The sequence below is a fragment of the Corapipo altera genome, unplaced genomic scaffold (genome assembly GCF_003945725.1).
Source record: "Corapipo altera isolate COAL_440 unplaced genomic scaffold, ASM394572v1 308, whole genome shotgun sequence".
NCBI classification, from domain to species: domain Eukaryota; kingdom Metazoa; phylum Chordata; class Aves; order Passeriformes; family Pipridae; genus Corapipo; species Corapipo altera.
The window spans coordinates 1,998,271-2,067,089 of record NW_020884925.1 but is presented as its reverse complement, the minus strand read 5'-3'; the positions used below and the strand labels follow the sequence as shown (position 1 = coordinate 2,067,089).

At 51.8% G+C, this 68,819-nt stretch overlaps 4 protein-coding genes across 14 annotated transcripts; 1 reads left to right on the top strand and 3 right to left on the bottom strand.

Moving 5' to 3' along the window:
* Window positions 1-4,815: 4,815 nt before the first annotated feature.
* On the bottom strand, window positions 4,816-14,015 carry CUNH15orf39 (chromosome unknown C15orf39 homolog). Of its 7 annotated transcripts, none has more exons than XM_027657868.1 (5): window positions 13,930-14,010; window positions 13,125-13,480; window positions 10,579-12,666; window positions 6,912-9,971; window positions 4,816-6,318 (listed from the first exon to the last, which is right to left on the bottom strand). In XM_027657868.1, exons 4-5 carry the CDS (start codon window positions 9,922-9,924, stop codon window positions 6,215-6,217), a joined length of 3,117 nt encoding a protein of 1,038 aa, XP_027513669.1. In that variant the 5' UTR covers window positions 9,925-9,971; window positions 10,579-12,666; window positions 13,125-13,480; window positions 13,930-14,010; the 3' UTR covers window positions 4,816-6,214. The 7 variants fall into 7 exon arrangements, with proteins under 7 accessions (XP_027513669.1, XP_027513670.1, XP_027513667.1 ...); XM_027657869.1 differs by having other exon boundaries at window positions 10,579-13,265; window positions 13,368-13,480; XM_027657872.1 differs by adding an exon at window positions 6,513-6,546 and having other exon boundaries at window positions 6,226-6,318; window positions 10,579-13,480.
* Window positions 14,016-38,805: 24,790 nt separating this feature from the next.
* On the bottom strand, window positions 38,806-53,426 carry PPCDC (phosphopantothenoylcysteine decarboxylase). 5 transcript variants are annotated; one of them, XM_027657590.1, is made up of 7 exons: window positions 52,491-52,654; window positions 51,736-51,797; window positions 51,237-51,403; window positions 46,238-46,333; window positions 44,684-44,812; window positions 42,228-42,396; window positions 38,806-39,455 (listed from the first exon to the last, which is right to left on the bottom strand). In XM_027657590.1, exons 3-7 carry the CDS (start codon window positions 51,387-51,389, stop codon window positions 39,370-39,372), a joined length of 633 nt encoding a protein of 210 aa, XP_027513391.1. In that variant the 5' UTR covers window positions 51,390-51,403; window positions 51,736-51,797; window positions 52,491-52,654; the 3' UTR covers window positions 38,806-39,369. The 5 variants fall into 5 exon arrangements, with proteins under 5 accessions (XP_027513391.1, XP_027513393.1, XP_027513395.1 ...); XM_027657592.1 differs by lacking the exons at window positions 51,736-51,797; window positions 52,491-52,654 and adding an exon at window positions 52,682-52,760; XM_027657594.1 differs by lacking the exon at window positions 46,238-46,333 and having other exon boundaries at window positions 52,491-52,662.
* Window positions 53,427-53,951: 525 nt separating this feature from the next.
* Window positions 53,952-61,286, bottom strand: SCAMP5 (secretory carrier membrane protein 5). Its single transcript, XM_027657589.1, has 7 exons — window positions 61,173-61,286; window positions 59,535-59,611; window positions 59,138-59,266; window positions 57,282-57,438; window positions 56,528-56,629; window positions 56,238-56,355; window positions 53,952-56,126 (listed from the first exon to the last, which is right to left on the bottom strand). Exons 2-7 carry the CDS (start codon window positions 59,539-59,541, stop codon window positions 55,932-55,934), a joined length of 708 nt encoding a protein of 235 aa, XP_027513390.1. The 5' UTR covers window positions 59,542-59,611; window positions 61,173-61,286; the 3' UTR covers window positions 53,952-55,931.
* A 5,501-nt stretch (window positions 61,287-66,787) lies between these two features.
* RPP25 (ribonuclease P and MRP subunit p25) lies at window positions 66,788-68,270 on the top strand. The gene has a single exon (XM_027657579.1). The coding sequence runs from the start codon at window positions 67,160-67,162 to the stop codon at window positions 67,790-67,792; it is 633 nt and encodes a 210-aa protein (XP_027513380.1). The 5' UTR covers window positions 66,788-67,159; the 3' UTR covers window positions 67,793-68,270.
* Window positions 68,271-68,819: the final 549 nt, after the last annotated feature.

The window sequence follows — 68,819 nt, the reverse complement described above, 5'->3', positions numbered from 1 at the left end:
CTGGGGCATGGCACAGCAGTAAGGGCATGGCCTGGCACTGAGGGCATGGCAGTTTGGCCAGCAGTTCGTGCAGGCAGGGCAAGCAGTTGGGACGAGCAGGAAGGGCTCTTCTCTACCACCTGGGAGCAGACAACAGAGGCAGCAAACAGACTCAGTAGCTGGTAGTTGTAGGCAGTAGCCTGACAGAGTTTAAGAAGCGTTTGGACAATGCTCTCAGGCACATGGTGTGTGTCTTGGGGATGGTCCTGTGCAGGGCTAAGAATTGGACTCAATGATCCTTGTGGGTCCCTTCCAAATCAGCATATTCTATGATTCTGTGACCCCATAGCCCTCACACACTCCTCAGCCCTCAGAGCCCCCATAGCTCCCCTTATCTCACAGTCCTCACAAACCCCATAGCTCTCACAGCCCCCTTAACCCTTAGAGTCACTATCAAAGCCCTATTGTCCATATTTCAGCCCCACAGCCCCTGTACCACCTCCACAGTCACTATCCAAGCCTTACAGTCCCTAATCCAGCCCTACAATGATTTAGGTTCTAGCTCCACAGTCCCTATCCCAACTGCAAAGTTCCTATCCCAGCCACAGTGAATTCAGCTCCAGCCCTACAGTCACCCTCCCAGCATAAAGCCCCTATCCCAGCTCCAGTAGCTATCCCAACCCCACAGACACTATCCCAACCCCACAGTGATTCCATCTGCAGCCCCACAAGCTTTATCTCACCACCAGCTCTGCTTCAGCTCCAGATCTTCATCTTTCCACCACTAGGTGAAGCTGCTCCACAGTGGGATGGGGTGGGCATATCCAGCCTCCCAGAGGGTTTTTCTCCATAGGAAAATATCTCTGCACTCAGGGAGGCATTGAATGGAAGGGACACGAGATGGAAATCCTGAATCCCTGGGGATTCAGAAAGTCACCACTTACAGTGGAGACAGTGGGTATTAACCCACTTGCTTGATCTCAACTTCCTCTACATATACTTCTGCAGCCAAAAATGTGCACCTGACAGCCATGACCTGTTGGCTGATGTCTGAAGTGAGACCTCCCTGCCCCTGTACACCCCTGCCCCAGCAGAATCCCACTCACTGGAATTCTCTCATCATCACTTTCAGGAAGGTTGCATGATCCCTCCGGGCTCTTGCCACCTGGAAGAGAGGTTGTGCTCAGCTCCCCACAAGCTTTGGGGGGAGGGGGGGCGGCGGGCATGTTTGGAAGAGGGTAGCCCCTCCTCCTCTCACTCCCCTGGGAGGACCCTGAGCCCTTCTTCCCACCAGCCCCATTCCTACCACATCCCCAAGGTTCCTGGTGAGATCCTGGTGCTCTGCAGTGAGTGGATCCTGAGGCTTCTGGCTGAAACGTCTGTTGGTGATGAGCACAGCAGGTACACCCACACACGAAGCTTGGACCCTGAAGGAGCAAGACACATCTGGGTGTGCAGATTTGGCAGTAAGCCTGGCCACACATGAGGAATGTCCTTACCCTCCACCAAGAGGCAGGTCAGGTCCACGGAGAAGGTTGTGAGCATAGTGAGGGCTTGCAGAACCTCTGTAACATCAGCACGGACAACTGTATCTAGGTAGAGGTCTCCAGTGATCTCCAGGTTCCCACTGAGGTTCCTGAGGGGAGAGAAGAGCTCTGAGCAAGGGAGGAGGGCTGGGGCCTAGGCTCAAACACCTTTACTGGTATTTTTTCCCTGAGAGCCCAGAGAAGATGGGATTTACCCATCTCCATCATGCTCGGGGGGCAACAGACCTAGCAAGGGCTGATGCAGCCCACAGGCTCCTCACCCCAGCAGGGCTTGGGTCCTGCAGCAGCTTCCCTGCACCCCAAAATGCCAATCTCTCTCCCAATCAGCTCCAGCACTCACCACCAGTCTCACATCTCCCTCCAGCTCCCTGTAGCTCTCCGAATTCCCGCTCCCCAGAGCTGGGGTGGGACCAATGCCCAGCAACTGGAATTGCAACAGCAGCACATGCCTGGGCTGTGTGGGAGACAGGAGCCTGAAGGGGTAGGACACAGGGTTTTCATCCCTGTGGAGGCAGGTTTGCCCATCATCATCATCATCAGGACTGAAGGCCTCCCTAGTGGCTGCAGGGAGATCTGGGGCTATAGAGGGGAGCTGGGAGGTGATGGAGCCACTGGACATGGACAGGGCATAAAGGGTCACTCCTGTGGGCTGAGCCAGGGTCTGGGAGCTGAGCTGGGAGCTGGCTACACGTCCAGCTCCAGCAGAACTTGGCAGGTAGGACGGAGATGGCACACTGGTGCTGCCCAGCTTCGGAGTGATGCTCTGGAGCAGGGTTTGTGGAACTGGGGGGAGGCACAGAGCCTGGGCTGCCATGGGTGGGCTCTGGAGGTCCTGCTGGAACAGGTCCCACTGCTGCTGTCCTGGACTTGCTGTGCCTGGATTCTTCTGTCACAGCCACCTGCCTGGACTCTGAGATGGCACCAGGGGCTGTGGAGCTCATCCCAGTCGTGGTGGGACCTGCAGCACTGGGAGCCCTGGTCCAAGCTGGGGAAGGGTGGGCTTCAGTGGACATCAGCTGTGCAGGCAGGGAAGGCAGGTCACTCTGCTTCCCTGAGGTGACAGTAGGACCTCCAAACTCCAGCGTCAGAAGGCAGGGAGCCAGCACTTGCAGGTTTTTGACACCAGGAGCCAGTGCAGGGCTGGGAAGTGATGCCAAGACAGCATCTAGGAGTCCAGACCTATTTCCTGGGGCCTTGGCCAAGGCAGTGTCCAGCACCAGAGCAGCCTTGCCATGCAGTAAGGTGCCAGCAGTGCCCCAGAACCTATCAGGTGTCACAGCAGAGGGCACCCATGCAGTGCCAGGGTGCAGCTTGGCTGAACTGGACGTCCCTTCTGTCGGCAGAGCTGGCACCACCTGCTACCCTGTGCTGCAGCTCCAGAAAGGATCATCCATCAGTGCCCATGCTGTGCCATCAGATGAGACCTGAGCCACCCCAGCAGCCCCTTGGGGGGGGGGTTGGTTGGTCACCACCTCCATCACCCCAGCCCCTGCAGAGGGGTCAGAGGCAGCCACGGGGAGGGAAGAAGGCTGCAGCCATACCTGGGAGGGGGGAGGGACCCCAATAGCTGGCTTATTCTGATCTCTAAGGGAGCCCTCAGACACACTCTGTGGGCTCTGGGGCTCTGCTGTGCCCACTGGCTGCCCCAGGCCATGAGCTGAGGTCACTGCTGGCATTTGTGTGTTATCCTGTGAGCCTGGTCCTGCTCTGTGGAGGCTTTCCAGAGCAAGGTGATGCCAGGAGCCAGGGCTGGGGTCACCCTCAGCTTGGAAGAGCCAGGTCAAAGGAGCAGGCACCCCCATGCCAAGCCACTGTGTGGGGGACAGTGTCACAGCTGCTGCAGTATCCAACCTGAGCCCTTCCCTGTCCCTAGATCCGGGCTCCCACTGTGGTGAGGTCCAAGATGTCAGTGGGGCCACAGCTGGTGTCCCCAGGCTCCATCCCTCAACATCTGTCCCATGAGTCATGTCTCCTTGGACCCCCAGAAAGAAGCCCAAGGTGAGGAGGTCACCATGTGTCGTCACCAGATTGTCACCTGTCCCTTGCTGGGAGGCTGATGAGCCCAGGAGACCCCAGGTCACAGCAGAGAGAGTCCCCAGCTGTAGGGGAGAGCAGTGGCAGGCACACACATGGCCAGCACCAGGAAGGCTCTGCACCACAGCCTGCTGACAGTGGTGGCCACTCTCTCACCACAGCATCATTTTTGGCTGCAGGGCAGCAGTGCCCAGAGGGTCTGGTGGTCCAACCCCTTGGCTCATCTTGGGAGTGGCCACGTGGAGAGGTACACCAGATTTAGGCTGGGTCCCTCCAGCTCCCCACCACAGCCCATCCCAATGACTGCTCCATTCCCAGAGCAACCCACAAACCAGAGCCAGGGCACCTTGTTAAAACATCTTCCTTCTCTCCAGCAGCTTCCTAGCTCAGGAAAGCCTGTGCCAAGCCTTGGCACCTCCCAGGGGGCTCCCAGGGCAGAGCAGGGTTGTAACCAGCCCTGGGCTCAGACATTACCTCATTCCCTGCCCCAAACACCCACCTTGCTGCAATCAGCCTCCCCAAGGACAGCCAAACTCACCAACCCACACACACCTGACAGCACCCAAGCCCTGGCTTTTATCTGATTTCCCAGGGGGATGTGCCTCCATTCCAGCTGCTCCCAATTAACACACAAACTCATTTGCACTCCCCCAGGTGAAGCTGGAGGGGTCTCAGCTTCCTTCTGCTCCTCATTAAGTCCTTGGCAGAGGAAGGAGGGTGTACGTCTGCTCCTTTAGGCAGGATCATTCTCAAACCCTGATGATGTTCCCTAAAACACTCCTGGAGTGGGTTGTGACAGTGCTGTTCCCCTGCTGAGCTCCAGTAATTTGGGCTGAAAAACGTGTCTGGGGCACCTGGCTTTTGGGATCAGGTAGATTCCATGCCTGAAGGAGGTTCACAAGGGGTAGAGTGTCTTGGGGGTCCCCACTGTATCAGCCCAGGGTGCATCCCTGAGCACCCCATGCTTTCCTGCCCAGTTTCTGGTGCTCAGACACTTCCACCAGCATCCTCTCCCCAGGCTGTCACCCTGGTTCTGGATGTCCCGCTCCCCTGGGTGATCTGTGATGGCACACTGGACACTGAATCCAGCCCCCTGATGAGGGCACAGAGGGACTGGGCACATCACCTGTGGCTTGATGCAGGGAGAAGCAGGCAAGTGCGTCAGGGTGGGGATTTGGGGATGCTCCATGCCCAGAAAGACCCTGTTGTGCCCACACTGGGAAGCAGAGACAGAATCACGGCGTGTCTGGAAATGAGCCAAACTCTTTTAATCAGATGAAGAACCTCTTAGAATTGACATTCTTACAAAAAAATTAAATAAGGGGAAGGAACTTTCTTCCCTGCAATAAAAAGTATAAAAATGACGTTATTAACAAATGCTGCTTTCCCAATCACTGTGCACAGTGGTGAGGGAGAGTGAGGAGAACAGCAGCATCCCCCCTTCCCTGTCCCATCCACAGCAAGTCCATCCCAATGGAAAACCACAAAGGCCACACACAGAAATCCCCCAACAGCAAACACACCTTTTGGCTAAGTACAGTCTGGGTAGGTTTTTTTCTTAGTTCAAAATAAATATTCCCTGTAGTGAAATAAAAAAATCCTAAGAATCTTTGTTTTGTTCCTCCATGCCCTGCAGTAGCTGGAGAAACACCTGAGTGATGAGTTGGTAAGGCCTCTGCTGTGCACCCTGCTGCAGCCCCCCAGGACGAGGGGATGTTTGTATGTTCTGGTATGCCCATCAACCCTCTGGGATGGAAAGGATCCCTGCTTCCAAGGGCTGGGATGGAAAGGATCCCTGCTTCCAAGGCCTGGCAGCATGACTCCCCTCTATGCTATGATCACCACATCTCCATTAAGGTGATCACTAAATGTGCATCTCCCGTGTTCTCCACTGGAAGAGCATCTGGGGTGTCAAGTAGTTTGGTTTTTCTTTAGGAATCTTTAAATTTTTCTTGCAGCCTTTTAGTTGAAATAAAAAGTTAAGTATAAATTACTGTATTTAAAGAAAAAAACCACCCAAAACACACGACCTGAAGGCAGCAGCTCCTTATAAAGGTAAATCCAGAACATTTGTAAAATGTCTTCATTTAAAACAAAAAAAATTAGTCTCAGGACTACAGAAGTCACGATTCCCTTGTCCTGATGTTGTGAAAGGTCTCTGTAGCACTTTAAACCAGACGGAAGGTACATTTCTTGGGAATGGCACGGATATAGCAGGAGAGGGGATTTAGAGGAGAGAGGAGGTAGGTGGGATGTTGTCCTTGCAGTAGCCAGCCTTTTTCCAAGGCTGGGGATGGTGCTGAGGACCAAGGCTGAGGACTGTTTCCATGCTCCTCTTGCTCCAGATCCACTGGAACTCCAGCCAATTCCTCTCAGCTCACCAAGTCAGTCATGGATGGAGGTGAGGATGCACCAAGAGATGATGCGTTCAAACTAGCTTCAGCTGCCACAAGGGGCTCGAGCCCATCCCCGTGGCTCCAGACACCACACCAGCATCCCTGCATGTGGTCCTGCATCACTAAGCTGTTCTCCACCCTGAGAACTGTCCTTGGAAGGTCCCCTGATGCTGGTGGGAACTGAGCATCTCCCTGTAGGGCTGCCGGTGATCTCAATATCCACAGCTCTGGAGGCGAGGGACCTTCCTGCTCCCATTCTCATCTAGCTGTTGTCCTTGGCACATTCCTTAGTGCCTCCTTTTTCTCTGATTTATCCATGGCTGTTGCTTTGCCATCAGCTTTCAGCGTCTGAGCAGGGCTACCTGGGAGAGGAAGGAGTGATTAGGGAGGGCAGGATCTTCACCTCCACATCCCAAACATTCCCCGCTCCAGCCTGACCCATGGAGTGGAGCCTCCTCAGCCAGCTCAAATCCACAAAAATATACCTCCGCCTCCACAAAATGACATATAAATCCCATAAATTCCTATAAAGCCACATGGAAGAGGAGTTACCTACTTGGAAGGATGCTGGTTGGCTTGCGACCTCAAACCTGCAAGAAATAAAGTTGTTGGTAATGGCCTTGAGCAGTAGCAGAAGGGTATCTGGGCAGAGCAAAGAGGCCACCAGTTTGATGGGACAATCGTAAGTGGCAGGTCTGGCACACTGCCCTTGGCTGGGCAGAGGTGGCCTGGAGGTGACTGACACCTCCTCGATATCCCCAGGATGACTTTTCTCCCTCCCAGCTCAAGCTTTTTCCCTCCACAACCTCCAGGGAAGAGGTGGGCAGAACACCCAGTAGGACAGGGATGCTGAGGCACCGGGTGAGCGTCAGATGCTCCCAAGAAACAGCAGCATCTGAAAGGCAGGTGCAGCTGGAGCATCCCTGGGATTCACAGGAGATGCCAGGCTACCTACCGAGCTGCTGCCGGATGGCGTTGTGCCAGTGGAGGTTGAGCAGGTCTGGATAGATTTCGGGGAGCTGCTTGAGCGCCAGGAGCTTCAGCATGCGGGAGGTGCAGCTCTTCAGCTCCAGGTCCCTCAGGTGCCTCTCCTCCGAGAGCGTGGTGGGACGCAGCTCCACCTTGTGCTTCTGCAGCACCAGGTCAACGGAGGTCCCAGGGAGCTTCGGGAAGAGTTTCTCCTTCACCACGTGGATGGGGATGAAGATGGCTCCTGCCCGGACGACGTGGGGGAAAGGGCAAGCGAACATGAAGGTCTCCAGCTGGGAGAGCAGGTTGGCCAGGAGCGTGGCCACGTCCTGGAAAGCCAGCCAGATCTCCTTGCCTTTCATGGGCTTCTGAGAAGTGGGAGCCTTGGAGTTGTTCTTGGACTTGGGCAGGGACTTGGGCAAATCTCCCAGCTCTTCTACCAGTTCTGCCTTCTTCAGCCACTGCTGCAGGAGCTCTGGGGATGAACGTGACACTGATCCCGAAATTGTGTCACAGAGCCAGGTGTGCAGGGTGGCAAAGTACTGCCCAGAGGGGGTGTCTGGTGGGGGACTGACAAACTTCCTGGCCAGTGAGACCCCCTCCTCCCCTGGGGTGAAGGGGGTTTCGGGAAGTGGAGGCTGGGGAGGGTTTGGGCCTGAGATGGTGCTGGGCTGGGGGTCAGGTGGTGGGACTGGGGGGCTGCTGGATGGTGAGGAGGCTGGTGGGTTCAGTGTGGGGGTGCTGCTGGGTGGGCTGGGCTGGGGGGCTTGGGGGCTGCCATCCTGCTGGGGGGGCTCTGTGCTGGGCGTGAGGGAGTGCAGGAGCTTGTATTTTTTGAACATGAAGGTGGCTGAGCTCTGGAAGTTGCTCCTGTCCCCAGAGCCCACCTCAAGCAGCTGGGGCTGGGCCCCCTCTCCCATTTCCACCTTGCCCCCAGTAGCCTCTTTCTCCTCCTCCTCCTCCTCCACATCCTCCTGGTCCAGTGTCCCCTCCACACAGCCAGTGAGTCCCTGGGTCTCCGTGGCTTCCACTGGTCTCTTCAAGCTGAGGTCCAGCACCATATCCTCACTGAGCAGCTCCCCAGCGCCCACCCCATCAGGGCTGCCCTCCTGAGACCCCAGCTCTTGGGGCACAGGCTTTGGCTTTTTGGGGGCCCTCTTGTGACATCTTTCCTCTTGGCTCTGCACCACACCGCCGTCCGATCTCAGGCTGGACACCACCAAGGTTTCTCTGAGGGAAGCAGGCTCCTGGCTAGGGCTCCTGTTTTGAGGTGGGGGGTCCCCCCACAGATGGTCCCTGCAGAAGAGGACATGGGCTGAGCCCTTGGCCCTCTCCAGGTACTCCTGGTAAGGTGCCAGGCTGAAGACATTGTGGATCACTGGCATTGGTGGAGAGGAAGAAAAAACTTTGGTGTCCCTCGGGTCTTCCAGCCCCTTTGGGGGGGTCATGGATGAAGAAGGGGGGGCAAGCTCCTTGGTCGGATCCTTGACCTTGCAGTCATTTCCTTTCCCTGTGATGACAGGAGACACTGGTCCCCCACACAGAGTGTCCTGTGGGGCTGGGCTGGTGTTCCTCCTCCCCAGGTATGGGGGCTCCTGCTCCCCTTGCCTGGGTTTCTCCCAGCTCCCTTCTCTTTTGGGAAATGTCTCCGTGAGCCCACTGGAGCCCCTGGAGAGCTTCTCAGGGGTGCAGACAGGTTGGAAAGCGCTGCTGTGCCTTGACACCGCTCGCCACCGTTGACTTCCCGCCTCGTGCTGCTCACATCCTGGCTCCAGGGTGGCAAAGGAGGTGTGGAACACGGATTCATTGCCAGGGTTGAAAGTAAAACCAGGGTACCCGGGCAACTGGACATCCCTTGGCAGCTCAGCATCCCTCAGCACCACCACCGGCTTGGAGGGACCAGCACCCGCTGTCCTCAGCATGTAGGGGTCCAAGGGGCTGGGAAAGTAGCTCCCTGGGGCTTGGGGTTTGAGGTAAGAGCCAGGAAAGGGCTTCCTGCTTTCCACAAAGCTGGAGCTGGGCAGGGCACCGGCCTCCCCCGCAGGGGGAGCCGGAGGGTGATAGAGGGGAGCAGCTCTGTGAGGAGACAGTGGGTAAGGGAGGGGTGGGTAGCACATTTCTGGCCTCTCCGGGTTTGTCAGGCCAGCATCAGGCAGCTGGAGCTTGGGACAGGAGTCCGGGATGAGGCTGGGGACCTCTGGCACCTTATTCTGGCTGTGGGCAGTGGGACAGCTTGCTTCCAAGACTGGGGTGCTTGGGGGGGGCCTGTATTTATCAAAGGTGACATAGTAGTGGGATAAGGCAACGGGGGAGCCCAACTGCTCCTTGGCGGGCAGCACCAGGCCGGAGGGCAGCGGTGGGATGCTGGGGTCAGAGCAGGGACCCCTCCTGTGGGGCTCGCCAAGGTGGAGAGGGTGGGTGGCAGGGGGCAGAGCCCAGTTTGCCTCCCTTGGTGTCTGCTGCAGGCTCTCCACTTGTGTTCCCAGCGGCAGAGCCATCCTGGGGGCCAGGAAGCGGGCAGGGGCTCCATACACCGGCTTGGGGACCGCCAGTGGGGCCGCCTTGTTCACCACCACAGGCTTCTTCACTGGTAAGGGGTATCTTGGGCTGTCCAACTTCTTCCTAGCCATCAGCTGCTCCTGCATCAGGCTGTCCTTGCCCTTCTGGATGCCCAGGCTCTCCGATGGGTGCAGCAGGAAGCCCACCAGAGACCCCTCGGCAGGTGCTGGCTGGCTCATGGCACCAGGGCCGTAGTGTAGGTAGGTGGGCGCTGGGCTCCAGCGGGCCAGGGGCTGCTCAGGACCCTTGGAGCTCTGCAGTGGGCAGGCAAAGTAGGAGCCCTTGTAGTTGAAATGGTTTTCGGAACCAAGGTTGGGCACAGGGCTGGATTTGCTTTGGATTTTGCTGGACAGAAAGCTGGTGGTGGCCTCTGTCTCCAGCCGAGGTCGCTTGTGGAAAATCACAGGGTCCACAGAGTCCAAGAACTGTTTTGAGGCCATTTATACCTTGCTGCAGGTGTCCTGACAGGAGAGGTGACCTGGCCTTCCTGAACAAGAGAGAGAATAAACCATGAGCAAATCAAGTTCCCCACAGCCAGCACCCTGTGGTGGCACAGGATGACAGAGTCCTTCAGGAGCCCTCCAAAAGTCACCTTGCCTCCGTGCTGGCTGGAGAAAGAATGTTGGTTTTCACATGCACCCCATTTGTGATACTCAGGATCACACTGGAAAGCTAAAGCAGAGGAGGGGAGGTGTGGAAAACCCTGCTTGTCTCACAGCCAGCCTCTGCCAAGGGCAACAGGTATTGCTTCCCTTCTCCCATCCTCCCAATACCTGGCAGAGATCCTAAAAAAACCCACCCAACCCCAACTGAGATGCAGCATTTGATCATCGGGGTGGAAGTGCAGGATCTGGTCAGGCAGCCCTGTGTAAGCCAGGGTGGGAGCCCACAGCCAGTGGGGGGAATCCTGGGAGGCTGGCTGGGCATTTCTCCATCTGTCTCCTTGGAAAAGCCCTGGAAAGCTCTGACTGCTTCGGTTCCAAAGCCTCAATGAGTATCTGTCGCAGGCAGTGGGGAGCAAAGCTGGGTCAGCTCAGGTGAAGAGCCAGCAGACACAAACACAGAGTGCCCAAAATTCCCACCCCCAGTTTCACCTTTTAAAGTAATTTGAGATTTCTCCCTCTGAGGTAGCAGTTCATCCTCTCCCTTAGGATGTCTTCTGATTTGGGGCTGCTGTGTGGAGAGTCTGGTCCACAGTGACAGGTGGTGAATGCCAGCAGGTGGAGCTGGCAGGCTGTCCCACCATAGTCCTGCATCCTGGAGCATCCCAAGTATTCTCCCAGTATCACCTGGCATCACCCAACATCTCCCCAGCACTGCCCAGCATCTCCTAAACATCCCACTGAGACACATGAGCATCACTAGAGTACCAAGGGCATCACAGGACCTTCACCCAGTACCCCCCAGCATCACCTGAACATCCTGTAAATCACCCAAGCAAGCCCCAAGACCCACCTGAGCATCACTGGCACAGCACCCTCCCAACACGGGCAAACATCCCCCCGTATTTCCCAGCACGGCCCAGCATCCCCAAGCCCAGATCCTGCTGCAGCAGGATCTCCTCCATGTTATTTTTTTCCTTTTGTGACGAGAGTTAGCAGAGAAGCCAACGAGGAAATGGAGGAAAAGCACATGGAGATAAGACAAAAGCCACATCCACAGCAGGGGAAATGGAGCAGATAACGAGAAGACTTGTGGGGGGAGATAAGGGACCCAGTGGTGGTGGTGAAGCAGCTCTGCCTGGAAGGGAGCAGGGGATGATCTGCCTCTCCCCAGCCCCAGCTCACCCCAAAACAGCAAGACTGAGGCTGCACTCTCTGCTTCTCTCTTCCATTTGAAGTTTCTTATCCAAACTTCAACAATTTCTTACTTCCCAGTGAGGATGCTGCTTCCCTGAAATCCTCTGAAAACCCCCATCAGAGGGTCAGTGCTTCCTTTCCCACTTGCACCCTCGGAAGCAGCTCCCCCACATCGTTTCCAACAGCTTTATCCTCATGATAAATCCTCAGGGTCATTTCTAAGACATCCAGTACCTATTAAATCTGCCAGCACTTAGATCCAGGGAAAACAGCTCCCTTCAAATTGAAAAAAGCTCGGGGAAAATCCCAAACTGGGTTATTTTCCTTCCAAGAAGGATCTCTCAGGAGGCTGTTGTTTAAAGCCATCTCCCTAGGAGATGCTGCGTGGGAGAGAGATGCAGGCACGGGATTCCTTCCCAGCTGTGACAATGCTGAGGTTGGACAAGCCAGGACAGAAACCCAGGATCTTGTGACTCCTGACGTTTCCCCACTGTTTTTTCCCCTTTCCCCCAAACCCCAGAGATCTACAACCCCCACCCCCTGCGCGTGGGGAGCGTGGGGACGTTGTGACACCAGCCCTGCCTTCACTCAGCTGATGCCACCGGGCATGATGCAATTGCCCTGTTTTACCCAGATCCAACTTCCAGCCTTGCTGGAGGGATGCCCCGTGGCCCGAGCCAGGCACTTGGAATCTCTGATGCCTCACAGGGTTAGGCTCATTAACCTCATTAGGGTGAGGACACTCCTGGGCTCACTCTTTCCATGAAATCCACCGGGGCTTCACCGAGGGGATGCCATCCCTACATCTGCACCATCCCAAGAAAACAGCTCCAGTTTTGCTGTCACCACCAGCTTTTTCCCTCTGGGACTATCCCCTTTCAGCCCATGGAGGTGGAGAGGGATAAGTGGGAATCAGGGCTGGGGGGATGTCTGAGTGAACCCAACAAATGCAGTCAGCAATTCTGAAACCCCACAGCTGGGAAAAGCAGGAGGTGGATTAAACACAACCCGTTATTCATCTTTTTTTAAATGTTTTTTGATTTTTTTTTCCCCCTTCCTCTTCTCAGGTTTTTTTTCCCGGAACAGACCGTTTGGTCAGGAGGGAGTAAAAGTAAAACCAAATGCAGAAGAACACGTGCTGCCCGAGCAGCAAAACCTCCCTGATAAGCTCCCACGGGCCTCAGAAAACTTTTATCTGCCACGTTTCGGGTGTCCAACGGGCACAGGAGGGCTTCTGTTCCCCCTCCCCGAGGCTCCTCGGCCTGCCAAGGCTGTTGGGAACACTGTAGACGTCTCTTTTCTTCTCCGACAGCTCCCAACAATGTGTCCGTGTCTGTTATCAGCGGGGTTAGTCAGGCGCAGCACACGGCTCCCCGGAATTTCCTGCCCAGGATGCGATGTCCTAAGCGGGAGCCTCTCACCGCAGCCTCCCGCCTCCTCCATCGCCACGTGATGCCAAGAAAAAGCCGCCAGCTCCCAGCCGGCCCGCAGGACTCGAGAAACAGACCCCAAATAGCTCCTAAACCCGCCGGCACGAAGCATCCCCAGCCCCACGGAGCCGCCCCCGAGGAGCCGCGGCGGAGGGTCGCTGGCGGGGGTGGAGTTCCCCGGGGTCCCCCCTCGACCAGCGGATTTCTCCACCGGTAACGGGGCTCATTCCCGGCCGGCGGCAATCCCGGTTTCACAACCGCGGGGACTTTGGGACCCTGCCGAGGAGGTTACTTCTCCCATCTCTCCCGCGGGTTTGGATGAGATCACCGGCAACGCTCCCCCCCCCCGGCTTTGATCATTCGGGGATACAAACGAGAGGCCTCAGCGGTCCCGGCTGCCTCGTTCCATACCTTGCCCTTCTTCCACAAAGTTTGGAGCTCCTGAGCTTCTCCCAGGTGGGCAAATGCCGAGTCAGAGCCTTCCCTTGGACCAAGCCGGCTGTTTTTTAAGGCAGTATCCTCATGGAATGCATGCACCAAGCCATGGCTTGTCTGCGAATTAAGTTGAAAATCCCCAGGAATATCCACTTTTATATAAAAAAACCAAACCTTCACGGAGCATTGAGTAGCCACCAGAAGGGCTCAGTTCCTTACTATTTAGGGGATTAAAACACTTCCAAAACGCATCGATCCCGTTCCAAAAACATCGATGTCACGTCCCAGGTTGGCCACGGTCAAGGCTGGGGTGCCCCGGCGCTCGCAGACCCCTGCCAGGACACGAGGTAGGGATGGGGCGCGGGGGCAGAGGTGGCCGTGTACGTCCTTCTGTCCCCTTCACACACCCACGGCCACCGCTTTCGTGTGAGCAACGCTCCGGCGACCCCCAAAATAAGCCTCTCGCAGGAAGCTAAGCGCACTCACGCTGCGCATCAGCCGCATGATCCAAAGTGTCCATAAATGGGTAAAATCCCGGGATCCGGAGCCTGCAACCCGCTTTTCCCTGCACGGCTCAACGAGAAGCAGACGATCCCGAGGGCGGCGTGCGGGGAAGCGAGGGGGGGCCCCCCCCACCCTGTCCGAGGGCTTCACCCGCCGAGGGAAGCGCCAAAGCAAGCGGGGAGCTGGCTGGGGGTCCCCCCCGCCCCCTTGTCCCCCCACATCCCTCCGCTCTGTCCTGGGTCCCGCAGGACGCGCATCCCTGCGGCCCCTCACTCACCTGCGGCTGCGGCGCGGTGCCTCCCCCGGAGCATCGCTGCGGGGCCGGGGGGGCTCGGCGGGCACGGAGGGGAGCGCTCGGCCGGCAGCCCGCGCTGTGCGGAGGAAGTGGGAGGAGGAGGAGGAGGAGGAGGAGGGCTGGGTGTGCGTGTGGGCCGGCCGGAGGAGGGAAGGGGACGGGACGGGACGGGAGGGCAGAGCGGAGCCACACGTGCAGTCAGCCCGTGCGCTCGGAGCGGGGACCCCCTGGACGGGCACATTCCCCCCACACACACGCTGCGGGGGACACACGCTGCGGGGAGCCCCTGTAGGGCAGTGTCCCCGTTTCAGCAAACCCCCCCGGTGTGGAGGAGGAGCCGCACGGGGAGCCCACGCTGGGGGCGAGCCTCATTAAGGGGAGCTCTCCTTGGTATGGAGCCCCAATTAAGGGGATGCTCACTGCAGTTAGTCCATTAAGGGGGCCCCCTCCTTAGGGAAGACAGCCAAAAAGCCCCCCCCCCCCCTGCCCCTTACAAGCAGTCCCCATTATGGAGGGACTCCCATGATGGGGGCCCCCATTGCAGGCAGGCTCCATTAGAGAGGACCACCACTAAGAGGGGACCCCCCCCTCAGTGCAGCTGTGGAAAATTAGGCAGAAGTAACAGTTAGTGGAACGTTGAGAGCTCGGGAGCAAGACGATGCAGCCCAATCCAGTTTAGTGGTTCTACCGTAGTAACAAGGTGTTCAAAAACATATTGCCCAATTTTACATAACCAGGCTGAACAACTTCATATGTAAGACTTTTCTGCTGAATCCGTATTCCCGGGTTAATAAATATGAGCCAGGTATGCATATCCCCCTAAGCATCCAGGGCCATGGTCCGGCATTGTAATAAAGTAATGTCTCCTTCTTAATTGGTGTTAAGGAGTTTTATTCCCGAATTTCAGTGATGCAGGCGTCCCCATTAGGAAGTGACCCCATTCAGGAGACCCCCGCCCCCCATTGCATTGGGGGGATCCCCTGTTAAAGAGGAGCCCCCATTACAGGGAGACCTCTCCTCACAGAGTTAGGGGCACCCTCTCAGCACAGGGACGCTCCCCGAGCCTGAGACCACCAGGACACGGCCAGGGGTCCGGGTCCGGCCAGACACAAGTCCATCTGTCCACACAAAATCACTTTACCATCTCGTAAGCAGGGACAGAAGGAAGCTGGCAGTCTGGGCTGGGCTGGGCTGGGCTGGGCTGGGCTGGGCTGGGCTGGGGACGGCTCCTGAGCTTCACAGTCAACCCCCACCCCAAAGAAAAGCCCCTCCTCCTGGATTTAACCCCTGCCAGCCCCAAGTCCACTCGCTGGCGTTAACACGTGGTGTTTATCTAAGGAGTCGCGTCTGGAAAAGTCCACCTGTCTCCCAAATTCGGGAATGAAAACTCCTTAACACCAAGGCAGCATTAAGAAGCAGGCATTTCTTTAACTGGGCACCTGATTCACGCGGGGTAACTCTGGCTGATGTGCACGCCTGGCTCAGGACTATACGTGTCTTTATTAGCTGGAGATACCCATATTAATTGAGAAGTGTTACAATTTGTTACTTAAGGCGGCCACGGAGTCCCTAAATTTGATTGGCAGACTTGACTTATTGCCACTGTGGCCACAGAGCCCCTAAAATGGATTGGGCTGCACTGACTTGTTACCAAGGCAGCTGCAGAATCCCTAAACTGGCCTGGGCCTTGACTTGTTGCAGAGCTCTCTCAACGTTCCACATGACGTTCCATTAACTGTCACTTCTGTGTAATTTGCAACACACTCAAACATTCCCCGACTAATCATTAACCCCCATAAAAAGCACGTAAATATGATTAACCCAGTGACACAGATGCTGGGAGACTGGGTTGCCCAAGACCCTGGAGTGAAGCAGTGGAAGAGGCTCAGCTCCCATTAGCAGTGAGAAATAAAGATTTCTAACTGAAAAATAATTCCGCCTTTTTAATACTTTACTGAACAAAGGCCGAGAGGGCAAGGTTTGAATTCTCCTCTCCTTGGCCTCACAAGCATTACTTTCCCATTACAGCTTTAATTTATAGCAGTTATGTGGCAGCAGCAAAGAAAATAAGGATCTGGGAGGAGCTGGCACTGAATTCCCGGTCCCTTGGCTCCGGTGTTTACAGACCATTGCTTTGTCTGGAGTTCATTGATCAGGTACTGCTGCTAATATTTTCTTTGGTCAAATGGTAATGCAATTAGAGAATAGTTATTATATTTAATTATGAGATGTTATATATTAGTGTTAACATATGATAGTTTTTATGCATTAAAACGAGCAAATGGGTGGATAATAAAGCTTGTTATTTGGAGTTATGGGCATTAAAATTATCACTGTTAGTTTTTACCTCGCTGAACAGAATCACAATTCCCTTGACATGGCAGATAATGCCTTTAAGCTGGAGTTGGCTCATACATTTACATAACTTTACTCTAGAAAGACCTTTCCTCATCCCAGTGTGGCCACATCCTGCTGCCAGGCATCCAGCTGGACTCTGAAAACTAAATCTCAACATTTTCTCACCCTTACATATCTCTGCTGCAGAGAGGGGAGTTTCTACCTGTTCTCTCAGCAAATGCCTGCTCTTGTTCCTTCTTTTTCCTATGAATTTCCTTCTCTCCACTTCCTGCATGATTCCTCTCTTCGTCAGCTACTCAAATCATCTGAGTGGCTGAGGCATCAAACCTGCTGGCACCATCAGCACCAGCCTCAAAATCCTCCATTATTTAATTTTTATTTTATTATTTTAATTTTTATATTAATTTTCAAAGACAGAAGCACTTGGAAACATGGCTTTTGGGAGAAGGTGGGTGGTAATTTCCACCCAGGGCATAGCCATTACCATCTTTTTTGCCCCTCCAGCTATCAGCATCCTCCCTGGTTAGTGAGCACCTGGGAGAGCTCAGATACTCAGTGTCAGGGATCATGCCCAGCATCCCCATGGGGTTACTGTGAGCCTAGTGAGGTGACAGTTTGACTGATTCAGTCAAATTTTGGCCGTGTGGTTTTCAATTTTCTTTTTGAGGCTTCTCAGCCTCAGCATCTATCTTCGATCTGTGGTTTGCTGGGCTGTGCCTCCCTCTTAGCTCTCAGGAAACCTGCTGGCTTCAGACTGCCACTGCCTCCACAGTCTCCCAAACTGACAGCCAAGATGGGACACCCATCCTGGGATTCACCCCAGCAGGCACAGGGATGAGGGGCTCCAGGTGGGAGCATGGGCACCAGGTTCCCCTCTTCAGGCAGCATTTCCAGCAGAGTTCATTGCTGCTCCCCAGCCACGTCACTTCTCCCCTACCCCAAAAAGGGTCAGTTCTTGTTCCAGCTTATGCTCCCCAATGTTTCCTTTTGCCAATTAAGCCTCTCAGGGGAATTTAACCCCCTTTAGGAAGGCAGTACCCTGAGTGATGCTGGCCAGGAGTCCAAGTGATGGAGAAGGGTGGGTGGTCCCCAGCTCACAGACCTGCCCATCTCCTTTTCCCATGGCAGATCAGTCCAGGAACATCTGCTTTTGTTCCTCTTCCCTCTGTTTTTCCCTCTTCTCTTTGATTTGCTTCCCCATAAAGTCATGCTCTAAGTTCTGGAGAGATCAGCTACTCAGCTGATCTCCTGGTGACAGGGAGAGGTGGGATTTAAAGGTCACCCACTGCTACAAACCCCTCATCTTCCCAGGTTTTAATCCTTCCAGAAATGCCTTAGGTTTGCTCCTAGGGACCAGAAAATCTCTCTCCACTCCTCAAATTATCTAGCAATCCCCAAATTATCCAACAGAGCCCAAACAGAGATGCTTTTTTTTGGCCCAGGAACTGTTTGGAGGGGAGTGGGAGATGGATGGGGTCCTCTTCTACACCTGAAGCACATCCCAAATATGGAATGAAGGAAAATCCCTTGGGTACTGTAGGGAATTTGGCACACCAGCACCCACCATTCTGTCCAAGAGGACCAGAGGCAGCTTTAACCCCATCCCACCATCTCCAGGGCTCTTGCTGGGGACCTCACAGCCTTGTTAACAGCTCTCACCTTGGAGACATCTTTGGAGGCAGCAGCATCCTTGATGAGGCTCTAATTATTGAGCTAATTGGAGTAAGAAAGCTGTACAGATGGTCCCAATATCCACATTTGTAGAGAAGCAAGATTCAGGATGGGAACAGTTCCAGGCATGGAGAAAAGCATACAGCAATCGACAGGACTTTCATATGGACTTTACTGTTATTATGTGGTTTCATTGTATCCATACTACACAGTGCACAACTGCACATGCCCAGGCTTCCTCCTCCCCCTTTTACCTGTGCCCTGTTCTGATTTGCTGCCCCGTTTGTCTGTCTGATAGCCCACCCGATGTTCTGCCCCTTCCCCTGGCGGGAGGTTATAAAAATCAGACAGACGCCTAAATAAAGAAGTCTGCTTGCACCAGTCCTCGTGTCCTGTCCCCTCTCCCTATCGGACCTGCGACACATGGCACCCACCGTCGGACAGACCCCACGCCACGAAGGGCTCAGACAGCGCTGAGAGAAGCGTTTCGTCTCGCAGGTCCCTCCCGGTGAACTCCAGTTTGCGGCATACGGCCCTCGCACCGAAAAAGGTGAGCACCGGGGAAGCTCCTGATCCCTCACCCATCTCCCACCAACTTTAAAACCAACTGCAGACTAACAGAAGCCTAAGTAATCTTGCAATGGGCCTCTGGGTATCAACCCTTCAAAAATTTGTATACAGCAAGCTAAAAGACTTTATTATTGAACATGGACACCCCTTAGATGAAAACTCTGCGAAATCGCTTGCAAAATGGCTAGAAAACCGCAGCGAAGTGGTCTCGGACGATTTAAAAATACAGGACTGGGAAAAAATTGGACATCAGATATGGGAACAAAAGGATAGAGGAGACAAAAACGCAGCCGAAGCATTAATTGCTTGGAGATTGGTTTTGATGGTGCTGCAACACCAAATAACCAGTTCCAATGAAAATCTCCAAGAATCGGAGCAAAAATCCAAGTCTAAATCCCCTGAGAGCGGCAAGCCCCGAGGGTCCCGGAGCGGCGGGGGGGAGAAACAAAGCCCGGAATACCAGCGGTTCTTGCATCGTGGCGTCGGCGAGCTGAGCGACCGCGCGGGCGAAGCCGGGGAGCGAACGCGGGAGCACACGCGGCGTGGAGAAACGGCATGCAAGGATTTCGCGCCTCTCCCGCCGGCACCGCCTCCCAGCCCGGCTGTGGAAGCTCGGCCGGCACCGCCTCCCAGCCCGGCTGTGGAAGCTCGGCCGGCACCGTGTCCCCACCGCCCCCTGAGCCCGCCGCCATCGGCGCCGGCCCCCGCGCATGGAGCCGACCATGTGGCAGCCCCCCCCAACCCCCTACCCGACTACCCCTCTCGCCGCCCACCCCTCCGCCGCCACCCCCCCCTCCGTTTCCCCCCTCCCTTCCCCCATCTCCTCCCCTGCCACCCCTACTTCCCTCTATCCCCCCACCCACAACGCATCCAGGTACTCCTTTCCCCGGTCCCCACGGCAACTCTGCTTATCCAGCCGCACCAGTAGCTGGCGATTTAACCCTTTCAGTCCGATGTGCTAATTCCCCTGCTCCGGTACATGCCGTTTGTCCCCCACATATTCCCAACTCCCCATCCCCATATACTGACCAGCATGCTTCTAATTATGGTCCTGGCTACTCCGGTGCCAGAGCCCAGAGAAGCAGATGGACTTACATAAAGGAACAAGCGTCAACAGCTGATGATTTGAATTTGGTTAAAGCATTCCCCGTGTTTTATCATCCTGACAATCACCCTGTCTGGGAACCAATCCCCCTCCCAGTTCTGAAAGATACAAAACAAGCTATTACTGACTATGGGTTAAATTCACCTTATGTCATAGGGATACTTGGTTCACTTTTTGCTGCTTACACGTTCACTCCAAACGACATAAAAGATTTAATAAGTGCTTTCTTCACTAATATGCAAACAACACTTTTCCTAGATGAATGGCAAACTCGTATTCACCAGCATGCCCAGCAAACCTCAGCAATCACAGGGACCCCAGTCCTGGAGACCTTTAATAGACTGTTCGGAGTGGGTCCATATATTTCCAATGAGGCCCAAACCAAGATTCCTATGAATGAATTGGACATTTCAAAAAATCTAGCCTTCCAAGCTATTCAAACCATTGCTGAGGCTGCTGAACCTATACCTTCATACACACAGGTACAACAAAAACCAGCAGAACCATTCATAGACTTTGCAGAAAGGCTGAAGAAAGCTATTGCAAAACAAGTTAAACACCCAGAAGCTCAGGATGCACTATCTTTAAGGTTGGCTATGGAGCAATCTAATGATGATTGCCAGCAAATACTAAGAACCCTTAAAGACCCCACCCCTATGGAAATGGTGAAGGCATGTCGTAATGTGGGGTCTAATTCTCATAAAGCAAGACTAATAGCTGAAGCTTTGGCTGGACCACAAACCTGTTTTCACTGTGGTGAGACAGGACATATAAAAAAGAACTGTCCACAATTAATTACAAAGATGGAGCTTCCAAAGACGCCGTGCAAACGGTGCGGAAAAGGCAGACACTGAACAAAAGCTTGCAGGTCTCTTACTAACACCTATGGAGAACTGCTGCCTCCTAAAAAGTCACCAGACTTAAAGAGAAAAGTGACTTTTAATTCAATGCCAGATCTTAAACAGTGCACCTGTGAGCTGTCAAGAAACAAGGCAGCACCCCCTCAACTGTGTTCCATCCTGCGTAGCCCATCCCTTCAGCAAGTGCCAGGAAACCACAGCAATCCCTGCAATTCCCTTATTATGTGATCCCAATCCTAAATTCTCCCTTCTAACATGTTCTGCTTACTTTCTAGCATCTCTTAGTCCACAGAAGACCACTATCACTAAGCTTTTAGACACCATGGAACAGTGGCATCTCGGGCTGGAAACAATTTTTAGGGGGGGAGTCACTCAGCAAATGCAGCCGTCCACTTGTTTTGAAATTTTGCTTTCTCTGTTTGTTTTGTTACTAACTATTTCTTGTATCACAGCATGCTGCAAGAAGGACTATCACAACAGACATTTTTCAAACTAATAAGAAAGGGTGAGATGTAGAGAAGCAAGATTCAGGATGGGAACAGTTCCAGGCATGGAGAAAAGCATACAGCAATCGACAGGACTTTCATATGGACTTTACTGTTATTATGTGGTTTCATTGTATCCATACTACACAGTGCACAACTGCACATGCCCAGGCTTCCTCCTCCCCCTTTTACCTGTGCCCTGTTCTGATTTGCTGCCCCGTTTGTCTGTCTGATAGCCCACCCGATGTTCTGCCCCTTCCCCTGGCGGGAGGTTTTAAGAATCAGACAGACGCCTGAATAAAGAAGTCTGCTTGCACCAGTCCTCGTGTCCTGTCCCCTCTCCCTATCGGACCGCGACACACATTGTCTCTTTCCCATGCTCAGCCTGGCTGGAGGAGAGGGACAAAGGAGAACAGAGATGAAGGGATGGAGCAGTGGTGGAGGAGCCAGAAGCAGGGAGGGCTCCCAGCAGCTTCCAGTGTGTTTAAATTTAAAACACACTTATTGTGAGGTGAGAGATCAGGGTTTCCTTATCCCACTCATTTCTTCCAGAGACAAGAAGGAGTTGAAGCCTTGGAAGCTGCCAGCTCCTTCCAAGCCTCTGGTGAGTGCTGGCAGTGTGGGGAAGAATTCTGAGCATCCCCTGAGACATCTGGTCTCACATCTCTCTCTGTCCTGGAAGTCAGATCCCATGCTCTGAGCTTTTTTGGGGTAGGGCTTTACAGTTTCTCCCATCCCTCCTTGCTCTGGATCTCCTTCCATCCAGGGTAAGATCACCTTTTGGGTTGAATTAGGAGAAAACTGGAGTTAGAACTGGATGCTTTTTAAAGTCCCTTCCAACCCAAACCATTCAGTGATTCTAAAAAAATTAGGCATGGGCAGGTCTGGTTGCTTATCCAACATTTTTCCAGCTTTATCCCCTTCAAAACTTTGATTTAGATCCCATCAAGGCCTACAGTTATTGGTAAATAAATCGAAATCCAAACCTACACAAGTTGCTGCCCCAGGAAAGCAATAAGGACAAGACCCACTAACCCAGAGATGCAGGTACCTCATTATCTCTAGATAATTTGCTGTAGGTAATGAGATAACCAAGCCCCAGCAAGAGCAGAGTGGGAATAAATTCCCAAGGGATGTAAAACATCACCATCGCATCCAGAATCATGGAATAGCAGAAGGATTTGAATTGGAAGGGAACTTTAAACTCATCTTGTTCCACACCCCTGCCACGGGCAGAGACACCTTCCACTAGACAAGGTTGCTCCAGCCTGGCCTGGAGCACTTCCAGGGATGGGAACCTGGAATGGATCTCCATGATGGCTGTGGAAGTGCCATTGCCCTGCTGTGCCAGGCAGGATGAGAGCAGACCCAACCAGCTGAGAGGGTTTTCCTCTGCTAAACCATTCCCTCATCAAGGTGCTCTCCAAGGAACACAGAAAACGAGATGAATCCTGTTCTCCCAGGAGGAGGAAAGCAAAAATAACCCTGTGGATGAAAGAGCAGCACAAAGCCAACTGTGCTTGGGTCAAGTTTGGGATCTGAAAGCTCTCCAGCTCCATGTTCCTGCTTGAATTATTGCTCCTGCATTGACACACCATTCCTGCACTTAATAATAATAATAACAACAACAACAACAATAATAATAATAGCTGTGGTGTTTCTTTTTGCTTTTGTTTCCCAGTATGTGAGGGAGGATGCAGGGAGGGAGAAGCCCCTTGGAGTGGCTCACAGGCTGATGGAACCACTTGTGCATCATGACATGGGCTTGGAAGTCTGTGGCTCCAGAGCCAAAGCCTACAGCCAGACTTGCTTACCTTGGAATGTCTGGATGCTCCATCTCTGGGAAGTCCTGGGACTCTGGAAGCCCTGGGATGATCGTGACACACTCCCTACTCTTTCAGTGGGCAGGATGCAGGCACTGGGGTGGCTCACCCGCTCCCTGCCTGCAGGAAGGAAACACCCCCAAACCCACCTCAATATTCATGGGTACCCATGGAATATCCAGGACAGCCCCATGGCACAGCTTCTCCCCAGCACCAGGAGCGGAGGAGCATCCTGGGGCATGAGAAAAGGCTTTTTGCAGGAATCCTACACCCAGGAGCAGAGATCCCTGGGCTGGTATTCCCCTGTGAGCTCCCCCTCCTTTCTCTGCCTCTGCATCCAGGCCTTCCACTGGGAAGCAGCCCTCTGCCAGAGTTTGTTCCCTGGGCACACAGCTCCCACCACCTCTGGGGACACCCCAGCACTCCTGTTTCAGAAGAAGAGGAGGAGAGCAGGCAGGGCAGGGAAACCACCTTGCTCATTGCCTTGTGGCGAGGAACAGACCTGTGGTGTTGGGAAAGCCTTGGATGTGGTGACAGCTGAGCCAGGGAAGCTGGCAAGCTGCCCTCTGCTCTGGCCTGCAGCCTCTGTGCAGCACCCAGCCAAGGAAACACTGGGATGAGCATGGACATGCAGGAGCCAGTCCCATGCCCAAGCACCCCTCACCTCCCTGGGCTCTGAAATGAAGCCAAGGCCCTCTGAAGGGACACCATCAGTGTCCCTCTTTGGGAAGCTGGGCTCGCTGGCACAGCAGGGATTGGGGTGCCACCCCCTCCCAGCCTGGCTGCTGGCCAGGGGGTCCCCACATCCCCAGGGAAGGTGCTGCCCAGCCCCTTCCCTCAGCATGGCCGAGGCTCTGGAACCATGGCTTTCAGGGATCTGCATCCTAATGAGCACCACCGTGTAACTCTGAGTAAGCCTCAGCCTGAGGAAGCTGCAGTTTCTTCCCTCTTTTTTTTTCCTCCCTTTTTTTTCCGCTCTGGTTGAGGTCACCCAGTTTGAACCTCAGAAACACGTGGACCTTTTTCCCCTCCCTTCTCCTCCCATCCATAGCCTGGGTCCCAAAGAGAATCCTGGTTGCCAGCACAGATGCTGCTGCCTATACCTAAAGCTCCGAAATGGTTAATTTATTTCTACGTGATTCCCAGTGTGGGAATGGCTACAAGACTCTGTAACACCTCTGGACTCTGTTCTCCATCAGTTCTCTCTGATGTCTATGTGTTTGGTGCTCCTTCAGGCTATCAACCTGTGAGCTGCCTCCCACCCATCCAGCCCCCACAAGCCTCCCACAGAGGCACTGAGATGCTCTGAAAGTGTTTAAGCCCTTTCTGGTTTCCTCCTGGCTGGAGTCAGAGGTGGGTTCACCTCTCCAGGGTGTTTGCATGGCATTGCTGCAGCATCTCCCACACTCCTTTACTCTGTGTGGGAGGGCAGGCATGGAATCATGGTGAATTTGGCCATTTTATTTCCTCTTCTGCCTGCAGAAATCACTATCAACCCTGGAAACAGTTCAGTCTTCTGCAAGGCTCCTCAGCTCTGGCTGCTCTCTTCCCTCTGGGATAGTCTGGGGTGGTGCCTCCTCTTCCTCTAGGAATACTCAGCATGTGGCACTGATGGGGAAAAGGACACCAAGATGGATTAAGGTTTTCTGTAGAGAAGAGCCAAGTTCCTGTAGGAACCCCAAGGACCAAGGTGGAAGGCGTTAAGATGCAGCATCCGATGGAACTCATGGCTGCAGAAGTGGCCACCAAATCCCTGGAGCTCAGAGGCTTTTGCTGTGTTAGCAGGGAGGTCCCTCTTCAGTGAAATCATCTCTTCTTCCTCCCAGCTGGTGCTGAGTCCCTCAGTTTGGAGTTTGCTCCACTCCCCCCACAGCACACAGTGAGCCATGACCATCGCTGCTGCTCAGCAACCAAAACACGGTGATACAGGTCATAAAAACACCAGAAGCGGTGGGAAAGGCATGCTTTCCTCCTGGTGGGACATCTCCAAGGAGCTCCACGCCAGAGGGGATGTCCCAGAGCACCAACTGGAGCTTCACCTTCCTCCTCTCCTCAGTGGTTTGGCTCAAGGACTCACCCAGAGGAGAGAGCAGAGCATACCCTTAATCTGCCAGGCTGGATTAGGGCTCGTCTGCTCCAGCCTGCAGCCTAATTGCCTAGGTGGGACCGGGAAGAGGAGCCTTCTCTGTTTACTCACATAGTTTAAAAGTGAATAACACAAAGCCCGGCTCTGGCTCAATGGTGCTGTCAGAGAGCAAGACCTTCCCCTCCCAGCTTTCCCAGTCCTTGGGCTGTCAGGACGGGCAGAAGAAGCTCTCAAGTGAAAGGACACGGGGCTTTGAATCCCCTCCTGCACCACCCCAGGGGGCCTGGGGGGGCACAGAAACCTCCTTGCCTGGCATAGCAGTTCTTTGTCCTCCTTTTCTTGCCCTCCCCCTTCCTGCCCCAGCACTCAAGGAGCTGCTTTGATACCCTCATAAGACAGATTTCCCACTGATAACCGATCCCTGTGGTCACTGCTGTGACTGGCTCCTACTGACTCATTCCTCCCATGGGGGGAAATCCTGGTGACTCCAGCTCTCTCTGGCCACCTTGGCAGTGGGGATATCTTACTTCCTTCATGCCCACCACCAACAAATAACCCTCCCCTGCTCCTGACCCCTCTCAGGCCTGCCAGCCCTGACCAACCCTTGGCCAACACGTCCCCAGGCACCAACTGCTGCTCTGTGCCTTGGATGGGGGAGCATCACCTCGCCAGTGGGTGTTTTCCTCCCCAACCATTAGCTGCAGCAGAGGATCCAGGGAAAATATAAGACCTCAGTGAGCTTCTACACTGAGCAGAGTGAGCTGGTGATGGTCCTCATGTCCTGGGTGGCTTTCTCTTCCAGGAATTGACTTTTGAAGCCAACCTCAGCCTCCTGCATCATACTGCCCTACAGCAAAGGGCTCCACAGGTTAATCCTATGGAGAAACATCTTTGAACATGCTCGATGCATTGGATGGCCCTGGTTTTTGCACATGAGGCAGTGAATAATCACCCTCTCATCATTTATCTTTTCTGGACTCATCAGGATATTACAGACCTTGGTCATGTCTGCCCCTGATGCCCCTTTCCCAGCCTGTTTCATCACCCTTTGCACAGGAGACTGAGTCTTCACAGAGGTGGGCTGGGGACAGCGACTCTCTGAGGGTGTTTGCCATTGAAAGCTGCTGGGGGAAGGATGCTCATGGGATTTGGGAAGCCTCCCTTGTTTCCTGGGGCCGTGCAGGGTGTGAGGAGGTTTGTCTGGGAACATCTTGTGCTCTCCAGGAGCTGGCAACGGGAGGTGGTGATGGCTCCTAGTGGTTATTGCTGCACCACTAAAGTAAGCTGGATCAGCACAGGCAAGTTGGGAAACAGGCTGGACCCTCTTGCCTCAGCTGGAGTGGAATTGAAGCAGGAGCAGCAGCGGCTCCTTGCAGAGCCCCCAGGCCCCAGGCTGACAATCACTGCCTCAGCACACTGGGACATCTTACTGCCCTCATGGAAACCTCATTTCACTCATCAGGCTAATGTGGTTGTTGGCTGGGGCAATTAGAGCCTCATAAAGGGACCACTTGTCACCTCCCTCACACTGCTACATCCCCGCTGTCCCCACTGTCCCCAGTCTCCCCCTCACTCTGCCCTCTGTGCCAAGTTTTTCCTTCTCTTCTCCAGCCCTTTGCTCCACCGTGACAATGAAGGAAAAAACCCCAACCAAACCCCACAAAAAGGCCACTTTCCCCCCTTTTTGTCTTGCAACAAACCCGTGGGTGCAGGGAGCTGTTGGAGCAGGAGCACCCGGGTTTTTGGCAGGGATGCTGCTTGGCCTGTCCCATCTATAGGAGCCAAGGCAGCCAAGCCTGCCAAGCGCTGGCAAGCTGGGGATGAACCTGAAGCCATTCCCTGAGTTGGGATCCAGCCAAGCTCTATTGGCCAAGTGTCTTCTTTATTCCCTTCTAGGCTTTTTCCATGCTTGGGTGTATTTCCACAGCATGGAGATGGGTGGAAAATTACTGGAGATGCTCCGGTGCCAGTCCCTGCCCTGGCAGAGGTGAGCTGAGGCTGCACATTCATCCAGGGAACTCCTTGCCACTGGGGCTGAAATGCCTTGAAGAACCAGCTAAATAGTTTAAAAAAAAAAAAAGGGGGGAAAACTTTTAATCCCTTTTTTTTTTTTTGCCTTTGCTTAAAAATGTTTCTCTGGAGAGATCTGTGCATCCCAGCCCACTGGAGAGTTTTTTGGAGCCCAACAGCTGCCTAGGGTTTGCTCCTCAGAATTACCATGAGAGAGTACAAACACACCCCAAACAGAGAAGATAAACTGAGATAAATGATGTGCACCAACATCCACAGTCCAAAAACCCTGTGATCCCACCCACAGGGAGGAAAGCAGCAGAGGCAGAGAGCTTGGGGTGACAGCTTGGGCTTGGTGCAATGACTTGGGGATGGATGGATTGATGGAGGAGGGATGGAGGGATATTTAGAGGGGTAGGGAGCAAACCCTGAAGATCTCCTTTCTGCTACCCAAGGCATCATTCATAACCCATATGCTCCTCTGAGGAAGCAGAAGGGAACATTGCAATCTTCCTGTTACGGGAAAACCCGGATTTCAACACACAAACCAAGGAGTTGAGGTCGGGGTGCTGCTCTCAGCTTGGGTGCAGCACCCCTGTGACCTGGGAACATCCATCCCAGCGTGGTTCCCCACCTCTGGGCTCAGGGATGCTCATCTAACCCAGTTCCTGTGCCACAGGGCTCCAGGACAGCTGAGCCAGGACTGGTGGGAGGGATGGAGCGTGCCCTGCTTATATCCAGGTCATTGGAAAATCCCCTTGGCTAGGACAGAAGCAGTACACAGACATCACATACCTCAGAGGGTTGAGCCTGGCCTCTCCCCTCCTCTCCCATGGCACCTCCAGCCTTCATATTTTTCTCTTGAAACTACCAATTTGGCTACTATTTGTGAATAGTTTTGGGGAATTTCACTCTTCCAGCCAGGAAGGGCAGGCCCAGGTGTTTTGGTGCCCATCAAAAAAACCCATTTGCTTGGCAAATGTAGCAAAGACACTCATCACCTTCAGACCCCCTTCTTCCCACGCAGCAATTTTCAGTACCTGGAAAAGGAAAGAAAATAACAACAAATGAGTGAAGCTCTTGGCTATGCCCACTGCAGCATTCCTGGATGGGTCTGCAGGACCTTCTCCAGCCTGGTACAGGAGAGGACATCACACAAGCTGACTGGATGTACAAGATCTTCTTCTCCATGCCTCTGTTACTGGGACACGGACTTTGGGGCTGAGCTGCTGGTCCCTGGTTCCCTCAGCAGGGCTTTTATTGTGGGAACCCTCAGGACAGATGGCTGGGAACGAGGTGGGGCTGTGATAAGCCATGCTGCCAGTTCAGGGGTGGATTTACCACTCCAGGTAGAGGAGAGGGGTGGCTGCTCATGGCTTAGGGCTGAAATGACCCTCTGCCCTGCATCTCCCCATCCCAATCCCCATGTCATCATCTTACAGCTCATGGAAACCTGGTAGAAGGAGGCTTACTCCTGGATGATCCTCCTTCAGGGATACCTGCTGCCATCTGCTCCATAGCAGCTGGATACACCCTTCCCACAGGGAACCACAGCTTGGCCCCAGTTCAGCATCTCCCCTCAGGCTGGGGACTCCCCAGCCCCAGCTGGCAGCCAGCCTCAATGCCACTAAAGTTCCTGGGAACTTCCCAGGGCTTCTCAGCCTTTGGAAGGGCTCACATTGCATCAGCCAGGCTTGGAGGAACTCAGTGACACCCAGGGATCTCCTTTCTTCTCTTGCTTTGCCTGTTCTCTGGAAGGACATCAGCAAGTATCCCTGGGGTACTCTTGCTACCACCTGGATGGGGACCAGACAGGGACCACACAGTAAGAAAACCCAAATCCAAAAGTTTTGTCCACAGGTAGGTAATTGGTGGCCTGGGTTTTGCCTACACCAAGCCAGTGGCTCTGAAAGACACGGCAGGTCCACAGGGTTTTCCAGACTTTTCATCATCTTGCCACTGGCATACATAAATCCCAGCCCAGGGAAATCCTGGATGAGCTTCCCCTGTTTTCCACGATCCCAAACCCCAGCACTTTCCCATCAAAACTCAGCACCAGCAGAGGGACTGCGCTCAGTGCAGGGTCCCATCTGCTCTCCAGAAGGTGATTCCCATCTCACAAGTCCACCTTGGATCTTCTAGCCCCAGCAGGACCTTTCAGCCCCAAGCAATGATGATTTTTTTGGAGAAGGCTCCATTACTTAGTGTGGTAGTGGCCATCCCATTACCATGTCCTTACACATTTTTTCCCCAACACCCTCCAGCAAGAGGGAAAAATTCCCCGTAGCCTTTGGTCCTCCCATCCCACCACCTCAGGGCAGCATCACCTTCCAGGCTTCCTGGGCAGACCTCCTTCCTGCTCCAAACATCTTATGTGGCTTAGTGGATGGCCTGAGGCTGGGTTGCTGTGTCCTGCTGGCTTTGACTCTGAGGGACTGGGGACAGACTGGGGAGACAGCACAGCATAGCCAACCTCATGGCCATACAAAGCTTGGAGACACTATAATGTCCTGGGATGGTTGTAAGATGGTGCCATCCCCAAATACCCACATCATATCCCCACAAAAAAATTGTGGGCACCACCTGGGGAGGTCCTCCTCCATGTCAGCAGTTCAGAAGTCCAGGAGGAAAAAGAAATCCCAGAGGATAAATCAATAAACTTCTCCCAAACATGGTTTTAATTATCAAGAAGAGAACCAAGGATTGATGCAGACTTCAATGGGAGGAAGGAGAGAAGAGGTCAGTGAGGAGGAGGAGCAGAGGCAGCTCTGATTTAGCTGATAGCAATGTGTTTCATCTGCATCCAGCAAAGATTAAGAAAAGGTTTGTTGAAAAAAACCAGATGTTAACACATTTGCAACCCAGTCATGAAAAAAAAGCCCACATTCCTTCACCCCTCAGCTGCTCCCACACACAGGTGGCCACTGCTGACATCAGTGCCATGAGCAGGGACAGGAGCTGGCACAGGAGGGGTGGGAATATACCATCAGCAGCCGAAGGTGGGAGGTGTTTTAGGGCCCACCTGCTTGTGATCCCACCCTGTATCTTCAGCTTTCCCATCACCCCAGGCTGCTCCTTCTGAGGTCATCCCACAGATCCATCTGGGTGGCTGCTCCTTACTGGCATGAGCCAGGAGCACAGCTTCCCCTCTTCCTTCCAGGGATGCATGTCAAGCTGAGATAAGGATCCACTGGCTCCAGCACCAGGGCAGGGGAGGGAAAGAGGTTCTCCCACCCACGGATGAGGTGGAGACCTTCTGCCATCAGGACACCTGCTAGGCCAAAGAGCCTGAGGGCACTTTGCACCTATCACTGGGCAAGCCTGGAAAGGGGAAAATTAACATAAACTGAGATAAAACCAAGAGAAAATTAACATAAAATGTATATACAACCAAGAGAGGAGCGTGAGAGAGAAGCTGTGGCACTTTTCCTGGTGTTTCCAAAGCCCTTCTCTCCAGAGCTGCAGAGGGAGAAAACTGATTTTCCTCCAAAATATTGTGCAGGTTGAGGCCAGCAGAAAACCAAGACCTCACCATGCTCTTGGGGGAAACCAAACTCAAACCTGTGGTGGTTTTGGATCTCATCCTCTGCTGGACCTGGCAGGATGCTCGGGAGAGGGGGAGCTTTAAATCCCGGGCAAGGGGGTTCCATCTCCACCATACCCTGGTTCTTGCCCACAAGGGAAAGGGAGATGTTGGCGTGATGGAAGCTCACCTGGACCGTCCCACCGACGCACCCTTGTGTGATGGGAGGGATGCTGGCTGCAGCGGGGTGGGAGGGGGTCAGAGGGAAGCACCAGGGCTCAGCGGGAGGAGCCGGAGCAGAAGGGCAGCCTCCGGCACAGCGGCGGGGCCGGGACGCAGCCGGCCGGGATTTTCAGCGGCTGAGTGAGCCAGCAAAGCAAACACGAGCAAAGAGCTCCCGAGCCGTGTAAACAAACAACCAATTAAGAGATGAAATAAATCTCCCAGGTACATAACCTTTCTATTTAAACACTCCGGGCCTGGAAGAGTTCCAGAGCATCTGACCCAGCTTTGCCTGAGATCTCTCTGCTGAGGTCCCACGGATGAAAGGGATGTTGGCTTTCAGGGAGTGGCTTCTTTTCTGCCTTTTGCCCCCCCTCCAGTTATATTATTCTTTCTTTCTTGTGTTGGTTTAATTCAGAGGGAAAGCCCCCAGCCTGTTTCCTTCTGCATCCCCTTCTTTGCACAGAGCAGGACCTGACTCCCTTTCCCGTTTCTGGAATAGGACTGACTGCATTGACCTGTTAATTATGGAATTTAAGGCTGGTATCGAGGAAATGGGGGCAAATTGACCCAGTAGCATTAAAGGAGGAGTGGGAAGAGAAAAGCCAGGCTTTAAATGGAAGGCAGGCATCCCTGGGGAGAGATTTTGGGAAAATAAGGATGCTCCTTCCACAGCAGGACAGGACATAGAGACTGAAACAGGTTAAACTTGATGGGTGTATATAGGAGAGGTGTTGATTTTACTGGGGTTTCTGTCCCCAGTAAAATCCTACAGCTCAGGGGACCCTCAGCTAGCTCCCTCCTTTCAGATCCAACACCCCACGAGCTGCCAGACCCCTTGCCTGCTCCCAGGCTTCTCCCTGCAGCCACTCTGCTGATTCAGGATAGCGAGGGACTCACCCCGCTGGCTTCAGCACAGCCTCTAATCCCAGGCTTAACTTTAAACCCAGGTTTGGGGTCCCGCAGAAGACAGCAGTCACACAGCCCAGCCGAGGTCATGGCACAGTTATGCTGACTCTTTCCAGGGATGGGGGCATGAACTCCTTTAATTAGAGCTGTTAGATGGGCTTAAATCCACATACCTGCAGGATTTTGTTACCTGAAATTAAGCATGGAGGCTGCAGGAATAAGGACGGCTTGGGGGAAGCATCACTACTTATTTTTGGAGAAAGAAAAACCTTTGCTTGACACCAGACTAGGAGCTCTTTCAACCCTTGGTGACCGTGTTTCATCTTAAAATGGCTTTTACTGAGGTGTTTGATGCACCAAAACACTCTGCTCTGCCCCACCACCAGGTGCCCAGTCCTGCATGAAATATTTGGGGGCAGGGACCATATATCTGGGGGATGGAGTCTGCTTAAAAGACTAAAATATCTGCTTATTCAGAGGCCTAAGATGGAGATGCAGCCAATGTGCCAGAGACTAGAAAGGGGGTGAAGTGGGGTGATGCAGCTTGGATGTATCTGCATCCCTGGCAGAGAGCGGGATAGTCCCCAAATCCCTCACAGCAGGGATGCTCAGAGGGTCCTTCCCAAACCCCACCATGCAGGATGCTCATCTGTCCCCAGACTCTGAGCCCCCACGGCACATATGGCACCCACCTCCAGGGCCACCAACCCCACCTGCCCCAGGGTGGAATTTATGAGCAAAGACAGGAAAGAGAGGAAAAAATAGCCGAGAGCCAAGAAAACCTGCGCAGACAGGGAAGTGAGAGCCCCAAAGATAGCACTCCCACTCCTTCACATCCGGGCTTTCAGTAATCACAGCTCCTTTCACTTCTCCTTTGCCCTCCGCCTGTTCCTCCGCTGACGGGTTTTGGTTCCTCTCCACTCCCCCATCACCTTCCCCCTTCAGAGGCCAAGCCCTCAAACCACTTCAGCTTTTGTTTCTCAGGGGTGCTGCCCGTTCCCATGTCCCATCCAAGGTGGTGGGGACACGATGGGGATGGGAGGTGACGTCTCTTCTCCTGCAGTGATCCAGCTTGGATGGATGGTCTGGGGGAGGATAGATGCTGGGTCAGGGGAAAGAGAGAGGGGGGAGGAGTAAGAAGCAGAGCAGCTGGAGCTCTTTTTCTCCGTGGCTTTTCCCAGATCTTTGACTCCCAACAAAGCCCCAGGAAACCCAACTATTTAATTATGATTATTTTTATAGAACCAGCACACAGAGCTGGTGCTGGAGGGACGCACCAGGCTTTGTTCTGTTTTTGGTCACATCACTGAACAGGACAAAAGAAACTTATTCAACACCAATTTGATGTGAATAAGCAGACACACTTCTTTATTCAGTGTGCTGGGAACACACCCCTCCAAACGTGTTCCACCTCAGCAACAAAATCCATTCCTTTTTATACCTGTTATATAAGTCCATTCTTAAATCCAACCTTTACAGTGACTGGTTCTATAGGATATATATCTTTATTCCAAAAGCAATCATTGGTCAGTTCTACTTAGCTTTGGAAAATTGGAATCCTTGATATGCAGATCAAGATGGGAAGGGGTGAGGGGGTTTCCAAGCAGCATATATGGTCCAGTAACTTAACACACATGTTCCAGTAACTTCTTGGCGAGATATCCATGACTGCACACTTCAAACACAACCCTCCATAACAATTCTATACATTGTGCTTCACAAGTTTCTACCTTTAATCAAACAATTTCTTTTATATGATCAAATCTTGATTATTTTATCACAACTTCTTCTATACAATGAAATCTTAATTATTTATCAGACTATTTGCAACAGTAACAGGAGTGTCTATGCGTGCAAGTGCTGAGGGAGGGTCAATATTGACTTTCTGCTGAAGCAACTGGCAAGGTTCATAGGCTGAAAGTGTTTGGGTGCTTCAGCTGCATCCTGTCCACACCTCAGGAGCTTTTGCCCTCACCAAGAGCTATTTCCTATTGATGAAAAAATGCTGCTGTAAATAACATCCACCCAGAGCACCTTAGAGCAAACTTGCTCTGAGGGTATGGAGGATGCAGGTTTCCTGGAGAAGCTGCAAAAGCAGGAGCTCCCTGACCTCAGGAGAGGTATTCCAGAGCGAAGCAAGGGGCAGAGGTCTGCCTGTGCCTTGGGCTGTGCTCCAACATCAGCCGTGTTCTCACAGCCAAAATTTGCTGCCTTTATAAAGGGGCCGTGTTTGCCAGGTCGAGATTTGTTTGCACAGGGGGGTTGATGCGTGTGGGGGCAGCAGGAACCAGGTCAGGGCTTCCCCCACCACCCCCATCAGCAAAGCAAAGCCTGGCAAGGCAGAGGCTTCCCCAGCCACATGCCTGGCAGGCACCTGGTGCTGCCTGGCAGAGGGAAGGGACAAAGGGACAATGCTTCCCTCGCCTGCCACTCATGCAAGAGCTGACTTTGGGATGGCTGGGATGGCTCTGGGATGGCTCCCAGACCCCACACTGGTTCCTTATCCTCAGGGAAGTGGAGCAGTGGTCTGGAGGGCAGCTGCAGCCCTGGAAGCACAGTCAGACCTGCACAAACACAACAGCCCGGCTTGTAAATTATTCCCAGTTAGGAAGTTTGGCTGACCCATGTCCAGGGAGTTTACCTGGAGCTATTCCATGGCCTCAGAGCTGCAGTGGATTTGTGGGATGAGAGCACAGGAGAAGTAAGCTGTGCAGGGATGGGAGGCTTTCAGCTGTTTTTTCAGGCACATGTTCCCATTTTGTCCCTTTTTAAACCAGATCCCCTCTTCCAGGGCTTTTGCCAGCCACAGGCTGGGCTCTCTACTGGCTGCATTCCTTCAGGTCGACATGTCTTATCTTTCTTCCCTCATCCTTATCATGCTGGAGTTTGTGAATCATATTTCTCCAAATCTATAAACCACCCCCGTGCCCCATGTAAATCAAGTGAGACAGAGAGCAGAGCCAGCCACAGAAGTTCAGGCTGCTCCGGGGGCATGGCACTCCTGGGAAAAGGCTCTTCCAGCCATCCAAGGAGCCAGGCAGGAATAAACCCCTTTTGTAAAGCGTTTATCGCTGTGCTGGCACCCCAGCAGCTTGTTTTGGCAGTGGGAAGCCGGGGTGGCACACTGCCTGTCCTCTCATGATCACCTGCTGTGCCAGTGGTGCTGGACGCGGGGGGATTTCCTGGATACCCCTGCTGTTGGCAGGGCTGGGGTCAGGGGGGATGAAGGGTCCCTGGGGTGCTCATGGCAGCTGGCACTGGACATCAAAGGCTTTCTGGAGGCTGAGTGCCATGGGAGCAAGAGCTGGGAGCATGCCAGGTGCTCCTGGCTTTCAGTCTGAGGTGTTTGCAATCCCATTTGTTGGAGCCTGATTTTAGGAGCCTCCATGCAGAGCCCATCTCTCTGCACTCCCTCCAGGGAGCCCAGGAGCCTGTGGTCAGGAGCAGATTAATTTTATCTTTATTGTGATGAACAAAAGTCACCTTTATTCCTCATCTCACGATGGTTTTTTGTGCTCATTCCATCCCCTTTATCCTCTGTTTTCCCTAGAGAGTCAGAAAAGCAAGGTACAGCACCAAATGCAGGATTCCCAGAGAAAAATTCTAGTCTCCATCTAAATTTCATCTTGAAATTCCAGGAGTAAAACCCCAAACAACAGGTTAAGGCCTAGCAGGGAACTGCCCCATTGGATTATTTCTCTCTGCTGTGCATCTCTGAGCATCCCAGCTCCAGGGAATTCAAGCTTCTAATTAAGCTCAATTACTCCTGGAAACAATTTTTCAAGCACCCACCGAGGCTGCTGACCAGAGCAGGAACACTGCACCGAGAAGTTTTAATTGCAAGGTTGTCCTGCCAAAACCAAGCTATCGGTGTCACTGGTGCCAAGGAGTCTGTGCCAAGCCATGCCATGTCTTTTGGCACTGTCCTTATCACCAGTCAGGGCGATTCAGCTGCTTTCAAGCATCTCCCAAGTCAGGAGCGCTGGTGAGGCAAAAAAAAATTAAGCACACTGAAAGAAAAATCATGAGGGCAGAGGCCTGGCCTGTTAATTTCCTAACTGGAGAACCTGGGTGGGCAGGTGGAATTTTGGAACAGCCAACAGTTACAAAAGGGCAAAGGCTAATTTGGGGGTTGAGAGCTTCTTTCAATCAATTTTTCTCCATATCTGATAAAAAAACACAAGCAGACACAACGACTTAGCAAAGATGTTAGGTGTGAACACCTTCCAGAGCAGTTACAAGAGGCAATCCCTTTGGATCATCTCCCTTTTCTACAAAAAAAAAAAAAACCCACCTGCCCATCACTGTAACCTTACAGGAGGAAGATGCACAATCTCAGGGCGTTGTCCTGAATCCTACCAGTGCAAGGAAAGGGGAAAAAAACCCTGTGCGGACACCGCCAGGTCTCACTCGCCACCGCCAATTTGGTCACCCCTGCGGCAGCCACCGGCTCTTCCAGCAGCAGCCCCGCTGTGGTCGGGGAGCAAAACCTGCTTCCTGCCACCTCACGTGCTTTCGGGGATCCGGAGGAGGAGGCGGCGCTCCCCGGGCTGGTGGGCAGGTGCCAAATCCGGAGCGCCGAGGTGGTAAAAGCGGCTGCACCAGGTGCATCACACAGGCACGACTGCCAGAAGTCTGAACATCGGGAGGTTTTATCACTTTTTTTTAAGAGGTTTTTTTTTTTTTCCCCCCTGCTGCAGGCTCCCAGGATGGAGGGGCGGCATGGGACAGGCATGTGGGAGGATGGAATTCCCATCACGAGTCACAGCTGTTACAGAGCAATTTAAATTTAGTAGTAGAATGGCTAAGGCTTGGTAAGAGAGTAGGCCTAGAAAGCAACACTCCAAAGTAGTAAGTTAGCAACCTTGCTTGTGAGCATGGAATGTGCTGAAGAAATGGAAACAATAATCAAAGGATTTAGCCAAGCATGTATATAATGATTGGTTGCCTTGGATGTGGTAAGGGTCTGTTAAACAGTTTCTAGGGGTAAGACAACTTAAGCAGATTTATGATTAGAGTAGATGATTACCAATTGTTATCAGTATGAAATATGAGTTTGTGTGTAACTAAGTGTAACTGCTTTCATGTAGAAATTGCACGTAGACATGTTTGTGTGAGAGTATAAAAGATGTACGAAAAATGAGGGTCTTTGGAATCCTGACTTGGGACGCTAGTCCTCAGGTTCCTGGGCCCGAATAAAGCGCCACATAAACCCCGGCACTCAGTTGGTTTGTGTCTTTGTTACGGGCAACACAGCTGGGGAGCCAACTCCTGATCAAAGCCAGGCCAAAGCAGCAGCACGGCATCTCCATCCTCCTCGGATGCCCCCCAGATCCAAGCAGCAAAGGGGTCTCGTTGAGTTTGGGATGGGGGAAGCAATCGGAGACGTGGATGCTGGGAGTCACATCTGAGCCCAGGAAAGGAGGGCTGCTGCCTTAGCTGAGCTTTTGTCCCGACTCTTTATTGCTCCCAAGCCATGCTGAGAGAAACAGTTTTAAGCAGGATGAATGAAATTGCAACACAGCAGGATTCCTGGGGATGCTGCCTCAGTCATCCGAGAGTTTTTATGGGAAAGTGAAACAAAAAAATCAGTGTGCAGCTTAAAAATAAGAGCTGAAGGAAAAGAAAAAAAGCACGTGGGGAGCATCTTGGGCCTCCCCTGTGAAGTCAAGACACACACATAGCTCTGAGGGACGGAGTTGGAAGCCTGAATGCCCTGAGGGATCCATCCCTGGACAACTCTTGGTGAGTTCAGTGGCTAAGGAAACCCTGTACCTATTGCCTGAGCCAGCACAAAGCCCTGGTTTGGAATCAGGTCCTTCACTCATTGTCCCAAGCCTCATTCTAGAAAAGTACTGTCCCAAAGCCCCCTCCTAAAGCCTCATGTGACAGTAAACAGGGCTTCCTCCAGCTTCTACTCCTTCTCCTGCCCCCAGGCTGCCAGCACCTCCCTGGCCGTGGGTGGGGAGTGCCTGTGCCAGGCTGGAAGCTGCTCCTGCCTCCCAAAAGGAACTCGACTTAACTGTTTCTTCTACCTACCCTGAAGAAAAGGTGGTTTGGGCACAGGTTTATCCCAGCCTGGAATGCTATCATGACTTGCTTCCAATTAAAAATAACAGCAATTAGGCAGAGGTTCATTTGTCAACTTTATGGAGCAGCTTAAGCCAGCAAACCAGGCTTGGAAGAGATGAAGGCTCCTACCAGGGACATGGTGTCTTGTCCTGGTATGAGGAATCTCACTGTTGGATTTTCTGGGCTGCCAAGTCAGGGACCAGAAGGAAGGTAAGCAACTCTGACCGCAGGAGATGTCCATGGCAGAGTCCCAGGGCAAGTGGCAATTGTAACTGCCAGAATACACATTTCCCTGTAATTAAAAACAACATTCACCATCAAAACTCATGGAAACCCAACAGCATCTCTGTTACTGCCTTCAATAAGCTTAAAGTAAGATCCTCGGAGAGGCTGAGAGCTTCACCACCTAAGAACACGAGCAAATGATGCAGGAGGTCACCCCATAAATCCTGGCAAAATGCAAAGCTCACAACCACAGTAGCCACATGCTCTGCTCACACCAGGATCCTTCTCAAAAGCTTTGACTCCCTGGATCTCTGTCAGTGGAAGAGTCAAAACAGGGAAAGTTCAGAGGTTTTTACTTGTGTGGGATTGATAAGGCAAGCAAACCTAACCCGTTAACTTCCTCCCTCGTGTGCAGCAGGCTGGAGGTTCCCCCACAGGCAAGATGCACGTGCTGTACCAAAGGCCTTAAATTTGTCTGGGTTTAGTTAAAAAACTCTGTTGGTCAGCAGTGCTCTGCTACAGCAGCATGTTTCACAACCCCACTTTGCTTCCATTCCCCCGTGAGCAAGATCACATTCCCAAGGAAAGGCTGGACTGGACTGGTCTGGCCCATGAGGGCACAGGATTTCCCAATTTATTCATGCCTGTCAGTTAACTTTCAAACTGAAAAGGATCATCATACGTGAAGTTTCACTTCATTCCTGCACCCTGGCTTTCTATGAGGGCCCGGCCTGGTAACTTCCTAACTGGAGAACCCGGATGGGCAGGTGGAATTTTGGAACAGCCAACAGTTACAAAAGGGCAAAGGCTAATTTCGGGGTTAGAGAGCTTCTTTCAGTCAAATTTTCTCCATATCTGATAAAAAAACAAGCAGACACAACGACTTAGCACAGATATTAGGTTTGAACACCTTCCAGAGCAGCTACAAGAGGCAATTCATCAGAGGCAGGATTAAAAGCTCTTTTTTATTAAGTTCCCAGACGGGAAATGCTTTTTGGACAGTGACTCCTGCTGGGAACATGCAGCCAGCACAGCTACACGCCGAGCTTTGGAGAGCAGGGATGGTCCAAAACACACATGCTGGAAGGAGCTGGCGTTATCCCCATCACCAGAGTTTGCACAGCATTCTCCTCTCTAGAAGTCCTTGGGGAAACTCCTTTTCAGCTCCTTGGACTGGAGCTGAAAAACCTTCTGCAGCCTCCTGGGAACAGAGCACGCTGTGAAGTACAGGGCGCTGAGCAGCCTCAGGAATGTTTAGTCCCTGTCTGCAAGATACTACAGAGTTTTTCACCCTAAGGCAGCACATTCTTGGCTTTGGTTTTCAAAAGTCTGCAGTGATGTACCAACTGTTTGGCACCAGCTGCAAGACAACGGTTGGCTCCTTCTGTTGAAGAGCAGCTATAGGTATGCATACCACGGGCACCCACAGGCAGCTTGGCTTCCTGCTGGGTTTATCTCCAAACCATCAGAAAGGCACAAAAACACCATCTACATGCCAAAACATCAGCTCTGCCTTGGCACATCCAGTTCTTCAAGGATCCTTTTAACTCTCTCCAGGATGGTCCACACTTCTGCCATGGCACCTCGGCCTGCAGGGTAAGAGCAAAACCACATTGTGAAATCCAGGGTGGGGGCAGGTGTGCAAAACTGTCCCAAAAAAGTGTGTGTGGGCCAAAATTCCCTATTTCACCTCCTTTCTCCAGCATAAACACTGTGTGATTTCAGTATGTTTTTAAAATGATCTTTGCTTATACAAAAGACTTGCTGTTCCCATGACTCTGCAGTGAGACCCACAGTACAGAAAGCAGTCCTAGATTCCCACCAGCCTGAATCTTGGGAGTAACTCTTGGAGAAGGCTAAAGTGCTGGACAGAACAAAAAGGAAAGCTTTTCCTTTCAGACTAGTTAGTTGCCAGATGAACATCTAATCTACCCTGTGCTGCTGCTTCCCTCTGAAATACTTTTTCAACTCAGGTTCAGAATTTTAAGCCCAGAGATGATTAAATCATCTTGTCCAACCTCATGTGCTGAACTCAGCAGTGGGAACTCAGGCCATTCACTTCTGTTATTTGCTTGAAGCTGAGGAAAGATGCTTTTCCCATAGGCATTTGTCTCCTCTGGAAGACTGAAAAGGAGTCTCTACTGAGTTTTTGTCCTGCTGGCTAATGGCTCTCATAATTTAAAATACATGTCTTATTGATCAGCAGAAATTAGTTTTAGGGAGGTTTTGTTTTCCTCTTTTTCAGACCTGTAAATCCCAGAAGGTCTGGAGCATCCTGTGGATGAGCTGCAGGCAGATTTGGGCCCTTCTGCTCTCCTAACCTTGAGGAGAGAAGCTGCACCTGACAGGTGCTTCTGAACAAGATCCCTGACTGTCTCTGCACAGTCAGATTGGCAGAGCTACACCCTTCCAGAACACTTCCAAGGCCTGCCTTCTTCCTCCACCACCCACTTCTCCAACATCTCTGGCAATTCACATCTGGATTTCTAGGTTTAGCAAAGCAAAATCTTGCTAAGCAGCCCATCTTACAGCACAGCTTATGCCTACAGGTAGAAATCTTCCAGTGTGCCTGGCTTGAGAAATCCAGCCAAGGATGATGATGATACTGTCAGTATGGAAACTATCCAGACAAGGAACTCAATTTAATTTAGTTTAACTCTCTCTGACCTGAACTTTCTGTCTAAAACCACCTATTTACTAAGGGAGAAAAATTAATCAGGTAAAGCTTGTAATGCAGAAACTTGGTGACAGTGAGGATCTGGGCACATTTCAGGTGAGACCAACCACATGGGTTGAGGAAGAGAAACCTCTTTTAGAGCAAAACAAACCACAATGTCAACAGACAAAACTGGTGCAAACTGAATCTCTCCTGCACCAGATGTGTGAGTGTTGCTATATGCTTTTTGGGTGGAACCCAGGCAAACCCCTGTGTGGATGGAACCCACAAAACCAAAATGAGAGTGGAAGAGGCCTGAAAAAAGAGGGGAAGAGGTGAAAAAGTCAGTGGTGGAGTACTGGGTATTCAGAGAGATGGAATCCATTACTGCTCTGCCATAATTTTCTTATAAACTTCCAGGAAAATCCTGGTGTTGCCAACAGGAAGATCTTGTTGTGAATTGACTCACAAACACAAGTGGAGTTGAGTCAGAGGTGGCTGCTCCTAGCACAGCTGTCAGTGCCATCCCTCTCCTCCAAGCTCCTTCAGGAGTTTGCTCTCACAGCAGAGGCAGCTGAGCTGGATATGAAGAAATTTGATGTAATCACGTCTAAAATCCCAGTGGAAGGATAATCATCCAGGATATTTCAACTGATGTCTGAGTTACTTGACTACACTTACTTAATTGTAAATATTTCCTAGTCTTCAGATCAAAAAATACAATCTCTAGAGGCACTGCAGCTACCTAAGGATTCAAAAATTAAGCCAGCCTTAGAATTTGACCCTGAAGGACACTATAACATCCTGGCTTAGGTACAGACTGTTTATTGAACTGAAAGGGTGGTTGAAATCCTGCTGGAGTTGGGGTTTTTACACAAAATTAGGAGCATTCTACTGTGCAGTTAATAGCATGTTTGCTATTTTGCTATTATGGCTGGAATTGGGGGACATTTTACAGACAATTTGTCAAATAAAATTTTAATAAAAACCCAAATCCATTCATCCAAATGGTTTGTATCAAAACCACTCCCAAAAGTCAAAATACCTCCATTTAAAGCAGCTCCTAAAATGCAAATGAGACCATTTTAGTACTATTTCTTAGCATGGCAAGCTAAATCTATTGAATCTGACCATGACAACTTCCCCCACCCCCTCTTTCACTTCATAGATAAATCTGATATCAAAACCCCAAATCAAAACTCCACTGGGAAGCTGAAAAGTAACCCAGGCAACAACAACAACAACACAAAAGTTAAATGTGTGTCCAGCTACACCCTCAGCCACATCTTCAAAGGGCTCTTCTCACTGTCTGCTCTCAGGGACAAGATTTTATCCTGATGGCAGAGCTGATGAACTGAGGCACGAGGAAAACAGCCCCCAGTCACAGCAGAGGGCAAAGTCAGGACACCCAAATCTCAGGCTGATAACATTCATGGCAGAGCTTCCCTTCTCTTTGATCTCCTCTCTTCTTGAACGAGCATTTCTGTTCAATATCAGGCCCATCTGAAAGCCTGGCTTGGATGGTCCCTTAGGACTACTTAAAAATTAATAAAGAGGAATAATACAGGGGAAAGCTTCATCTTGTTTGTACAAACCCTGGCAGTTCAACAGCCCAGAGGCCACGCAACAAAAGGACACACACCCCTTCGGGATGAGAGCAGCACTGGGGCAGGGAAAGGGTCAGAAGCCACGGAAAAGGACTGACCTTCATCTCCACACACGAGTTTCTTTACTACACAGGGGATTTCCGTGTAGCCAAAGCCTTTCAGCTGCTCCACCTGCCGAGCTGTGATGGGATGCTCCCACATGGCCGTGTTCATGGCTGGGCAGAAGAGCAGAGGTTTGCTCAGATCCCACGCGCGGATGACACAAGTCTACAAGAGAAGCCAAGAAGTGGGGTGGATTTCCTCATTCCTTCCCATCCCTTCGCTGCACAGAATTGCCTTCCCAGCCTGGAGGTCATTTTGAGGTCAAAAGCCTCTATCTGTCAGTGCAGGTGGACTAACTCACAAGGCTGAGACTAATTTGTATCACATTCCAGCAAAGCTCACGTCTGACAGGCAGGAAAGATGAGGGAGGCTACAAAGAGGATGGATCCCATCCCACTATGGCCCAGGGCCAAGTGAGCAGCCCAGCCTGGAGCAAACCAAGCAGGAACAGGATGTGCACAGACTGCCAGCCCTTGTGGGAGACAGAGAAGTTGAGGGGTGACCACAATTCTTATCAGCTACAGTGAAACCCCTGGGCAACACTTCAGGTAAGCCAGCTGTAAAGATAAACACTGAAAGTTGGCAAGTGAGTCTTTTTGAACTTATATGCCAGCTGGTTCCATGATTTCTCATAGAGAACCACTGCTGTGCCCGGGATACAAGCAGAGGATGACACAAACACATCTGGGCTGCTGCAGCAGACACTGGCAGATTACAAACTATCTGGCAGCAGCACTCCCAGATAACCCAGTATCACCTCATCTCCTTAAAAGATAAATGCTGCTTGTTCTTAATGCAATGCCCATCAGTTTCCCCAGGCCTTTAAGTCACGCAAATGAGCCTCCCAGTGAGCAGCAGGTCCCTGGTGCAGGGCTCTCCTTGGATCAGGGTCCTTATAGGAACCATGCCCATCCTTTTTATATCCTGTGACTTGAACCATTCCCACCACAAGGACATCTGCTGAAATGTTTTCTAACTGCCAGCCAGCACCTCCAGAGCTTGCTTTCCTTTCCTGGAGCTACCTCTTCCTTTCATCAGGCTCCCTGAAAAGACTGGCAGGAGTCTGTGAAGCCATGAATCCCTGATATCTTTCATGAGCTCTTCCCTCTGCTAAACCATCAGATCCATAGTACTGAAGGGATCCAGAAGGACAAGACATTGCTTGTCCCTCCCACAGCTCTTTCTGACTTCTCTCAGAACCCCAGTAATCTAATCCTGGTGGATTTTGTTCATTTATATGCATTTCTTACCCAAAAGGCTGTTGGTCATGCAGATCTGCTGCTTCCTGAGAGATCTTTTGTGTGGTTAATGCCTGGCCACAAAACAGTCAGCCCCACTGAAGGTTCTCAGCACCCAACAGAGAAGCACACTCTCTTTTAATACACTTTCTGATTTGCCTGAAGAGCCTAAAGAGCACTTTCAACACCAAAAAACCCAAGCCCGAACAAGTAAAATACTCTGTAGCTGAGACTGGAAGTTAAGTAAACATGAGCATGTTTGAATGCCTGTGCTATGTTAGGTGAGGAGGTGATGAGGTAGCAGGAAGTAAAGAGTTTTATCTAATCTCACAGGTGTCTTTCCAGATTACATCAAAAAAACGCAGAGAGGAACTCAAAGTGACTCTGTGTGTGTGTGTGTGTATGTGTTTCTGTTTATGAATGAGAGAGAGAGTGTGGAGGTAGAAATAAATACCATCCCCAGAAAAAGCAGGAAAAGAACAAAGTGGGGACTGGGAAATAACAGAAGAGACTGAGGAGTGGGAAGGGATGTAGGTCAGGGAAGGAAAGATCCACTGTTTGAGAAAGGACAGGGGAATCATCCTGAGGAAGAGAGAGACAAGCAGATGGAGGCAGAACACGCAAATCTTGCTGTTCATTGATTCTGCAGAAGCACAATTTTCCATGAAGGAAAGGTCAGGCAGTCCTGAGAGGTGAGAGTGTTGCCCGTAACAAAGACACAAACCAACCGAGTGCCGGTTTATGCGGCGCTTTATTCGGGCCCTGGAACCTGAGGACTAGCGTCCCAAGTCAGGATTCCCAAGACCCTCATTTTTCGTACATCTTTTATACTCTCACACAAACATGTCTACGTGCAATTTCTACATGAAAGCAGTTACACTTAGTTACACACAAACTCATATTTCATACTGATAACAATTGGTAATCATCTACTCTAATCATAAATCTGCTTAAGTTGTCTTACCCCTAGAAACTGTTGAACAGACCCTTACCACATCCAAGGTAACAAATCATTATATACATGCTTGGCTAAATCCTTTGATTATTGTTTCCATTTCTTCAGCACATTCCATGCTCACAAGCAAGGTTGCTAACTTACTACTTTGGAGTGTTGCTTTCTAGGCCTACTCTCTTACTAAGCCTTAGCCATTCTACTACTAAATTTAAATTGCTCTGTAACAAGAGGAGTGGCAGGCAGAGCCCCAGTTACTCACCAGCAGGTTGTCACAGATGCCATTGGCAACCTTTGCCAGCGTGTTGGCATCCAGAGGTGCCACCAGCATCAGGTCAGCCCAGCGCCGGAGCTCGATGTGCAGGACGGGGTCCGACCGACCCTTCCACAGCTGCGGAGGAGACAGGATGGAGATCACCAAACCCTCACAGGGAACGCTGGGAACAACGGGCACCTCACCAATCCCACCTCACAAAACACACTCCTGTGTTTAGGGAGCACAGTTAAGGGATGGCAGTGATGTGGGGAGGTCCTTTCCCCACAAAGACAATTCATACCTCTGACAACCACAGATTTCAACTCACAGGAAAGAGCCTTTCCCATCCACAGCATCCCTCAGCTTTGGAATTGTTCCTAAGAGTTCCCTTAACACATATCACACCTGTGCAGGGAAAAGAGCTCCATCCTACCAGCCAGCTGAAGCCAGGTAGGACCAAAACAGGGGCACATTTCCTAGGAAACCCATGTGATTTATAAGCTTCACACTGAAGTGAAGCTTTCCACTGGCTTTTAATGAGGTACAGACCCCTAATTGTACAAATCACTTTTAATTAGGCCCTGGCACAGGTTGCCCAGAGAAGCTGTGGCTGCCCCATCTCTGGAAGTGTCCAAGGACATGCTGGATGGGGCTTGGAGCAACTTGGACTAATGGAGGGTGTCCTGGCCCATGGCAGGAAGCTGGTACTAGATGAGTTTTGAGGTCCTTTCCATCCCAAATCATTCTGTGATTCTGTGATTGTTTCCCATTGTAAGCATTCCATGCCTGCTTTCCAGTGTGCCAGCAGACCTCAAAGCCTGACCTGCTCATCTTCTATTACTCCACTGAGGATTCTTCAGAAATAACTGCCTGGAGCTGTAGCACCCTGGGATCCAGTAGATCTCTACAAATCTCTAGACCAGCCAGAAAGTTTCCTGGCCACTGCCATTGGCATGTCTCTCTCCTCTTAAAAGTGATACTCATGTGTGAGTGCATTGGCAGGAGTAAAGAGTAGAGCACCTTGTACTAGGATCACTACTGCAAAGTAGGGATAGAATGTATGGGGAAAAAAAAGTCTTCATGCTTACACAACGAACCTCTCCATACTCAAGGACTCTCCAAGTGTGTCAGCAAAACTGTAGTCAGGAGAAAGAGCCATTTTACAGGGTGTAGAGATGTTCACAGCCCTGACAGCTGAGCTAAGGGGAAGAAGCTGCTGCCTTCGTGACAAGTATGACTCACGACAAGCACCAAAACACGCTCACCACAGCTCTGCAGTGGCTTTCTTGACATTTCCTGACACTCCTCTCAGAGCAGCTGATTCCAGGGTGGAGAGAGAGCACTGCCTGCTGCAGGTCTGCTGAGGTGGGACAAAATCCTCCAGTACATCAGGGCAGCCTCTTTCTTCTTCCTCATTTACATCACGTTCTTCAAAAGCCATATTCCAAACATACATTACTAGACTAAGGAGTGGGTCCTAGCCCAGGATTAAACAAGAACTAAGTGTGGTTTCTTGCAAAGAAACTTAGATGAGTGCTTCTATTTGCAAGAACAACTCACCTGCCATTCATCTTCATCGCCATAGAGGGTGACAGGAATCTCCTGAGCATCGTAGAAGTGCTTTGCTCTCTCAGTAGTGACCACCTTCACCTCGAGCTAAGCAGAAAGAACAAGACCAATGGTCAAACTTGAGGACAATTTTGAAAGCTGTGTGGATTCTCAGAGGACCTTGCTTATTCAAAGCTGAAAGGCCAAGCCACAGATATCCACAGGAGCCAGAGACTCATTTCATGCCAACCTAAAATGGACCCGTTCCCACCTGCCAAACACATTCACAGCAAGGACAGCAGAGCGGGCAGTGCAGGTGACAATGAGGTGCAGTTCTGCACAGAACTTCAAAGGGAAGAAGCAGCAAATCAAAGCCCTGTGAAACTGAAAGATGCCCTTTAATCCCCAGACGTGCCTGCCAAAGGGAGGAAGGGAGCATCTCGCCTCAGTGGATTCCCTGAACCACAACTGACAAGGTGGCATGCCAACACGGCACTGCCAGGACTGCTCTTCCCACACTGGGAGCCAAGAGGAAGCTCTGTGCCAAGAGAAAGCTGAGTGATCAACATAGGTGCTGAGAGACACGGAGGTGTGCTGGGGCTCAGCACCCACCTCTGCTGCCCAAGGTTTCCCAGAAAAGAGCAGCTTTGGAACAAAGTACGGTTTCCTGGTTGAATGGATCATGTCCTGCACCTCTCTCTGCCTCCTTCTGCTCCACCCTCTCTTGCTCCATGACCTCCTGACCCCAAAAGTGGGGAAGAAGCTAGAGACTGTGGGATGCTACATTTTAAAACAGTGTTAATCAGACTTGCTGATCTTACCAGAAGCAAGTGGGAGCTGTGTCTTCCAGCTATCCTTCCTATCAAAGCAAGGTGGTGGGAAGAGGAAAGCCTCTGTGTAGGTATGTTCATAGCACAGCATTTTTGTGCAGTAAACCAGTGCCTTCCACAAAGAGAGACTGGGTGAAAGGATATGAAGGTTCTCTCTGAAATCTCAGATAAACCTGCAAAGCCAGGGGAACCTTCAGTTTTTGTTATATACTGGGAAAACCCTATCCCATCCCTCAGATCTGAAACACATGCTTATGAGGTGCTAAGGTGAACCTCTCATTTCCTGCAGAAAACAGGTGGAAAAGGGTTTTTTCCCCCTGGTTTCTACCTGTCCTGTGACCTGTAGCACTGATAAATGCTGCCAACAGCTCCTGCCACAAGCAGTGAACTGTAGGTGCCCTGCACACACCAGGACCAGCCCCAAATCAGAGGCAGTGTCCGAGTGGCTCTACATGCCCTGATCCCCCACGCAACTGGACTTCCATCTGCAATTCCTTCCAAGGATATTCCTTAAACCAGTCAACAGACAGGCCAGCACAAGGAAAGAATACTCTGAAAACTGGTAATGTGGAAGATGCACCTCAGGCCACTGATTACAGTGAAAAATATCCCTTTTCCATGGTATTATCCACTTCCAGCTACTGCCTGCTCCTTCCAGCAGCTCACAGAACCCAGTGTGTGGTGTGAGATGGGGAGAAATCAAACTCACCAGCAGCTTCTGCCTCTTGGAAAATTGTGGCTTGAGGTAGAAAACTGATTAAGCACTCGGTGTGTGCACCCTTGCTGAAACCAGCTGCTGGAAACCTCCAACAGGAGTGGCTGACGTGACAAACCACATTAACCCAGCTCCCAACACCGTTTATTCTACTGGGAATGGGGCAGTGTTGATTCCCTGCAGGCTATATCAGCAGAATAACAGCTGGGAGCAAAGCAAAATCCCAGCCTTAGCATATTGTGGTCTTTGGTAATTTCCCCCATTTCCTGAAGGGAAAGTCAAGGGAAAATACAGCTGCACATGACACCAGTTTTTGGTATTACGTATTTGCTTCTTTGCCTCTTCTAAATGTCTGTTCTTTTCCGAGTGACCCTGATTTGGAATCACAGCTGTTTGTACTGGTTTTGAGCGTGAAGATCATATTCACAGCCATGAACTAACTGTATTATTTCCATGCTAACCTCACCCCACAGGAAGCTGCCCCGAGCCAAGCAGCAGCACCCACAAAGGCGCTAACGCCGCTCTCTGCAGCACCACGGGCTCGGGTGAGGTGTTAACCTCAGGCTGCAAGAGAATATTTACTCGGGGATTTTAAAGAGCACTGTGAAGTCTGAAGGGGCATCTCTCCTCTCTGAAATGGTACCATTAAAAAAAAATAAATTATCTCTTCCAAGCATAAGCCCAGGATTAGAGAATAGCTCTGGCTTTTGAGCACTGCATCCAACCCACTGCAAGCCAGAACATACCAGAGGGATGCTCAAGGACTCTGAGTGCTGGTGACTCTGCCACTCCACCAAGAAAACTGCTCTATGAGTTAAATATTCTCCCTAATGAAGGTTTTCTGCTGGGGTGGGTTCCTGGTTCCCTTGTTCTCAGCAAGTCCTTCAAGTCCCTCCAGCTATGCTGCAAAGAGATCAGTGTTCTCAAGATCACTTTAGCCTACATAGTTCGGGTTTTTTTTTTCCTATTTACCTGGCACACCCTCTGTTTGCCCATGGATATCTTAATAAAGGCAGTCTAGCCACACTCAAATTCCCTCAGTGGAGACAGCTTAGATTAGTTAGAGGTCTTTGGCTTAGACCACTTAAGCCAAATCTCCAAAATAAAACTTTACTGCAAAATTGCTCTCCTGTGTTCAAGGCAACAAACACTGCTGGTCTCTGTTAGAGGATTCTCCTGGCACAGCCCTTTCTGCTCAGGTTAAGGGGGCGTGTGACTATTTTTTAATAACTTTCTCAGTTTTGACAGCAAAATCTTCACAGACAGCCTGACCACAAGCAAATGAGCAGCTCCCCTGTTAAATGGCACTTACAAGCTAATGTAGAGGCTGCCTGGCACGTGCACAATGAAGTGACACAGTGTGATTTAAGCCTAAAGTGCAGCTGACATCCTGTAGCTTCAAGAACAAAACATCTCACCCACAGAAAGGTTTGTCCTTTTGCCTTTCTTTATCACAGGATCACAGAATGGTTTGGTTTGGAAGTGACCTTGAAGGTGATCCAGTTCCATCCCCCAGGTTGCTCCAAGCCCTGTCCAACTTGGCCTTGGACACTTCCAGGGATGGGGCATCCACAGCTTCTCTGGATAACCTGTGCCAAGGCCTCACCTCCCTCACAGGGAAGAATTTGTTCCTAATATCTAATCTAGTTAGCATAAACTCTTTCAGCTTAAAGCCACTCCTCCTTGTTCTGTTCCTCCAGGCCCTTGTCCAAAGTTCCTCTCCACCTCTCTTGGAGCTCCTTTAGGGACTGGAAGGGGCTCCAAGGTCTCCCAAAAGCCTGTTACTAACCAATATCCCGCCAATATGATTTTTGTCATGGTGTGCCTGCCACTGAAAAACTCTATGAATGAGGTGTGTGAGATGATGAGACCCTGTGCTGTCTCTCCACCACACCAGGTGCAAGGACAATAATCAGCACCCAATCGAAATTTCCCAGATCTCCAAAGAGGTTAAACAAAAAGGCAGTGCACTGCAGTCACCCTCAAGAAGACGTTAAAGTTTAATGAGCAGCAAGATCACCCTGACAAGTCATTCACCACAGATCGTTTCAGCCAAAACATCAATTTAAACTAACTACTCCAGTTTCAAGCCTCTGACCACACCTCCTTTGGTACAAAGGCCTTCCTTTGGCTCCTGCCCTACCTCAACAAGAAACTGATGCAACAGCCTTGTGTAGGACCCAACAAACTCAATGGAAAAGTTACACTGACTGAGCAGGCCTTGAAATCACAGCAGAAATTAGTAACTAAATAATTTTTACTAATAAATTTAGTGTTAGAAACCCCTGGACGTTTCACTTTTGCTATTTATGCAACTAAAACCTAAAACCAGTGGCCACAAAGTCTGCACCAGATGTCACAGTCCTCTGGGTCTGCACAGGGAGTTTGGGTCCAGCTGCCTGCAGCTTTTAATTATGAATCAAACACTCAGAGAGAAGGAGGGGTTTGACTCACATTCCTACGGTGGATCATTCGCATTCTGCCTGTTACCCTCACAAAACGATGTTCCAAGCACCAGGAAAAAAAGGAAAAGAGACGACAGTCAAGGTAATCCAAGAGAGAGAGGATTAGAAGATGCATATCTCTGGCTCTGTGCTGATCACTCCCTTTCTTGGTACAGCTTTTCTTTGTCCTTCTTACTTCAGGGGCGGACCTTTGACTTCACTAATCACTCTGGATCAAGCAATAAATTAACAGACTTCTCTCTGCAACCCATGCCTCCCCTCCAGTACCCTTTCCAGCTTGGATACCAACACAAACCAGATAAATCAGCACCTCTCTGCCTCTACTCAATGCATTCACAAGATAAAGCCTCCCCAAACATTCTAAAGGATATTCAGGAAGCAATCTAACCAGTGCTCCCTCTTGCTCCTGCCAGTTTTTCATTTTGCTGCTCCAAAATATCTGCTCCCTTTCTTAAAAGTTTCCTCTAACTTTATTCCACAGCAGAAAAAAGCATGTCTCTCTCCCTGATCAGTTACCAGTGGCCTCTGCTGGGCATTTCTGTTACTCCAGATAATTAAGAGTAAAAAAAAAAAAGTGCATAGACTCATATAGCAGTGTGTATTTTCTATTTCTGGTTTCACAAGGTCTGGTTCCCCCTCTCTTGGTCAGACAGCAGCGTTTATATTTCAAAAATCCATATCCCACAGATGGAAAACTGCAATATCCTGGAGATTTCAAGTTCTAGATGCATCACCTCTGTCTGCAGCCACATCTGGCAATTTGACTGACAAGGGCAAATTCCAGAAAAAAAAAAACACCCAAAGCCAAGACCTATTCAAGTGTTAATTGACAGGGAAAAAAAAATAAAATCAATTCTTAAAAGTTAGAGGAATTCTCCTCCAAAAAATTGTTAAACTGAAGGGCTCCAAGGAGGAACTTCTCACTTCAGCAGGAGCCATGTGATCTCTCCTCAAAAACAGGGTAACTCCAACTTTACAAAGCTCCACCAACTTTTACTTACCCCAGGGATTTTCAGCAATTCCACGACGAGCAGGGGCAGCTTCAGAGCAGCCACACTTCCAGTCACCCCCACCAAGACACGGAATTTTTTCTGTGGCACGGGTGAGTTTTTTCCTGCAGGAATCCCTGGTTCCAGTGGGGAGACGGGCTCCATGCTCCAATCAAACTCTGCAAGCACAGGAGAACAAAGACACCGGACTAACAGCGCCTCCAAGCACAGCAGGGCTCCAACCCCAACATGTTCCAGAGGACACAGATCCAAACCTGGACTCTGCAGGACTCAGAGTAGTTCAAAACAGAGTCTAATCCACAAAGCTTTCAAGCACCAGCAAACCTTTAAACCCAGCTTAATGTTTAATTACAAATTCTCTCAGATGCTGTAAACACACCCCTAAAACCTGTACTAGGAGGCCACAAAAGTGCTCTGCTAACCCCAGCCCTAAAAACAAAGAAAATATGCTCTCACACATTGAACATGGTCCAGAATTTAGGATAAATACCTTTCACATCAAGTGCTGCAAAGACATACAACCCCTAGCTGAGTTGCTTTCTCCTTGTATTCCTGGCGGATAAAAAAATTCAGGGAGATGTCTTAATATTTAAAAATTTGAGGTCTCAAGGAAAGCACCTTTCAAAACACGTTATAAATTATAAAAATTATGAAACAATTATAAAACCGTTAAAATAACTACAAAATACTAGAAATTATAAAATAATAAAATACTGTTAAAATAACAATTGCAAAATAATGGGAAAAAGGTAGAAATGATAAAAATTAGAATGAAAGCTGTATATTATAATAGAGACAGTATTATTATATGCAATACATAATATATAATATTATATCTTTATACATAATTATATGTTATTATATAATATATATTAATATATATTGCAATAATATATAATTAATCAATTACAATATAATATACAATAAAATACATATTATTATAAATATAAAACATATAGTATATAGTATATAATATATAATATACAATAATATATAATAAATTGGTTTTATATATCATATATGAAATATACATAATATAATATAATAAAAATATAATATAAATAATATTGTAATATATTAGATATATTATCATATCAAATATATAATATAATAATAATATATAATAATAAAATGATTACATATAATAATAAAATGATAATATATAATAATAAAATAATAATATATAATTTGCACAACACATATATAATAATGATATTAAAGTTCTGGGTTGCGCTTTTCTCTTACCTAAATACAGCTCTGGGGAAACAGCCACTAGAAAACAAGCAATTTACAGGCCTTAGGCGTTATTTGAACAGATTTTTTAATGCTGTAGTGATGCTCGGAATAGCTCCAAAATGCTGCAAAAAGGCATGCACAGAGCAGCGCCGAGAAACCCCCTGCGGGTTTCCAGAACATAACAAACAGCGTTTCTATCCCGGCGAAGGCAGGACGGGCAGAACGACGGGAGGGCGACAACCCCCGATCTCCGTCCGCAGGGGCCGCGACCGGCGGCGGCGGCGGCAGCGCGGCCTGAGGGCGGCCCGGCCCGCGCGGGGGCCGCCGGGAAATGGCGCCGATCGGCGGCGGGCGGAGCGGGTGTCATGGCGGCCTCCCGACCGCCCCTCACGCTCCCCGTCCTGCTCCCACGGCCCCCCCACAACCCCCGCAGCCCCAGGTTCGGCGGCTCCGCTGCCCCCCCGGGACGGCTTTGTGCCCCTCGGTGCCGCAGTTGCGCCCACGCCAGGGATCTCGCCCAGGGCAGGCACATGGGGTGGCTTCAGACTGCTGAGGAAGTTGTTTAAGGGGGATTCTGGCTCGCGGCAGGGTTTGGGCAATAACAGAGGGCAGCAAAACTCGCTGCTGGAGGGGGCATAAAAGGCGTGTTGAGGAGAGGAGAGGGTCTGAGGTCCCCTCAGGTGGCAGCTCCAGGTGATATCTAAGCCCATGGAAGTGCTACAGACCAGGAGGGAAACCTTTCCTACAAGGATTGAAGGCAGCCACACAGAGCTGGCAGGGGAAGGTGGGTTAAAGAATCACATATTGCCCGAGGTGCAGACAGGACAGGGGAGAATGCCTTCAAAATGAGAGTAGGTTTAGATGGGATACTGGGAAGAAATTCTTCCCTGTGAGGGTGGTGAGGCCCTGGCACAGGTTGGCCAGAGAAGCTGTGGCTGCCCCATTCCTGGAAGTGTCCAAGGCCAGGTTGGACGGGGCTTGGAGCAAACTGGACTAGTGGAAGGTGTCCCTGCTGGATATCTTTGAAGTCCCTTCCAACCCAAGGCATTCCACGATTATGCGAGCACAACAGATCTGGGCCACAACCCTTTCCAGATAACTGCTGCTTTTAAGCTGTATTTGGACATTCCTCTAATATCAGCTACGAGCAAGCAGCATGAAAGGCAAGAGGCAAAGAGCTCTGTTTTGCTGACTGCAGGACACGGGAAGCAACAGGGAGACATCAGGAAACCCCCAGATGTGATCTATCCAGAGCTTCCTCTTGCCCAGCTGCAGGAACACCCTATTTCTCCCACCCTGTGGGCTTCAGGAGCACCCCGCTTTGATCACTGCCACATCAGCCCCACCTGAAGCAGGGACAGCTTAAAAATAATCAAGGTGAGAACAGAGGGTAGAGTTTCCAACCCAGGTGGTGTCACAGGGGCACATTTCAGCGCTCACACACTCAGGAGACACACCGGAGAGGAGGGGTAGGTGCTGAAGCAATGTCTGTTAGTTACAGCTCGTTACAGTTATTATTGATGCATCTTATTGTCAATGCAAAAGGTGAAAGTCACTTAATCCATCATTTCTCAGACACGGATGACAGAGCACATGGTTTGGCAGAGTAAGTTTTAGGCGAGCTAGAAATGGATTGCACAATATTTAAACCTGATTAAACATAATAGGCTCAGCAAAGGATTACTTTTCTCCTGACATTTTATACATAAATATATACACACACACGCACAGACAGGCATTTTATCAATAGCTGCATTTTAGTCTGGTCAAGAGATGACTGCCTACTGCATAATGACTGAAGTGGTATCTTAAAAAGGAAACTAGTCTTGGTGTGCTTTGCTGGAGAAGAGAAGGTCCTTTTTGGGGTGATTCTCGGGGGTAGGGGTCACATCCAAGCATCACTGGGGGGCTGGAGGGGATGGGTGAGGGGCTGGGGACTCACATAGCCCTGGCTGGTGGCACACCAAGCTCCTTCCCTGTGCAAGGCAGGAGATACTGGAGCTAAGGAAGGGGCTGGATTGGATTCTGTTTGGACTGCTTTTCAAGGACTTGGGAAAAAAAATTGGCATATTTAAAGTGCATTTAGAGTTGAAAAGCATCTCTGAGAAGTAGCTTTCCTGACTCCTGCCCTGCAGCATCCATCCCATTTATGATCCCACTCACAGTCTTTTCCAGGGTGTGCTAGTCACTCTCCCCAAGAGGTGTTAGTCTGAGCTCAGCTGCCTCTTGCTAGGGTGCAGGATCATTATTTAATGCCCACCATCCCCCAACTGGGCAGGATTCAGGGCTGGCAGGGATTTCTGCACCAAGAAAACACATGGCCACATCTCACCACGCTTTTTAGGAGCGCAAGTGGGAATCCTTCCTGCCAGCCTGGAGGTTTCCTAAAGAGCCTTTAATCAGCATATGCCTCCAAAGCTAGGAGGGACAAATCTTGGCCTGGCTATTTCTGTCGTCAGGGAGACTGCTTGGATATGGGGTGGCAAGATTTGACCTGCAGCCTTGCCCAAGAGTAGGTCCTCTGAGGAACGCTCTGCTGCTTTTTACAACTGCTTTTCAAAACAGAAGCCTTTTAAAAAAAAAACAGACTCAGGATGCAGAATCCAGAATGGGACAGTTGTATCCCGCAGGGAAAACCTGTCCTTGCTCCCCAACACTCACACACACAAACACACACATACACACACAGGTCCTCCATGTCAAAGTGTGTAAACTACTCACTTACAACACCACACACTGAGAGAAGTTGTAGATCCTGAGCCAGGGTGTAGATTAGGAATCTCTTGGCTTCCAGCATATCAACAGCAGGATTGAGGGTTTCTCATTTCCTCCCCCCCCCCTTTTTTTTTTTTAATGCTAAATCAACCAGCCACCTGCTAGTTAAAAAGCAAGAAGAAAAAGGAGAATTCCCAGGACTGTTTGCCCTTGCTGAAACAACGGCAAGGGGCTGGACGCTACCAACTGAAAGAGAAAACTCACACATGTCAGAAACCTGTGGTTCAGGGCTTATTCCAAGAGGGAAGATGGGTGCTGGTTGCTGTTTTTCCCTTTTCGGGGGTGTGTGGGGGGCTTTTGGCTGATGAGGTTCTAACGTACACCTATCACCACAGTAATTAAAAAACCACCACTGTACACTATTCCACAGGGAAAAAAAAAAAAGACGTGAACAGACACTGACTACCACGCACAACAAGAGCCCTGCAGGTCAACTCACAGCCTCTTCAGAATGAAAAAGAAAGGAGAAAATAAGAGCTCAAAACAAGAAAGAAAAAAAAAAAAAGGAAAGAAAAAAAATCCCAAAGAATCTCATTACAAAGACGGGAAAAGAACCACCGCTATGGTACACTCCAACTTTCTGAAACAGCTGCAGAAACTCGCTCAGCCTTCTGCCTCCTCTCTTCCCCCCCTACCCCGCCCCTGCTCTTCCTCCTGAGGACAGAGTCCTGCTGCTCACATCTCGTTGGAGTAGGTGTAGTTGGGGGTGGCCGAGTACTGCGTCTCGTGCTGCATCATGGCGCCCTGTGCCGCCCCCATGGCCGCGTTCTGGGCCGCCTGCTGTACGTGGGGGTTCTTCCATGCCCCCGTGGTCCACTCCTCCTGCGCCTTGCTGAAGCTGCCGCCGCTCCCCCGATAAAACTTGTGCACCTGAAGGGAAAATCCAGAGGGGTTGAGTGCCTGTAGCTGGTGCTGAGCTGCCAGGGGGGCGGTGAGGGGACCCCCCAGAGCAACGTGTCACACCCATTTCTCCTGCCATACCATGGTGAGAGCGATGAAGGAGAAGACTGCCATGGCCGTGAAGAGCACGGTGGGGATCAGCATCACCACGGCTGACCCCACATTGGTCCCAAAGAAGGAAATTGCTGCAATCCAGCCACTGCAAGGAGATGAAAACAACCAGCTTTCCCAAACTGCCAGCATCCTTCCCAGCTCCTCAGACCATCCTCCCCAAGGCAAGAAGCACCGAGGATGTTAAAACATCAAGCACTGGGGATGTTAAAACACCATGGTGACCACCCTTGCACCCAACACAGAAGCATTTTCCTTACCAGACCCCCCATCCAGGGATTCCCACCGCCTGGATAATGCTGATCACCAGCTGGGCCATGAAAGTGAAGAAGAAGGCCATGAAGCTGAAGGAACTGTCTGTCCTGCAAGAGAGGGCTCGGTCACTCCCTGCACCTCCATCCCTGCTGTGCTTCGAGGAGATGCTCCTATGTCTCAGACTCGGCTGTGATTTAGCAGGAGGGTGGTGAGAAGCAAAATTAAAGGCAAAGGAAAAACTGCAAGAGGCTGAAGGTGGTGAAGGGGCACCTGGGAAAAGCCACGGGGGCACCAGACCCTCTTCATGGCTTGGCCAGCTCTGCACATTGAGCTTGATGACATCCGTGCTGGGACACAGCTCTTGGCTTACACCACCCCACATGGGGAATAAATACATCCCCAGACTTCTAGATTTGGGAATCAACAGATAACCCATACAAACACCTCGAGGACTTGTGGAAAAATATGAAAGAAGCCTCAAGGATGAGAGAGAGGGAGAGTTGCACCCCAACTGCATCCTCACCACTCTCCCCTGCTGCTGCACAGAGGCACATGGAGGGTGCTCTTACATCACATGGTTGGGGGTTTGGCCCTCAGGAAATCCCAAACACCCTTGTTTTGAAGGTTAGAAAGTAAAGCTAAAAAGGCTGGACAGAAGGAAATTCCCCTAGTAATTTAGGCAACGCCCCAGGCTAAACAGTGATGGTTTAGGAAGGAAAACAAGGCAAAAAGAAGCCAGGCTCAGGTGCGACCACTTACTTGAAAGCTTTGTAAATAGGTCTAAACCAGCAGACATAGGAGCAGGGCGTAAAGAGAATGAGCCAGAGAATTGCCAGTCCAAAATTTACAGCTCCGCCGCCTCCAATGAGCCACGCGAGGCAGCCCACGAGATTCACTGCCAAGGTGATGCTGTTCACTGCAAACACACACACACAGAGCAGAGTAGCACGGACACAAGGGTGGCAGTGAGATATGAGAGACCCTGACCCCAGGGATGTGGCCTCGGAGTCCTGCCCTAGCCGGATTTCCCTTAAATTAAGCTGGGAGCACATTCCCAGGCTGGCTGAGCCAAAGAGGGTCAAACCTCAGCTGAAGAGTAGGAGGAAAATCAATATATTACTCGGAGTTGTAATTCCTTAAGCAGGTCCGGGGCTCTGAGGATTAGGAAGAGCCACATTCTCCCACTGCCATAAAGCCAGAACATGTTTCCACTAATGGAAGGAAACTGGAGGAATCAAAATGAAGCTTTTTTTTTCCTTACTCCAGATACAGTTTTGCTGAAGGAGCTTGTGTAGGAGTTTCCCAAGTATCGCTGAACTCCTGGCCCCACCTCACCAGTTCAGGGGGCGACACATTTCCCTCACCCACCCGTGCTTGGGGTCAGGCCACACAAGGGCTCTGACTATGAATCCCAGATCAGCAGACACAGGACAAAGCAGAGAATGCTCAGCTGCATTCTGACGCCTCCGAGTTCGGAGAATGATTCATTATTTTGACGAGAATGAAAACCCTCCCACCATCGCCTGCCTGAGAGCTGCAGCTGGCAAGCAAAGGAGCTCAGCTGCCTGGGCTGCCCTAAAGAACGCCAAAAGGACCTTCCTGCTGCTCTGTCCTAGGAATCTGAGGAGGTACTGGGGAGAAAATGACCCAGAGAGGAGCTCTGGAGGCAGAAACCAAGGGACAGTGACTGGCTTCAAGAGCTGGTGCTTGTGCTGTGGAGCAAGAACCAAGCTCTGTTACAATAAGAGGAGGAACACCCAGATTGGGATGGAGAGGGAACTGAACACCTCCAAGACAGCTTCCCCAGGGAAGCACAGCTTTTTTTCACTAAGACAAGCTACACCAGCCCTCCTCACATGATGAAGTTACCCCAGGGTCACATTCCTGATGGGACACAGTCCTGGGGGTGCCAGCCTGGTGCTGTGCCAAAAGCAGGAACACCCTGACCTCTCTGGTGCCAGCTCAGCTCTTCATAACCTGCTTCCAAAGCACAAGGCACTCCCTGGGCACTGATGCTTCCAAAGTTCAGGGAAAACACCTTATAAGGAAACTAAACTTCTAAAACTGATAAGGGAACTTCTTCTGAAAAGAAATTAAATGCTGGTGCCAGCTTGCCCCAAGCTGCACACATATGTTTCCATCTATGTGATCTGTCTCCCTGGCTCTGTTCCCTGCACAGGATTGGTGAGGAAGAGAGATCCAGGATAGTTTGAAGAGCTGGAAGCTGGTGACAGCTCTGTTAGCACAGCACGGCACACACAGGCATGCAAGAGGAACAGGCAAGCTCCAGGAAGCCTCGGGCTCCCACATTTTGGGGAGCAGGCACACCAGCCCTCCAGTCTGAGCTGTCTCCTCCTTGCAGTGAGATGTCAACATCACCACTGATGGCCCTCAGACACTGAGCCAGCTCTGCACCTCCGTCCTGGAGGTCAGAAGGGCTGAGACCCATGGGGTGCTGCAGCCCATGTCCCATTCCTGGATTTTAACAGGAAGCACTAAGGCCTGGAGGGGGTTCCCCTGACCTTGCCCTGCTCTTTCAGCTGGCGGCTCCAAGAGGAGCAGCCTTTGGAGAGGCAAACAAATCCCACTCAAACCATTCCCACCCAGTGACTCACACATCCAGAGGTAGTAAAGTCGCTTGGCCATGGTCCGATGCTGTGGCGGGATCTCTGCATCGAAGTCCTGGTAGAAACATGGCTTCAGGGGGATGAACTTGGGCAGGGGAGGAAAGTTGTTCACTTTTTCTGCAATGAAAAGTTTCATCACTGTCAGGCACAGCCCAGAGCTGAACAAAAACCGAGAGGCTTCCTAATTAGCCCCAAGAATTGACGCGTTTCACACGGGAATTAAGGATTTCCCAGGGAAACCACCACCAACCCACCAAAAAGGATCAAATTCAGCCCTCGTTGGCCATGTGGATCCTGCAAGCGTGGGCACCCACCACCCCACTGGGACTAATGGGGTAACATGGCCAGTAAAGCCCCTGATGGGTTTCAGAGCCCACCCACATACCTGCCATGCTGGCACACACTCAGCCTCTCTGCTCCTCAGGAAAAGTACTTGGGAACAACGTGTGAGCTTTAGCAAAGCTGGAGAAGAATGAGAGAAGAGGTGATTGAAGTGGTCAGGAACCTCCCTGAGAGCCTTCACTTTCCCCCCTGCTCCAAAACAACTCAAGGGACAGCACAGTTTGCTTCATTTCTGTGACACTCTAGACTATCACACATCCAGGCTGGCACCTGGTTGGCAGGGGGATAAATCCCAGCTCCTCTGGCTGAGGCTTACACACCATTTAAGGCAGAAGATTACGAGAGGATCCAGTGATGTGGGGCCTCTCACTCCCGAGTGACCTACATCCAGGAGAGGGCCAGGTGGGACGGCAGGGAAAGGAGGCAGCTGTAGGCAGCTTGAAACCCCCAAGTTCATTACCTGGCCCAAAACTGATTTTTTAAAAAAAAAAATATTATTTTTGCTAAATTCCAGCACAGGGAACTGTCTAGCTGCCTTGTAGCTCCCATCTCTGCAAGCCAAAGCCAAAAACCAGTCTGAAAAGGGAGCAGGGAAATCAGAGCAGGGAAATCAGCTGGAAAAAAAAATAAATCAGTGGCGATTGTCACTAATGAATCACTTGAGTGCCTGGCTTAACGATTACTCGTGTAGTTCGACCATACCAGATCATTCAGCTCTGACCCAGAAGTGAAAATTAAGGCGAATTACAGTAAAAATTAAGAGCCGAGGTTTTAAATAGAAGCGTGAAGATGGCGTATCCCCACCTGCCTGCAAGTTTTGCCCTCTCTCAGCTATCCGGGCAGAGCTGGCAGAAGCCAACACACTTCCCAAGACACGGGGGGTCCTGGCGGTTGGTGCCTGGGGCTCCCCGGAGGATTCAGGGGCTCTCTCCAGGGGTCTTCTCCCACCCTCCAAGCATCCCCCAGGGCCAAAGACACAGGCCAGGCACAGCAAACCCCCGCGGCTCGCCATCTCTCCCCACATCCGCCGGTAGCCCCCGGATGATTCCATCCCGCCGGTGCTATAAATACGAGCTCCTCGGGCGCGGTGACGTCCCCCCGGCCGCCCCCACCCACGTGTGCCGGGACACACGACCGGACGCGCTCCCCCGCCCCCGGCCCGACACCCGCGCCGCCGTGGGGAGAAAACACCCAGATTTTGAATAAATTGGGTGGGTTATTTATTTTTTTTTTTTTTTCAAAATTGTGGGGATGTAATTGAGGGGTGGGGTTGAAATATGGTGGAGGGGTTGAAAAATGGGAGCGCTCATCACATGGGTGATGGCACGGAGGAGAAACCCCTCCGGTGCGTGGCGTGGGTTTGGGGAGGGCAGGCAGGGCTGGGCTTCGCCGTGAATTGCCAGGCGTGAAGCGCTGCGTGCTCTACGCGCCCCCACCTCAGAGCCGGGCGCAGGCTGCCAGCCGCGGCCTGGCTCGGCGAGAAGGGCGGCTCGCCCCCCGCTCGGTTCCCGCTGCACTCACGCGTGTGCGGGGTCACCGTGGATGCCCCCACGCCGCGCATCCCCCTCCAAGAGGGGTGCAGAGCGGGGCGTCGGTGCAAAGGGCGGTCATCCCGCTCGGGGGGAACATCCAGCGCCCTCCCCCCGAGGCATTCCCCCCTCTGCACGGCCCCGGCACTCACCCCGCGGCGTGACCCGGCCCCTCCGGTCCCCGGCGGGTGGCGGCGGCCGCCCGCCCGCCCGGTGCTGCTCCTGCCGCAGCGACCGCGCTCTCGCGAGACTGCAGCGCCGCCGCCGCCCGGTCTATGGGCAGCGCCGAGATCTCGCGAGAGCACCCGCCGACGCTGTCCAGGGTCCTGATGCCGCCGGCCGGAGGGGCGGGGCCAAGGGGAAGGGGCGGGGCCTCGCGGGGGGTCTGTAGGAGTGAGGTCTCTATAGGAGTGCGGGCTCTGTAGGAGTGGGGGCTCTATAGGGGTGGGGGCTCTATAGGAGTGAGGTCTCTATAGGAGTGGGGTCTCTATAGAAGTGGGGGCTCTATAGGAGTGGGGGCTCTGTAGGAGTGCGGGCTCTGTAGGAGTGCGGGCTCTATAGGAGTGGGGTCTCTATAGGAGTGGGGTCTCTATAGGATTGCGGGCTCTATAGGAGTGCGGGCTCCATAGGAGTGGGGACTCTATAGGAGTGCGGGCTCTATAGGAGTGGGGGCTCTAAAGCAGTGCGGGCTTTACAGGAGTGGGGGCTCTATAGGAGTGGGGTCTCTATAGGAGTGGGGGCTCTCTAGAAGTGCGGGCTCTCTAGAAGTGTGGGTTCTATAGGAGTGGGGGCTCTGTAGGAGTGCGGGCTCTATAGGAGTGCGGGCTCTATGGGGCAGGGGTGCACTGACCCCTACTTGGCGCATGGCAAGCTCCACGTGGGTAGAAGACCAGCCTCTGTGGGGCAAGGGCTCTGGGGGACAGCCCCTGGCAGGGCACGCAGGCTCCCTGTACCCAGGAGGCAATGGAAAGCCAGCAGGTCCCACTGGCAGGGACAGATTTGGGTCACCTCATGTCCACGCCCTGCTTCACATCCTGTGCTTTGCTCTGGGAGCAGTAATTGATTATTGGCTTCACTGCATGAGGGGCAGTGGATATGTTGATTGCTTTTGCCGGCAGTGTCAGGGTCAGGATGCAGAGGGCAGGGGAAGGGACTGGACTGATTTGCAGGTGGACTAGGACAGGAATCAGAAACTCCTAAAGAGGATATAAATCCCAAATCAGCCTGAGGACTCCACAGGCAGTGTCCATTGTCCTCAGTCCTCACGCGGAGCTCTGTGCACACCACTTGGACCTCCTGCCCCAAGGCTTGTGAGAATATCAGTGCAGTGGCATGAAAATGGCTTTATTTGACAACTAAATTGTCCTCCCTTCCCAGGGTCCAACCTCGAGAGTCACGGAGGGGCAACAAAGACAACATCCCACTACAGGAAGATGTGAAGAGCAGGGCAAGGAAGCGGCAAAATCTCTTTACACCAGGGAGCCCTGGTGGCCAAACACCCTCAGCAGGGGAACACCTTTGCTGTGGACATGCAAGGAAGGAAATCTGGCAGAAACAGGGAAAACGCCTGCTTCACAGATGGTGAAATGGAGGGAAGCAGGAAAACAAGTGTGCCACAGATGACCCTGTAGCAGGGGGCCCAGCTGTCCACTCTGACCTCCTTCTGGGTCTTGGACCCTGAGCTGTTCCCTGCAGAGAGTGGGGACCCCCATGCATCAGCTCTATCCTCTGCCTGGCAGCAAGGAAGGAAAGGGAGAAGGGGATGGGGTCATAGATCCCCACTCTTGCCAAGCACCACTACTTGCCCACATGTGAGACCTCACAGGGGTGCTCCAAACCTTGCAGAGCCACCCTAGCTGAGCACCCTGGGGATTTGGGGCTTATTTCTTGTCCCTTATTTATTGTTTCTTGAGCTTTCTCTCACCTAAATTCCGCCCTCCCACCCCACCCCCGGCTTCTCTGCTGCCTCAGGCCACCCAGTGCTTTTCCATCCCATTGAGGCTTTGGGAATGTTCACTTGCAGAGCTGCTCCTTGCCCTCAGCATCACCACATTCCTGTCTGCCCACAGGTTTTCCAAGCAGGGGTATTCGGGGTTCAAACAGATGTGTGCTCCCCTGACTCAGAGGGAATGCCTGGGGAGCCAAGGGGATGACAGAGGGGCAGGGGAAGAGCCTCCCTGCTCATCCCACACTACCTGAGCAGGGCAGGCTGGGAAGGATCCAACCAAGAGTCTGGATCAAGCAGCAAATTCTCAGCAAATAAACAGATTCAAAGCCACTGAACTCAAGCCACTGAAGGCAATCCACAGGTCCAGTCTAGGGTTGGTCTGTGGATCAGTCCAGCAGACCAGCTGCAGCTGACCCAGAAACCAGCCCCAGCACAGCTCAGACTAGGACTGAGACCCCTGGGCTGAGCTTAAACAGAGTTCCTGTGCCACAGACAGGATGTGGGTGGGAGTCCCCGGTGCGGCTGGTGCAGACCATTCATGTTTATTATTGCTCTCAGGGTCCTTATGACATTTCTCTGCTCATCATGCTGAAGCTCTGCAAAGAGATTTGTCTTATAAAAGGGATTTTTCCCTTTTCTTTTACTATCTGGCTCTTAAAATGAGAATTATCTTGAGCTCTGTAATTTTCTGCTTACTATAGGGATAAGGGCTCAGTTAGCAGGGAGCTGGTGCCACCCTAGGGTGCTCCAAAGGTTCTTCTAGCATCTTGAGACAGCCCCTGCACCCTGGGAGGACTGGGATGCACCCTCGGGGAGCTGCTCCTGTGAAACAGCAGCTCCAGGATGCTGGTTAGGATTGGGGCAGGGAACCCCTGTAACTGTGATATCTCGAGGGTCCATCTGTACCCCCTTTCCCAGGGTTACAATCAGCTCTGGCATCAGCCTGCTGCTGAGTGCAACGTGATGAGAGGCTGAGACCTGAGCTGGGCAGATATGACGCAGAGATGGACGGTGGCACTGAGACTTTCCTTGTATCAGATGCTTCCACTTTCCGTCCTGCTCCTGTGCACGGCCACGTTGGATGAAAGAAAATATAGAGAGGGCAGGTGGAGGACAGGGTCTCGGGTTACTTTTCCTCTCCAGCTGCCCTGATCTCCATTAGGAATATGTTTCTGGGGCTTTTTCCCACTTTTCCAGGTTTGGCTAGTCTCTGTGCTGTCTCCCGCAGCCCTCTTCATCCCTGCCACCATCAGCTCTCTTCTTGGCTCCTCTCCCAAATGGCCCTTCCAAGCTCACACTTCCTATGGGGTTGAGACCAGGCAAGAGGATGCTGCAGAGATTTGGACCCCTCCTGGGATGGGGTTGGGATGGCACTGGGATACAGGATGCTCAGAGAGAAACTGTAATGGGGAAAGGAAGGAAGAAACCACTCCTCGGGTCCTGGAGTGACCAGTGTGGCTGCTGAGGAAGGACAGATGGACAATATTCAGGATGTAATTCCTTTACTCCTATTTTTTTTTTCACCATTCCTGCCTTTCCTATTTGCTTCTTCTCCATTTGAAAGGACTCACAATCCTCTTTCCCAGCTGCTTTCCCTGAACTCCCCATGGCTGGAGTTGTCTGTGCCTTTGTCCCCCTCTCCCTGCTTTTCCTCTCCCACCCCACTGAGCTCATTTCAGCTATTCCATCACTTGGAATAACCCATTCACTCTGTTGTCCTCCAACAAATAAGTTGACAGGCTAATGAATGGCTTCAGATGGTAATTAGCAGTGGAGTTGCTAATAATGAATTTCATTTACATTTTAAGCGCTGCAGAGGAAAAATAAGACTGTCATTAATGTGATGCAGTCTTGGCCTTGGGGGGAGTGTACCCTCCTGAAGCCTTTCCGTGATTGCACCTCACCTGCCTCTGTTTTGGAGGCTGCAATAGGCAGAGTTCAGTAAGCAGCAGTCAGAGGCCGTGGAGGAGAAGCTGCTGCTGCTTCCATCACCCGATGGTGGGGAAGGTGCCACAAGGCCATGGAAAATGGGCCATGGGAGGCAGGAGATGGTTCTGGGCCAGGCAGGAAGGGCTGGATGGTTCAGTGAGCACCAGGGTTTCATCTGGCTTGGCCAGAGCCCTGGAGCTGTCAGGCCTCGGTGTCCATGTAACCCTCCTAGGTTACCTGGATAATTACCTTGAGGGATTTCTCAGTCACTGAAATATTCCCCCATTATTTTCCCAGGGGCTTAGCACCTTTTGAAGGCAGCAATTTCCCTGAGGGCTTTAATCCATCCCTGCCTGCCTGAGAAAGGAACCAAGTGCCATCTGCAAGGATGCCATAAAAAGTTGCCAAGCGGAAAGGGGGGGGAAATGCCATTTTGTCTCGTAGGAGCGAGAGATCCATGGTGGAAGCACAGGGAATAGGCATGCTCACTACTGCAGAGCACCACAGAGGACTTGGGGATGCTCAAAGCCTGGATCTGGTGCTGGGGGTGGGCCTGGGAGGATTGCCTGCCCTGCCTCAGTTTCCGTCTCTGTGCCCAAGGGGCCTCAGGGAATGTGGGAAAAGAAGCTCTGCATCCCCTGGAGTGTTCCAGCAGACTGCTGATAGATCCCATCCCATCCCACTGCCTGCAGACCCCCCCACCAGACCCCAATCCAGTGATTGGATCAGGGGGTGTCCCATATCCACCACCATTTAGGCAGTGGTACACACAGAAAGCTGCTTTGGGGACCACAGGGATGTGAGATTCATCCTGGACGGGTGGTGATGGCCACATCCTGCCATCACCTCCACAGGCATGGGATCGATTGATTTATTTATGTATTTTTTCAAGCCCTGCTCCAAGTGAAACCAATCCAGGGGCCTGCATAGGCCGATAAGATTTGACTGCAAGTCAATACTCGGCGTGTCTTTCCACTGTGCAATGATCCCCCGGCCAGTGGGGTGGGAGGGGACAGGCAGGTGACAAGGCCAGGCAAAGGGCCAGCCTGGGGCAGGGACACTGCCACTCCCTGGGAAGGCATTGGGGGCAGGAAGGGGACACCTCCTGCCCTGCAATAGGGATCTCCTGGGATTTACTAACAGTAAATGTATTGGTAAGCCCACAGCTGGCAGCTCCGCATCAGGGATGCGGAGATGGCAAGGCTCAGGGATTGGGAGAGCATCAGGGAGAGGAAGGGAAGGAGAAGGAGAGGGAGAGAGAGAGAAATCACCCATGAAAACCAGCTCTGCCACAGCATCTGCTCCTTGGAGCTTTGGGAATTGAGACATTTTCCTGCAGGGCAGAGCCAGGGCTGAGGATGTGGGGTGTCGGGGTTGGGGGGGGAGCAGAGCCCTGGCACACTTGATGCATGCCTGGCTGCAGTGCCATCTGCCCGGCTTTTTCCTGGCTGCAGGTCCTAGTAGCTTCTCTGATGGCTAATAAGGGTTGAGCTCAGGCTCCAAAGTACTTCCCACAGTCCCCACTGCATCTTTGTGCCATGTCTGAGCGCAGCATGGCTGGGATTCCTCATCCTTCTGGGAATGCTGCAGGGCAGGCAGGCAGGCAGGGTGACTTTTGCTGTTAGCAGTGGGTGTCCTTAAGAGGAGCAAGCGCAGAGAGAAGGGACTAGGTTCTCTTTAAGGGGGCAGGACTTTGGGAGCATCATGAAGGCAAGAGTGAGTTTCTGCCTCAGCCTTCCACCTTCCTCTCCTTCCTTTCCCTTCACTTCCCTGTTTCTGGATGGGGAGCTGCATTCCCTGCCCTCCCCTTTGCCTGTCAGGTATGAAGGCAGGAGCTGGGTGCTGGGATGGGTGGTTGAGCAGGGGAGGAGGAGGAGGAGGGGAGGAAGGGGAGGGAGAAGGGGAGGATCTGCTAATTACACAGAACAGCTCTGGGGGCTGCTGAAGTCCAGAATGAAGCAAAGAGCAGCAGAAGCGAGTACTGCAGTGGGAGCGGAGGAGCCCAAGCATCACCGAGAGCTGGAGCCAGCTGTCATCCCTGCTGGGAGCAACTGGGAGCACCCAGAGGATCCTGCAGCCCTGTCTCTCCCAGAGGACAGCCTCTGGCACAGCCACTGAGCCTGCTACCAGACCCCGGAGAGCAGACGGGAAGGGGCTGGTGGTTGTGGGGATGCAGGGCTGGGCTGGAGGGCAGTGAGGTCAGCCCTGCCATGGTTCCACGGTGCTGGGAGCCTGTGTGGACCCACTGGTAAGGGGTGAAGGATGGCTGCTGAAGGAGAGAGAGCCAAGCCTGTTGCCCAGTCCGGAATGGAGAACTTCCGAAAGGTGAGGACGTTGGAGGAAGAGATGCCATTGCCCTTTCCTGACCTGTCCCCAGACGTGGTGGAGATGAAAGTGAAGGAGGGCAGCAAGATCAGGAACCTGATGAACTTCGCCATGGCCCAGATGGAGCTGAAGGGCAGCCGGCAGATCGTCTTCAGTGGCTCCGGCAGGGCGGTCACCAAGACCATCACCTGTGTGGAGATCATGAAACGCAAGCTGGGAGGGCTCCACCAGGTCACCAAGGTACGCTACAAAACTGTGCTGGAGGTCTGGGAGAACAAGGACCTGCTGCCTGACAGCCCAGCGCAGAACCTGACCGTCCACAAAAACGTCCCCTCCATCTGCATCCTGCTCTCCCGAGACCCCCTGGATCCCAACCAGACGGGCTACCAACCCCCGGAGCCCCAGCACGGGCTCGGTGAGGCAGGAGAAGACACGTTGGGATCCTCTTCCAAGGGGCTGAAGCGGCCACTGCCACCTCCCCGCGAGGAGCTGCTTCCCAAGAAGCTGCAGGTACAGGTGCCTGACAGTCCGAGGGGCTCAGGGACCACCTCTGGCCAGCTGGACCACTGACCACAGTGCTTCCTGCCCCAATCAGACAGGTGGAGAGGCAGAAAGATACACTCATTCTGGGGTCACCAGTGGGCTGCAGGCTCTCCCTGACGTGTCCCCACTTGCTGCCGCTGCTCCATCTGATCCCCACAGGTGGGAGGTCTCCAGATTTGGGGTGAGGGTTAAAGTGTTAAACCCACCAGCTCATGGTTATGGATTGAAGCAGGGGAGGGTGTGGGGGGGAGCTGGTGGCCCCTAATTCAGCCACCCAGGGACACCACGACCACCAGCCACATCTTGCAGCAACTCCCATGAAGCCAGAGGTGGGGTGCCTGGACCAACACCAACACCGCTCTCCACTGCAATGCCTCATCTGTCAGGAGAGATGGTTTTGCCCCAAGCCCACTGGAATAAAAACTTCATTACCAAACCCACTGCTGAGGAGCTGTCAGGGTTATTAATGCTTGGCTCAGTGTCCTCTGGGGACATGATTCATCCCCAAAAAACACCCAAACAAGCAGGGAGTCGCTCCCTCCCTGCGCCTGCAGAGCCAAGTGCTGTGCTGTGCCGTGCTGTGCTGTGCTGCCTGTAGGACAGCACAAGGAAATAAAGCAACCTGCATCGCATATTCCAGTCTTTGCTCTCCCCGAGGGTCTGGAGCTGGGGAGCTGGGGGCAATGGGAGTGTTGGGTGGGTGGTTGTCACGGCTGGATGCAGTGCTCAGGGCAGGACAGGGAGGTTTTGGGATCCTAGCTTGGCTGCAGAGCCTGGGAAAGCCCTGGGAAGCAAAATCCCTGCTTCTTCAAGGAGGCAAAGGGAAATGAATGAAAAATAAAAGCTCTTTGAAATAGTTGAGATATGTCTATGGGAAAACAGGGAGATTGTCTTGGCTGCTGAACACAGCATGGATCAGCACAGTGAGGGCTGCTGCTGAGCCAGGACAAGGGGAACCCAGCCAAATCCTGTTCCTTGGAAGAATGGCGTCAGGGTCTGCTGTGTGCCCTAGTCTGTGCTGGCATAGCAACGCCTGGCAAAGGCCCTATTCCAG

What these genes read in the sequence shown, in the direction of transcription:
- CUNH15orf39 (XM_027657870.1), bottom strand. Translation starts at nt 9,924, where the DNA reads ATGGCCTCAAAACAGTTCTTGGACTCTGTGGACCCTGTGATTTTCCAC. An exon ending in CGCCATCCGGCAGCAGCTCG is followed by an intron (nt 6,319 to 6,911) that starts GTAGGTAGCCTG and finishes TTCCTCTCCCAG; the next exon opens with GTAGCCCTGCTCAGACGCTG.
- PPCDC (XM_027657592.1), bottom strand. Translation starts at nt 51,389, where the DNA reads ATGGAGCCCGTCTCCCCACTGGAACCAGGGATTCCTGCAGGAAAAAAC. An exon ending in GCGATGAAGATGAATGGCAG is followed by an intron (nt 44,813 to 46,237) that starts GTGAGTTGTTCT and finishes TCTCCTCCGCAG; the next exon opens with CTGTGGAAGGGTCGGTCGGA. An exon ending in ACTCGTGTGTGGAGATGAAG is followed by an intron (nt 39,456 to 42,227) that starts GTCAGTCCTTTT and finishes CTTACCCTGCAG; the next exon opens with GCCGAGGTGCCATGGCAGAA.
- SCAMP5 (XM_027657589.1), bottom strand. An exon ending in CCTATTTACAAAGCTTTCAA is followed by an intron (nt 56,630 to 57,281) that starts GTAAGTGGTCGC and finishes CCTCTCTTGCAG; the next exon opens with GACAGACAGTTCCTTCAGCT. An exon ending in ATCCCTGGATGGGGGGTCTG is followed by an intron (nt 56,356 to 56,527) that starts GTAAGGAAAATG and finishes ATCTCCTTGCAG; the next exon opens with TGGCTGGATTGCAGCAATTT.
- RPP25 (XM_027657579.1), top strand. Translation starts at nt 67,160, where the DNA reads ATGGCTGCTGAAGGAGAGAGAGCCAAGCCTGTTGCCCAGTCCGGAATG.